The 72,089-nt window shown below is 32.3% G+C and overlaps 4 protein-coding genes and 3 long non-coding RNA genes across 11 annotated transcripts in view; 4 read left to right on the forward strand and 3 right to left on the reverse strand.

Moving 5' to 3' along the window:
* Window positions 1-1,774: 1,774 nt before the first annotated feature.
* LOC105628067 (alpha carbonic anhydrase 7) lies at window positions 1,775-4,129 on the reverse strand. The gene is made up of 7 exons (XM_012209387.4): window positions 3,678-4,129; window positions 3,363-3,577; window positions 2,967-3,073; window positions 2,629-2,731; window positions 2,321-2,488; window positions 2,193-2,246; window positions 1,775-2,089 (listed from the first exon to the last, which is right to left on the reverse strand). The coding sequence occupies exons 1-7, from the start codon at window positions 3,769-3,771 to the stop codon at window positions 2,003-2,005; spliced, it is 828 nt and encodes a 275-aa protein (XP_012064777.1). The 5' UTR covers window positions 3,772-4,129; the 3' UTR covers window positions 1,775-2,002.
* A 7,372-nt stretch (window positions 4,130-11,501) lies between these two features.
* On the forward strand, window positions 11,502-12,148 carry LOC110008823 (uncharacterized). Its single transcript, XR_002283616.3, has 2 exons — window positions 11,502-11,681; window positions 11,762-12,148. It is a non-coding gene; the product is annotated as an uncharacterized LOC110008823 (long non-coding RNA).
* A 2,841-nt stretch (window positions 12,149-14,989) lies between these two features.
* On the forward strand, window positions 14,990-15,545 carry LOC149498848 (uncharacterized). Its single transcript, XR_016322418.1, has 2 exons — window positions 14,990-15,220; window positions 15,324-15,545. It is a non-coding gene; the product is annotated as an uncharacterized LOC149498848 (long non-coding RNA).
* Window positions 15,546-17,623: 2,078 nt separating this feature from the next.
* On the forward strand, window positions 17,624-26,088 carry LOC149498849 (uncharacterized). The gene is made up of 5 exons (XM_089718575.1): window positions 17,624-17,695; window positions 18,498-18,556; window positions 19,176-20,647; window positions 24,896-24,961; window positions 25,764-26,088. The coding sequence occupies exons 3-4, from the start codon at window positions 19,177-19,179 to the stop codon at window positions 24,940-24,942; spliced, it is 1,518 nt and encodes a 505-aa protein (XP_089574701.1). The 5' UTR covers window positions 17,624-17,695; window positions 18,498-18,556; window position 19,176; the 3' UTR covers window positions 24,943-24,961; window positions 25,764-26,088.
* A 4,079-nt stretch (window positions 26,089-30,167) lies between these two features.
* On the forward strand, window positions 30,168-31,325 carry LOC149498850 (uncharacterized). Its single transcript, XR_016322864.1, has 3 exons — window positions 30,168-30,273; window positions 30,387-30,653; window positions 30,881-31,325. It is a non-coding gene; the product is annotated as an uncharacterized LOC149498850 (long non-coding RNA).
* A 13,103-nt stretch (window positions 31,326-44,428) lies between these two features.
* Window positions 44,429-51,958, reverse strand: LOC105628066 (uncharacterized). Of its 4 annotated transcripts, none has more exons than XM_089724070.1 (6): window positions 51,113-51,958; window positions 50,487-50,618; window positions 48,805-50,148; window positions 45,735-46,141; window positions 45,593-45,653; window positions 44,429-45,125 (listed from the first exon to the last, which is right to left on the reverse strand). In XM_089724070.1, exons 3-6 carry the CDS (start codon window positions 50,146-50,148, stop codon window positions 44,640-44,642), a joined length of 2,298 nt encoding a protein of 765 aa, XP_089580196.1. In that variant the 5' UTR covers window positions 50,487-50,618; window positions 51,113-51,958; the 3' UTR covers window positions 44,429-44,639. The 4 variants fall into 4 exon arrangements, with proteins under 4 accessions (XP_089580196.1, XP_089580191.1, XP_020532617.1 ...); XM_089724065.1 differs by having other exon boundaries at window positions 48,805-50,218; window positions 51,113-51,957; XM_020676958.3 differs by lacking the exon at window positions 50,487-50,618 and having other exon boundaries at window positions 51,113-51,957.
* A 15,925-nt stretch (window positions 51,959-67,883) lies between these two features.
* The window catches only part of LOC105628065 (uncharacterized), a 6,966-nt gene continuing 2,760 nt past the window's right edge, over window positions 67,884-72,089 (reverse strand). For both annotated transcript variants that reach the window (XM_012209384.4, XM_020677015.3), the window contains exons 3-5: window positions 69,111-69,517; window positions 68,969-69,029; window positions 67,884-68,585 (exon numbers count right to left, since the gene is read on the reverse strand). In XM_012209384.4, the coding sequence (XP_012064774.2) occupies window positions 68,094-68,585; window positions 68,969-69,029; window positions 69,111-69,517 (960 nt within the window). In that variant the 3' untranslated portion in view covers window positions 67,884-68,093. The remainder of the gene's footprint in view (window positions 68,586-68,968; window positions 69,030-69,110; window positions 69,518-72,089) is intronic.

Raw genomic sequence — 72,089 nt, forward strand, 5'->3', positions numbered from 1 at the left:
TTCAAAATACTTCATCTGCCCCTCCCCGAAAAAAAAAATTTACAAAATAGATTTTCTTATAGAAAGTAACATTTTTCCTTACAAAATATAAAACTACCTTTTGCTTCCAAAAATTTTAAAAATTTCATTTCACTCTTTTAACTGTATTTTCTAATTCCACACTTGAGGTCAGGGCTACAAGAAAATTTAATTTTGGGTTAAATGGGGAACTAAAGCTTTCATTTTTTAGTTCGACCTCAGTTTCGAGAAGTTCAAAAAGTTTGATTAAAATTAAACAGACTAAATTAAGTCATTTCAGTTTTGACCTATAATTTGATTTGAATTGATTCTTATTTTTAAAGTTTGGTGTTGAGTTTATTTCATTTATTTATTTTTGTTGTTTGCTTTCATCTTTTTTTTTTTTTTTTTTTTTTGTTTCGATTTTGTATTTCTCTTCCATTCTCTTCAAGTTCTAGAGATTTTACATAATCTATTTGGATATTTTGATACTTTGTCCTAATTGCTTCGATTATTTTTGGTTTCAAGCTTCTGAGGATTTGAATTTATTGCATATCGTCTTGATTGTATTGATCCATTCAAGTGATTCTTTTCTGGTTGATTTCATCGATTGATTTTGATTTCTAGAGTTTTATCCCTTTCTTTACTTTTGTGCTTGAATTCGTTTTGAATCAAGCGATCAATTTCTTCACATTGGGGATTATACAGGGATGATAATCCACCATTTTTTTTTTTTTTTGATCTATGACTTTGTTTGCTTAGATTGGTTCAAAGATTCTAGTTTGTTTTGCCAATTCAATGATTCGGTTTATTCATAGATTCCAATTGTAAATCTATTTTGTCAATTGAATTTGTCTTCTCTTCATATTTTCTTCGATTTATTTATTTTGCGATTCAATATGTTCATCTAATTTTTCCTCAATCACATTAGACGAAAATACCAAAATTATGATTTATCTGTTTCTTATTTTCTTGTCAATTGTTCTTTATCAATTTCAATTTCATTTTAACTATTTTCTTCTATTTTCTCTTTCACATTTTATCTTGGTGTGAAATTGAAATTGGCGTGGAAGTTATTCTAATTTCTTAGTTTATGCATCTTTTACGAGCTTTTGTGCATAGCGGCTTGGATTTGATGGCTGACTAGTGTTTGATGTTAGAGAATCTTAAATGATTTGTCAATTCGTGGAATGTTTTGCTTCTTGATTGGTTATGTGTCTGATGCTAAGTTTTTAATAGCAAACATTGGGTACATGATATGATGCATATGATGGGTTGATAACAATTTAAATCCCAAAAGTTGAAAATCTTGCCTAGTTATATCTCTTGATTGTAAATCATTTGATGAGTTGATGGTTTTTCATTGCATCTGAGACTATAATTGGTCTTACCTGCTTGTTTGATACAAGGAAGCAAGAACTGTGCTTCAAAAATCAACTTGAGGAGTGTGTAAATAATATTAATAAGATATGATTGTAATTTTATTTTTTTATTATATTTTTGTATAAATACTTTTACATTGATGAATAATAATTGAGAGAGTGTATTTCGTTTAATTATATTTTGTAATATATACATTGTACGTTAATGATTTTGGAAGTAATTTCAAATTCAATTACAAGTTAAATATGGCTACCAATTAAAATTAATTATTAATTGATTATTCATTTGATTAGTTTAGGCCATTGTAGCTTGGAGGTTCGAATTTCACGAATAAAAATCTAATTCCACTAACATTTAAAAAAAAAAATCTACAAAAAGAATTAAATTATATTTACGTACTCCTTATTAATTATAAGTTTCCAGCAGTACTGATAAGTTCTTTCCATTTATACAAAACAATTGACTATATATTTATATCAGCCGAAAAAAAAAAAAAGAAATATAATCTACACGTAGGACATTAACTTACAACTCAAAATTACATGGAAAAAACATTAAACTACTACTTTATTAATCATAATGACCATATACATAGCTGCAGATCACGAAATAATTAACGAAATTAATTATTATCAGTTGATTCTGGTTTATAAAGTTGCACTGATCTTCCATTCATTAGTTGAATTGGTCTTGCATTTGTGTCTGATTCCTGCAAATATAAAATTAATTTAAATAATAATTATTAAAAATTTATCAGCCAAATAATATATTTATGGAAAAAGTTATTAATAAAACCAAAAATTATTACTCACATCATGAACAGCTACACGAAGCAAACGCACTTGTTCTCTTGATACCGTCCTAACCTGAAATTTAATGAATTAAATTAGCAAAAGATTTAATCTAATTTTTAAGGTTATAATAATAAATTAGGGCAAACCTTTGTAACAATGGTCCAAAGGACATTTTCAGTGCAAGGAGGAACTGTAAGTGATCCCTTATATCTATAATACTTTCTGCTGCGTAATTTGATGCTCTTTGGATTTACCATTCCCACCACTGTCTGTAATTTCCTAGTTCCGGCCACTGATCTTAAATGTTTGTCGACCTAATGAACGAGAAATATATATCGATTACGAGTTTTAAGTCATTTCTTATCCATGCTAGTTTGGTAAACCGTAATACTATTACACTATAATAGTTCACCAAACGTAATATAAGACTGCGAGTTTAATTTATAACACTTACTGATGATAAAAAAGAGTCAGGCCTTCCAATTATGTACATAACTCCGATAACAGCAACCTTTCCATCAAGGCTTTCATGAACCATGTGTAGCTCTAGAGCAAACCTGCAATTACAATATATTAGAGACTTATTTTTCTTTATATTATAATTAAATATACGAATATATAAATTAAATATTTATATATTTATATTTGGCTTGATTATTCAAGTTGGAAATCTTATAGTTCTACAAACGTCTCCAATGCTATTAAGTCAAAATAATTAGTATTTTATATAAATTGTCTTTTCTTTTTTACAACTTTTTTGGAATTGGATTAGAAGATATTAATTATGCAAACCTCACTCCATTGACAGAATGCTCAGAAGGAGAGTGCCAATGACATTGTTTAAGAATATATTCTGTTCCATTTATTTCAGTGATTCCTGCACCATTTTCCCATTCCATCTGCATCCAAAATTTTTCTTTTTTAAAAAAAGATGAATCAAGAAAAATTAGGAATAATATATATATATATATATAAAATTAAGAAATTAATAATTGATAACCTCTTCTGAATCAGTCCTTCTAGTAATTGTCTTTGGGTCAAATTAATACATCTCACCTAACTTAATAAAAAAAATTTTCTAGTTTTTGGGGTAGATATGAATTTCAATTTTGTTTTTGTATTATAGTAAATATGTAGATAAATTTTTTGATGTTTACAATTTTTAATTTCTAATATTTATTTGCTTACCATCATATCATGGCCTCTATTCTTAAGTGTGGCATTAGAAGACTTGTATTCTCTTTTAAGTTTCCCTAAATGAGAAACTACTTCAACTCTTTCATTCAGGAGATCGATCGGAGATTGCATTGATCCATTGTTACAAGCACTCCATTCTGGATGAAGCTCTCCCCATCGACTTGGCCCTTTTTCGCCTTCATAGTAATCAAAATCTTTTTCATCCTCTACAAATTACGAAAAACATATATGAATTCATTAAAATATCAAATAAAAGAAGTTTCTGTGAATGAAATTACAAAAGAACTCAAGAAAACAAAGTCTTACCAATTTCTTGAGATGATATTGGAAGGGTATGCAAGAGAAGAGAAATGAAAATAAAGCGAGTGAAAAACAAGATTTTGAATGCTAGCTTTCTCATATCTCCTTGATGGAGGCTTGTTTCCTGATATGATATATATAATATGAATTCAAAGCAGAAGAATACATGAATCTAGCTCAAATGAGAAATCAGAAAAAAAAAAATAAAGATTAGTTGAAAATGGAATAATTTAATTTATTTGTGCATATATGCTTACCAATTCAGCAAATTACCAGTTTGAACATAGGAAGGCAACTGAGAAAGTCATATAGTCAACTGTTTGCTTATTATTTGTGACAGTGATTTTCGCAAGTGTACGAAATCGCAACAAGTAACATAGAATGCGAAGAGTATCGTTTCCACAGAGATTGTATACCAAGTACCAAAATTATGTTAACCTACTATTATTTAGACGGCAATAAGGGGAATTATTTTTAAAAAATTAATTAACAAATAAAAGAGGATAAAAAGAAATCAAGCAACAGTAATTGAATAAAAGAAATCAAGGATTTAAAGCTACTAAGGATTTTGATTTCACTTAATTCTATCCAATTTATTTTATTAGTTCGTTAATCAATTTTAATTGTTCAAATAGGAGAAACAACCCTAAAATCACTAACAAGCTCTTCCGATATATTGTTAGCTATTTTAGCCCGGTCTAATTACCTATCTTCCAATAGTGCAATCAAACACGAATTAAATCATTAAGTTTCCTGGTTTGTTTTGTGAATTCATAACCTAAAGTCATTAACTTATGAAAACCCTCCATGAGTCAAACCATATAGCTTCCGCATCAAGTTATTATTCTCATGTAATTTATTACCTTTTTCATATCAAAAACTCTTCTCCCAATAGTGATTAATGAAATAAATCAATCCAGGGGAGAAACTCTGCCTGGAAGCATTAAGTTTAATAACAAATTATGCTTTGAACAAAGCAAAACAAATCTAATATTATAAATTGGAGAAGAAATTAAGCTACATCAAATCCCTAGTATGAAAGTTTAGTTCGACATAGTAATTAAATAAAATTCAATAATACTTAATAAAAATTTCATAATCAATGTGAATAATGAAACGTAAACAAGATTAAGAGTTTAGAGATAAAAACTAGTCAATAATTAATTCTGGACGGCTTCCTTGAATCTTTGCACAAATCTTGAGCGCTTGAAGTCTTGGAAAGAGAGAAGAACAATAGAACAAAAAACTATCAAAACTGGATATATCTACAATGAATGGCTCCTCTCTTTATATAGACTTCCTGAGAGAAAATCCGACTTCGTTTAGGAAATAGAATCCTTAAGAAATCTTTTTGGAAATAAGAAACTGTTTAGGCTTTGGATTTCTTCTTAATTAAGACTTTTCCATCTGCCTAAATAGGATTAGATCTTGATTTGTACATCAAGAAAGTATCTGAGGTGGGCCCATGTAAGTTATAGAGACTGGCTAGCGTTCTTGATTTAAGACGGCACTTAATTCGCAGCACGGGCGTGCTGTTATACACGGTCTGGGCGTGCTAGAGCCTGAGTTCTAAGAATGGTTCAGCACGGGCCGTGCCCAGCGGCACGTCTAGAGAAGAATCTATGGCACGGGCGTGCCCCATAGCACGGCTAGAGCGTGTTAGGCTCTGAGTCTCCAGGATGAAATGCATCACTTGCGTGCTTAGGCAAGCACAACTTTGTGTTGATGTCCTCTTACTGTTCACATTTTACATAGGGCCGGTGTAAATAGTTATTGCAATATCTTTGTTTCAACAGTGGATAGGAGTTGGTTTATTTGTCGGTGATAATTAGAAGTGATTGATGCACGTAATAAAGCTGTTCACAGTTGGAATTGCAAATGTCAACTTGTGCAGACAATTATTAATTTACTAGTCAAATTTTTGGTAAGTTTGAAATTTAATTAATAAATATGTCTAGTTTCGTAATATCAGAAATTAAAGATTTGAATGCTATAGTATATTTCTAATATTAATTTGCTTCTATGCCTTTTTAGGTACAATTAGAATTAATTTTATTTTGTAAACAATGTGTTGATTGGGATGATAAATGATTATAATTTTCCGTAAAGGTGTGAATATAAGTTCGATCACTTGAAAACATACTTTACAGGGAGGACAGAACCTTTATGTTCTAAATTCAAAATATGAATTCAAGTTTGATCTCCTGGAAAAATATGCATTTCAAGTATGAATTCAAAATATTGTTAGACGAAAAATTTTTACTTAGTAAGATAAATTAAAATAGATATTAACAATTAAAACATGGATTTCTCCTCCTCAAATGTCAACTATATATATTTCCAAAGTTGGGTGAACCACATCAAAATAAGTTTTCATAGCCTCTGCTAAAATAAGTAGATGGGTTTGCTTATATTTTATTGACACTAGTACCATTTTTTTAAACAAGTAATAAATAAAAAATTTTTCTTAACAATATATTTTTTTTCATAATTATTTTTCACATTTCTATTTGAATATAATGAAAGAAAGAAAATCAATTCATTTTTCTTTATTTAGAAGGGAAAAATTTTTGAAAGAAAATGGTATTGTTAAAAATTGACGTGTGTTCATTTATTTGTAAACAATAACATCTTATTCTAATTATTTTTTGGTGTATTTGGATAATTTTATAAAATAAATGTTTTTCTTTTATTTTTTCTCCATTATTTTCCCTTAGAGAAATTCAAAACATACGAGTACAAATAGAAATTAATGAAATATTACTTTCTTTAATATATTCTTTCCCTTTTCCAAATAAAGAAAAATGCCTTTTTAAAAATATTTCCCATAGTTATTTTTCTCAATTAAAAAAAATACCCCTATCCAAAGGCTTAAAGTTCCATATGTAATGTATTAATCGATTAAAGGATTAGTCATGTGTTCTTTCATCTTTGAATGATTTGAATAATTCCCACATGATCAAATTTCATTTCCTAGCTAACTCTTTTGAGTATTGGCTTGTATATAATGATATAGTCAAATGGATATTTTAATTGAGAAATCTAGATGTTTAAGTACAAATTTTTTTTTCCTTCCCTTATTTTTCTAAAATAGAAAATTATTAAAAAATGTTAAATTTTAAATCTTTAATTTTCTGAATTGAGACTACACAACAGATTTCTATTTCTTGATTCTTGAAGGATTTATTATCGACAGAAATTAATATCTAGGATAGCCTAGAAATTAATTAAGCAGAAGATTATCAAATTTGAATTTCTAATTATAATCCATAGAATATAACATTTTCAATGAGCTTATGTGGAATTTATAGAAAAATTGCATGCCTGACTCATTTATAAACTTATAATAGGAAAATGAAATTCTCAACAAATAGATCTTTTGACTTTCACTAAATTCATGAATGTGGAAATTAGTGTGAAAGGAAAAATTAAGCCTAATAGTCTTGCCTAAGAAAGAAGTAATTCAAATTATTTGATTTTGAAAATGATGTGTTAGATGAAATCACAAGCAATAAATGAACTTAAAAGTTAGAATTATGCAAAAAATTGATGTTCTAAATTCTGATGTAATGTTTTGACTATTAGAGAGAAGGAAAATATGGTTCTCTCTAATTATAATTTTGGGATAAATTAATAAACTGAACACGTTACCCTTTTTAGCACCAAAATATAAATTGTTTTATGGTGATTATTTTATTTTAGAATAGAAAGCGTTTTAAATATTTTAAAAAGTAATAAATATTTATTTTAATTTTACCACTATGATAATAATTATATTCACAATTATTTTTATTTTATTTTATTACAATTTAAAAAAATTAATTATTTTCTTAATTTTCTATATATAAATTTATGTAGAAAATATTATTTTATTTCGTCTTTATTATGGTCCAAAGCATATGCCCTTACTTTTTGAATAATTACAATGGGCCATTGACAATACTCATGCCACGTGATGATGAAAATTTTTTCAAATTTGATGTTGAAGTTAGAGTTGTTTTGATAACAGCTTTTTAAATTATTCTTAATGTTTTGACTGAACTATTTTTTATAGTGTTAGATGATATAGCATTTGAACTAGCTTTTAAAGGTTAAGGTAGCGTTTTGTGAAAAATTAATTCATATAACATTTAACTTTCACGTTTTATGAAAAACTATTTAAATAGTTAAGAATGCTACTTAAACGGTTAACAATTGCCAAAATAGATAATTTTATCGAATAGATTTTAAGTATTTTATTTTATAAGCTTCATTGAGTTTTATAAGATTTGGATCACAAATTAATCAACACGTTACAAAAATTGTATTTAACAATGATTTTATGTACTGTCAAAACTAGGATTGTGCACGATTTGCAGTGAAGTAATCCGATATAAATCTTCAAAATGAAATTTGAATTAATTTGAACACCAAAAATTTTAAGGACTATACAAGAATGCATGGAGTAAACTAAAATTATAAAATAAAAATATATAAAAAAATCATTACATATCATTGGGCTAGTTAGATGAAAAAGCCCACTAAAAAGTCCTAAGCACAACCGAAAGACAATTCAAAAGGAGGAATATCAAACTCGATATGTAACGTAAGCCCGCGATTTGTCGTTTGTGTTGTTTGAATAATATGATTATGAAGCTCATATAATGGCCCAACTGCAAAATACTTGTGCGTCAAACGATCACGCGTGAAAGTTAAAAATAAATAGTGAAATGTCGTCGTTTCAGCCTTGTCTTCTTTTTAAGCCCTAATACATAAATTTGCTACTGAATTTTAAGATCTTTTGATGGTATAGCCTCTAAATTATAAATTTTAATAACATTACACACCTCTACATAATAGTAATAATAGTTTTTTTGATGTTTTATATATATTTCCTTTTTTTTTCTTTTTCCTTCTTCTAGCTAAAGAGGACATGATTTTATTAAATAATAGCTATAAATCTCTAGATCTCAGTTAAATGGAAGTCGATTCTTGAGAAGAGCATTTTGTTGAAAGAGTAAAAAACATTTACGCTCGACGACCCGATGAAATTAAACCTTTTTATTATACTAAAAAAAATTTTGAAAATTGGCTTAATTAGAAAACTTACAAAAATTAAGGACTTAAATATGATAGAGTTAAAAAAAATGTAATTAATTGAATCAACAGTTGATTTAACTTTTTTTGTGTTTAGATTACCACAAGTATTCTTAATCCACTGTGGTAGAACTAAATTCTACTCACACGGGATCGGTTCATTAAAGGGTAAAGTGCTCTCAATAAGTATTTTATCAATCCATGAGAATAATTTATTTGACTTTTATCAGCTGTTTACTGCTAATTAAAATTTTTTAGAGAATACACCTTTCTAATCTAGTTAGTTCCACTTGCAAACAAATGCAAAAATTGCAGGAATTGTATGGCAACAAAATTGAATTATAGACTCTTCGCCATTATTGTAAAGATAAAAAGCATTTCCATTGTCTGGCATTAGCCAACAAGAAGCACTCCACTCTCCACAGTACAAACTTTAGCTCTTAAAAAATATTTTCCGTTTGACACTCCATCTGTCTCTGAGCTGTTAATTTCTGATGCTTTCACATGGAATGACAATAACAAATTCTGGAAGCTCCACCAAGATTTTTTTTCATCTCCTTAATCCAACATCTTTTGAAGTGCCCTATAATTAAGAAGTTCATCATCATACGCTAGACTCTACTTTAAGCAAAAGATCAGAATCCTAGCTACGTATACAGGGACAAGTGGCATCCTAGCAATGGGTTGACTTTAGATAACTGATTGCATCTTCTAAAAGTAATGATTCAGCAACAAAATATTACTTGTCTAATCAACAAGGCACTCTTTGTTTACTTTCGGAAAATGACTTCCCTTGAATTTTTTTATTTTATTTTTCTAAGAAAAAACATATTCAACAATTTAATTTTTAATTATTTGATTGTAATATTGAAACTTATTTAAATTAATTAAAAATATTAAATAAGCTATCTTTTTTTAAAATGAAAATAACAAAGCATTCCCATCTTAGTTTAAGATGTTACCTTAAAAGGTTGAAATCTGTTTCCATACTAAGATATCTTTATTTTTTCACTTAATTTTATTGTATCGTAACCATAAAATTTTTAAAATTAACTACTTAATTTGATTTAATGAGATTAAAATATGATTATAATTCAAAATCCTAAGGTACTTAACTTTTATATTTTAGCTGGCTCTATATTATATTTTATTATTGAATAAATTTAAAAATTTAATAATAAAAATAAAAATTTAAATATCCTTTCAACGTCGAATTATATTCACATCCGGTGAGTGATACATTTATAGATTTAAAAAAATATAATAATTGAGACATTACAATTAAAATAATTAAGAAGTTATTAAATTTATTTATTTTTATTAAATGAATAAAAATTTGATTATATTATTAATGTAAAAAATCACGGCACATATTATTATTTCATACTTGAAATATAGATAATATGAAAACAAAATATGTGGTTGAAAAAATTTTATTATTTTAATTTATATACCATGCTTTGGGATTTTTGATAATTGATAGAAATTTAAATATTTATTAAATTATTAATTAGTATATCTATTTTAAAAAATTAAAATTTAATCTGCTCAACATTAATTGGGCAGACTAATGGATTTTTTTTTTTTTGTAATTTTTGTTTTAAATTTTTATCAGTTTCACATGAAGGTTTAAAAAATAATGAAAATACTTTATTATTTGCAAGTACATCCTTAATTATAATCGAGGGTGAAATTTCTACAAAAAGTCAAAATTGAGTTAAAATTTGGTAGAAATATCAAGATATGATTAAATTACAAAATTCTGTAAAGTTCAGAATACTGTAATATATTAGTTCGTCAAAGTAGGTATTTTCCAAGTTTAGAAAAAATAAAATTAATCTCAATATAAGAATAAATTAATCTGAAAATACTCCTCATACTTAAAATTCAATCTTATAATAATAAGTCTAGTTTGACTTAAGTATAATTAATATAATTATACCATAATTTTTAATTATATTAAATAGTGTGAATATCATGATATATGTATTTCAAAGTTATGAAATTGGATAATATATGTGACAATAATAATTATGTTGTTTCTTTCTAGACTTGATTAATTATTCTAGTGCAATATTAGTTGATAAAGATATATGTTAAATAAGGGTAGAATAGGAAATCAAAAAAATTACTCTCTTTTGAAAAGCAAAGTGAAAAAAAAGATGAAAAGAAAGTGAGCAAATTATTTTGGGATATGAGCAAGAAGAAGAAGATTTTTTTAGACCCACTCTATAACTGTCTATAAAGACCAAACTGTTTTTAAAAATTATTCATACTTATTTTTTTTTTAAATAATTGTCAAAAGTATCTTCATTTAAAAAAAAAAAACAAATCATTTTTCATAATCTATAAATAGACTTATAGACCGAATCTGAAAAAGCCTATCTTGAAAAAAAAAATCCTCCAATTTAAAAGAAATAGTCTCTAAATATCTTGCCGAAACTGTAACCACTTGATATATAAATATTATTAAATTGTGAAGAAACATAAGAGACAAATTACTGAAACTAATTAGTTAATCAGTGACATCACAATCAGGCTCTCCCCATTGTGCTAAATTGACTTCAATTCTCTTGCACCTAAATTCACCACTAAGTTATGGAGTTTCCTATTTATAATGCTTCAATGTATGACCTTTCAAAAAGGGCAAAAAAAAAAAAAAAAAAATCTCAATCCCACCATTTTAATTGGTTTAAAAACAAATTAAAAATATATTACAGTATGGCCATCCCACTTCATTTTGTCTCAATTTGGTGGAGATCCCATGACTATATTATTATATTAAAATTTAAAACAATCAAAGTCACAAAAACCCTAGCTTGGTTCCCTATATAGAAATAGCTAGATTAAACCTGTCCCTTCCTCCTCAGAAAAATCCTATTTAGCTCTCTAGCTATAAGCTAAATTGATACAGCAAGCTAGGCTAGCTAGCAGGTATATATATTTAATTAATTCAATATGTTTTGATTTTACAATTTTATGTATTATTAAATTGTTCTATTTTTATTTTTCAGGGTAAACAGGGAGATATATAGATACGATTCGATCCGAAGAATGAGGTTCATAGGGGTGGTTCTTGTTCTTAGTTTGCTGATGAGCATGAGCTGCTGCTGGGCTACAGATATGAAATCTTTAACAGTAAATGATGTAGAAATGGAAGAAGAAGAGCATAGAAAGGTTGTTGAGGGGAATCATATGATCAATAATGGCGATTTTCCTGCAACTAGTGTCAATAACCACCATTACATTCCTAGGCAGGACTTTGGAAGCTTTGGTGGAGATTCTGGAAACTGTGACACCAGCTAAAAGCTACAGTGTGTCTCTCTCTCTATATATATGTTTTCTTGTAAGCATGCCAACATTTTCAGCAAAAATATTTATGAACAATGCAAATTTATATATATAGATGAGAGAGAGTGAGAGAGAGAGAGGTTAAAAACGAAGATAGAAATTGAAAATTCTAGTTTGAAACAGCTAAACGGAAAGAAAGGATACAAAGTTCAAGAATCAATATCTAGAACAAATCGACTATAAATCTTACAAAAATAACATAATTAATGATCAAGGCATATTTAATTCACTAGGAAAATAATAAACAATACTCTCTCCGTTCTATTTTATTTACTTATTATTCCTTAAATTTATTAAGATATTAATAAAAATGTTTTATTTTAATGAACAACTACAAAAGTTATTATGAGAAAAATAATTGTTACATATATAAATTTAGAACCTTATCAATAAATTCTTAATATACGTATTTTATCAAATTATGTAAATAAAATAGGATAGAGAAAATATAATTTAGTACTAATAATTTTTAGATTTAAATATTTACATTCTAATTTTATTTTTGAAAAATTAAATAAAATTTAATTTATCAATTAATGAAATATTTATTTTTGGGCCTGATTTGATTAGTTCTTGTGCAGTGACCTTGGACTAAAGCCAGCAAGTTAGGGCCTTCACGGGCTCTTGAGATGAACCTTACTACTATTACTTCAGTAATTACCAATTTACCAAGCCGAACCGAGGTTATTTAGTAAATCAATAAACAGTAAATGATTCAGTAAAGTATTAAAAAAAAAATCAAAATTTCCAATTTACCGATTTATTTAAAACGGCCGTTGTTTTAATTGTTTTTTTTTAAATCAAGTCTCATATGGTAAATTAATTAATTCAGTAAATCAGTCCGTAAACAGTAAAATTTTATTGGTGAATTTAATAAATATTTAAATCGATCAGTAAATAGTAAATACTTAATTAGTAAATCGGTAAATGTAGATTCAGTAAATTATATTACATTATATCATACAACTGTAAGTACAGGAGGAAATAAAATCCATTATTACCAAAGTATGCAAGAGAGAAACCGAAAGAAACAATGCAAAGCTTGCAGCTGGAAGTTGTAAACAATACAAAGGATTTCTAACGAATGAAAATCAAAATTAACTATAACAAATCATCCTTTCAGAAAAACTATAATAAGTCATATTCTTACAAAAGAACCCTCCCTAAAACTTCAATTTAGATCATGAATGTTGTATGGAATTATGAAATTCAATAGCATGAGAAGGAATGCAAAAACCAACTATTAATTGAAAAAAAAAAAAAAAAAAAAAAGGAACGTAACTAGCATGAGAATAAAAGGGGAAGACCCCCAGCAAATAGCACCCCGAGAAACGCAAATCAGAAATTAAGTATTTTTGCTATAAGTTGTAATGCTAATTTAGAAAATTGATTTTTAATTTTTCATTTATAATTTTTTTTTTCTCCACAAATATCTCATGCTCTATTTAAATATGAGACTAATTTCATTCATTCATAAGTTTCATAAGTTGAATTCTTAACCTTACGAGGATAATACGCTGAACGGATAATATACTGAACTCAAATGTATTTTATCAATTAAGTTTCATTTTATGATTTGTATAGAAAGATTTTGAATATGAAATTATTCAATTATTCTTTTCCAGAAAAATTATATATTTTCAGATTCAAGAAATTTTTCATAATATTATCTTGGATAATATTTAGAAATATATGTCCTATTTCTTTAAATTATTGTAGAATTTTAAAAGGTTTACACATTATGATATATTCCATTATTTCAATTCTGGTACCTATTTTTTAGATTTTCCAAAAATTTAATAAAATCAAAACCAAAACTCCAAAATAATTTAATTAAGGACGTAGGAGATGACACCATTATTCACTCAATCAGCAATGAAACAATATATGCATTATGAATTGCAAAGTGGCCAAATGGCTATTCGGAAGTTGGACAGAATAATAAATATATCAGCAAGACAAGAATCGCTTTCTTCAGCAAAAATTGTGAATTAGGGTGGCGTTTCTCCGTTTATAGTGCCAAACATAACATCTCTATATGGACAAAACATTTTCTATCAGCAGATTTTTTTTTTCTTTTGCTTATTACTATAATTAAGTAATATCAAGTTCGTTTTTGTTCTTTCCAATCCAAAAAAAAAAAAAAAAAAAAAAAAAAAAATCTTAGTACAGTAATTTTATGACAAAAAATAAATAAAATTTTTTGGTTTCATTTACAAATTTCCTAATTGAGGCATGTATGAATAATATGCTTTTGATGAAAACTACAGACTTGAGGTGCATGAAAGCTAATCCGTAATACCAACTTATTGCCGAAAAGAAATTAGTATTCAATGCTATTATTTTTAATTATTAAAGTAAATTAATACTTTCGGAATGCATTTTACTTTATTTCACTTTTAAGTGTTCATTTAAAGATATTTGATTTGAGAGTTTATTAATAATTTTTTTTCAATTTTATCTATATTTATTAGGTGCAATTTATTTTAATCTTTACATTTATTTTTATCTTTTTTATCATTACTTTAATTGTAGTTAAATAACTAAAATTTTTTCATTATATCAATTTATGAAAAAATGAAATGGAATTTTTACTCTAATAGTGGTCCTTTAATACGAGATGAAATTAGCATTGATTTTATAATAAAATTAAATGGAAAATTTTTAATTTTAAGAAGGGCAATTTATATATTCTACTGTATATGTTTAAAAAATCAATCTGTTTTAATAATTTTCTTAATTTTTGTGAAAAAGATGAAATGTTACTGTTAAAATGGAAATCAACGAAAATAATATCAGGTGTGAATCATATTGGGTTAAATATCACAATTCCACATTGATTAAAGTAATGATTAACTTTTTTTTTTTTTTTTTTGTATGCCTTTCATTCTATTGATTTGTCCCCAATATGGACAATTTTTTCTCTAAAATCTATCATTTAATCATTTTAATCAGTGATAATTTTATATGGTCAACCCATTTAATTATTATAGCTCCACACATATATATGGTGGACATCCCATCACCAAATTAAAATTATTAATATCCCATCAGATAACCCCTAGCTTTAGCCCCTCTATATAAACGGGTTCAACTAGATCTTCACTTCATACTTCTATTTGGTAAGATTTAGACATGCATAAATTTTTATATCACCAAATCAATAATTCTTTAGTTATATAGCAACCACGATTTGATTTTTTTTGTTTTTTCTTTTTGTGACAGATAGAAAAAACGAGAAAGATCGATCACTCGAATATTCAAGAATATGAGGGTTGCAGTGGTTGCTCTAACCTTGATGATCATGGTGGGATCTTGTTTGGCCGGAAGGAGAGCTTTATTACAGGATGAACCAGAGACATCCATCGACAGCCATCACGAGAGAAAATTACTAGATGAAGTTGACAAGCATTCCGATAACGAGAGAGAAAACGGTCATCATTATATTCCAAGGAATCAATTTGGCAGTGGCAGTGGTGACAATGGAAGTGGCTAAGCTTCAAACTGTAATGTATTTGTGAAATAAGGGTTGGTTTTTGTTTATTAATTATGGATACTAATATGTAGTTTGGGTAGTACCTTTAATAAGAAGTATTCTCTATAAAGCAAGATATGTTTCTACTTATGTTTATGTCTTGTTAAATGAAAAATAATATGTCATAAATAAAATTTTAGTTTCGTTATGTAAATTTTTTTTTTTTTACTTGAACTAGTTAATAAAAATTATATTATTATGTTATAGTTAATAAATAAATCTCGGTTTGTTATGTAATTTTTTTTTAACTTCAAATAGTTACTACCTTCGTTTCATAATACTTGTCACGTTTGAAAAAATAGTTTGTTTCAAAATACTTGTCATATTTATGGTTTCAAAGAGTAATAAATATTTTTCTTCATGTTTACTCTTTATATTTATATATGACCAATAATTATTACTTCAATTTAATAATTTTCTTAGAGAATTAGTAATAAATTAAGGGTAATATAATCAATTTACTCAATAATTTATTATAATTTAAACAAATTTAATCATTTTCTTGAGGACGTGAAATTTCAAATATGACAAATATTATGAACAGAGGTAATATAATTTATTTGTTGTTTGTAGATGATGGATTAATTATATGCACTTATTTTCAAAGAGCATTAAATTCAAAATGAATGGTTGAGATTAAATGTTTAATTAATTAACTATATATAGTCATGCACTATCTTGAAAAATAAAATAATAGTTTTAATAATATGATGTACTAATCATGGTCAAAGTGAGGTGGATATTTGTAAAATTTACATTAATTATATTCAAATTTATTTAAAATTTTAATACGCATATGTCCATTTTAAAATTTATTTTGAAATACTTATTCCCGAATCTGTTACACCTTTCTCAGACCCATTTTAATAGTACTCAAACTTATTTCAAATGATTTGAGACGGATTGAGTATTCTTAAAAGTTCACTTTATTTACGTGTCTTATATTTCCTCATGTCCATTTATACATGAATGAAAAGACATTTCCAAATCCCTGTAGTTAAAAATTTTTAAAACTCTCTTTTTTATTTTCTTAATTGATTGGAGGCTCAAAAAATAATGAAGGGATTTAAGATCCTTACCTGAGGAAGCAGTTTTAATATGTTGAAGAAACCACTGTAATATAGAATCATTACATAAGAACTCATATTAAGAATTAAAAGGCTCTGATACCATGTAAGATCATAAATGAAAAACATTTGAATTGTATTTATCTTTTATAGGCATAGGTACAATTTCTAGAACTGTACTATCAACTAAGTATATGCTAATCTTTACAAATATTTTTGAAACGACCCGAAATTATATTTTCAAAAACTTTTCCAATTAAATTTAATGTACCGACAGCCTGAAAATCAATATTAATATTTTAGTGCGAATACTGTGAGAAACCAAACCGAAAACCGAATGAGAAAGTCGAAAACCATTGAAAACCAAAGATTTGGGCCGAATCGGACCGAATCGAACCGGTTCGACCCAAACCATCTAGAAAGCTCTTCTCCTCTCTATATTCAACGCTCACCCCTCACCTCTCACACACTTCCAGTCAGTCACCGGTGACCCACAGCCTCCCCAGCCACCACCCTCCTCCCTCTCTTCTCTTTTCTTTTTCTTCTTCTTCTTCTTTCTTTTCTTTCTTTCTTTCCTTTTCCTTCCTTCTTCCCTGCGTCTGTCTTCGTGTGACTAGCGAGAGACAGCAGGTTCGCTGCGCGCCACCCAGCCTCGCCGCCACTCCACGCCGGCAGTCGCATCACCTCCGTCGCCTCGCTGCTCCTCCGCGCGCCACTGCCAGCAGCTCCACTCGCTGCCAGATTGTGCAGCGCCAGCTCCTTCTGCCCTCGATCGTGCAGCGCCTCACCCAGCTCCTCACGCCATTGCCACTGCCACTACTGCCGCTGCTCCAGGGCACCTCCGGCCATCAGCCTCCACCTGCTCTTCACTCCGGCACGTGTAGCCTCCATCTCCGGACAAGTAATTCCAGCATCCATTTTTTTTTTAGATCGCCCGGGTCCATCTAGTGCTCCTCCAGGACAGAATCAAGGCTAGAGCTTCGCTCTCCATCACAGTGAGTAATAATAAATAATGCATATCAACATTGCATTTGCATAGTAATTATTTACTAAATATATATATTATGTCACTATTACTACATAATTATATTTGTGATTGTACATTTGGATGTATTGGTGCATTACTTGAAAGCATTGTTTGATTACTTGTGTTGTGCTATACGTTGCCTTGTTTGTGTGGAATTGGGATGAAGTGGACCACTAGGGGTTTGTGAGGACGGTCTGTGATATGGATCCGGTTATGATATGATACTTGACCGTCGGCCGGGAAAATGGGAGATCGGCGCCCCCTTGTGCACCTGATGATTTAGATTATATGGAAATTCACAGGATGGCTTCTTGTTGATGCGCACCTGACAATCTAGGTTTGATTGTAGTTCGCAGGGTGGCCTCCTGTTGAGCACTTGACGATCTAGATTGGATGGAGACCACCGAGTTGCCTCCTGTTGAGATGGAAAAGGAAAGAGAGAATGGAAAAACAATGAGAGGACTGGTCAGTGAGGTTTAGACCAGTTGGCCGTATGGGGGATCGGCTCCCTGGTGCACATGTACGAGAGGGCGAGCCATGTGTGAGGACGGCTCGTTGGGGTTTCAGGTGGTGCCACTGACTAATTTCCACTTACTTGATTACTTGAAGGTGACATTACTTGTGGGTGCTAGTGTTGTGCCATATGAATGACTGCAGCATGCTCATTTTAGAATATTAGGATGCATTTTGCGTGAATGTGTGTGGTGTGTATTATTTATTATTATTCACTGAGTTGCAAAACTCACCCCCCTTCTCTCCAAACCTCTCAGGTAGTAGGAAGTCGCTGATCCAACTGAAGCTCTGTCATTTTCCTCGCGGAGCTACAAAAGTAAACTTATAACTTTTGTTATTATAATTTGAGATTTGTATTATTAATTACATACACTACTTTAGTTTCAATTATTGTTGAACTCCGCAGTTGTAGGGTCGTGTATTTTCAGTTGGGCCTGCCGTATGTGTTACCTTATATGTATGGTTTGTTATGTTATTAGGTGCAGGTGGACCAGTATGCCATATTATGAATGTGATTGATTATGATTAGGCCCAAACTAAACTTGTTTGAGAAAATTAAAATTGGACCGCATTATGTAAAAATTATATCCTATCTTGCATGGGCTACTGTTCCTATTGAATGATGTGCTATGCTTGAGTTGAGTGGTTTAGGCTTACTACGGGCCTCGGGGGCCTTAAGCTTACCTAGGCCCTAGTGCCGGTCCGGCCCACGGAAATGGGTCGTGACAAAGGTGGTATCAGAGCATAAGTTTAGGAGTCTAGAGATAACTGCGGAGTTATTTCCGTCACGTCTTGATATAGTTTTCTCTTGCCTCTTAAGTTTCAGCGTGATCACCGTATGAGTCCTATTTTCAGTTAGGTTATAATGTAATTGATATGAATAGGATAGGAATGGTTATATTCTAATAAATTCTACCTTGTACTTTGAATTTCAGCATGGTGAAGAACAGGGGTAGAGCACTCGACAACGTGGGGCAAGATGCTCCTGATGATAACCCGGAGCGAGATGTTCCTGATGAAGTCTCTTCTGGGCATTCCGCTATTCCTAGACGACGAAGACGACGAAAGAATAAATCTGCTAGGAATGTAAATAATCAGAATGAAGGTGCCCAAGAAGGTGGGAATGAGGAAAATATGGAGGGAACTCCCATTGAAATGAACACATTGTTGACCGGGCTACAACAGGCTATAACAGCAGCAATGAATAATGTGTTAATGCAGCAACAACAATTCTTCCAAGCTCAGCAACAGCAACAGATGCATCCATCTATGCCCGATCCAGCAGCACAACCAGTTCAACTGGCTCCACCTCCTACTGTTCCGAGGGCTGCTACTGATAACCTGTATGACAGATTCATTCGTTATAAACCGCCTAAGTTCACAGGCACTGAAGATGCTCATTCCTTTTTGGCTAGAATAAGGGAGTTTTGTGCTGAGCTAGGCTGTGATGATGAAAGGACCATTGTGTTTGCCGGCCGTAGAATGGAGGGAATAGCAGAAGCGTGGTTTCGAGATTATATTCAGCCTTCTGTCACTAGGATGTCCTGGGAACAATTTACTACACTCTTTATGAACTATTTTGTGCCGGAAGGAACCAGAAGAGCCAAAATGAGAGAATTCGAATCCTTAGTTCAAGGGGATATGTCGGTGGATGAGTACGCCACCAAGTTCGTTGAATTGAGTAGATATGCTCCGGGGTCCATACCTGATGAAGGCACTAAAGTATACAGATTCATTAGCGGTCTAAATGCAATATATGCCACTTTATTTCAGCAAAGGGAGCAAGACTTTAGTGCCATTGTTGACTCAGCCCAGCAGATGGAAAATAAATACATTTCTGATGGGTTTATTTCAGGCAGAAGAGGTAACAGAACAGCAGCTCAGTCAGGGAATCCGATTGTGCCAGGTATGAGCGGGTCTTTTCTTATGGGTACACAATCTTCGAGCTCTCTCTTCCAAGGCAAGGGTAGTATCAGTAGAAGGAAGGACAAGAAGAAATTTTGGCCGAGAAGGAGTAGTTATCCAAGTGGTTCTAGTAGTGGACATAGTTCAGGCAGCAGCAGACCTAGTATACCTGCTTGTCATAGGTGTGGCAAGGCTCATAGAGGAATGTGTAATTTTGATGCTATTGTCTGTTTCAGATGCCATCAGACGGGACATTATGCTAGAGATTGCCCACTTCAGTCACGTACAGTGCCACCCCAGTCTTCCATGGGTAGTGTGTCTAGACCTCCTTTCTCTACACCGTCGGTATCTGGTACTAGATTTATTGGCCAGCAGGGCCGTGGTTCTGTTGGTAGGGGCAGAGGCCAGAGTTCAGGACAGAGTTTGCATGCTTCTGGAGCACAACCCCGACTCTTCCACTTGACACAGGGAGATGCTCAGGCATCTAATGCCGTGGTGGCAGGTACTTTTACTATTTGTTCTTTGGAAGCACGAGTACTATTTGACCCTGGTGCCACCCATTCATTTGCATCTCCTAGGTTTGCTGTGAAAATAGACAGAATGCTCAATCAGTTAGACATTCCCTTGCTGATATCGACGCCTTTAAGTGAACCTATTTATACTGATTCAGTTATTTTAAACTGTCCTATTGTTCTTGAAGGCGTAGACTTACCCGCAGATTTAATTATCTTAGATGTGATAGATTTTGATGTAATCTTGGGGATGGATTGGTTAGCAAAGTATGATGCAGAGGTTCATTGTAAAAGGAAAGAAATTGTTTTCAATCTACCTGATGGCAAGAAACTTGTTTATAGGGTAGATAAGAATATAGCTCCTTATAATCTAATTTCTGCAATCAGCGCTAGAAAACTGTTGAGGAAAGGCTGTCAAGGGTACTTAGCGTTGGTAAAGGATACCGCAACAGAAATTCGTAAAGTTGAAAGTATGCCGATCGTGAATGAGTTTATCGACGTGTTTCCAGAAGAATTACCCGGTCTTCCTCCAGGTAGGGGAATTGAATTCTGTATTGATTTGATTCCTGGCACAGAACCTATTTCCATGCCGCCGTATCGTATGGCACCAGCGGAATTGAAAGAGTTGAAAGAACAGTTGCAGGAACTGTTGGATAAGGGCTTCATCAGACCGAGCACTTCACCTTGGGGTGCTCCAGTCCTATTTGTGAAGAAAAAGGATGGTTCGCTTCGCCTATGCATTGATTATAGGCAATTGAATAAGGTGACTGTGAAGAACAAATACCCGCTTCCTAGAATTGATGACCTGTTCGATCAATTGCAAGGGGCTACATGTTTCTCAAAGATTGATCTTAGATCTGGTTACCATCAGCTAAAGATCAGGGAACAAGACATTCCTAAAACGGCTTTTAGAACCAGATATGGTCATTATGAATTCCTTGTCATGTCCTTCGGACTCACAAATGCCCCAGCAGCTTTCATGGATTTGATGAACCGTGTGTTCAAGCCATACTTGGACCGGTTTGTGATTGTGTTCATAGATGACATTCTAGTTTATTCTAGAACTGAAGCAGATCATGTTCATCATCTGAGAATTGTGCTACAAACTTTGAGGGAGCATCAGTTATATGCCAAGTTTTCTAAATGTGAATTCTGGCTGGAGAGTGTAAATTTCTTGGGTCATATGGTATCTAAGGATGGAATCAGGGTTGATCCCAAGAAGATTGAGGCAATCATCGATTGGCCGAGACCGACTACTGTCACTGAAATTCGCAGCTTTCTGGGTTTAGCTGGCTATTATCGCCGTTTTGTGCAAGACTTTTCTCGAATAGCAGCACCATTAACCAGATTGACCCAGAAGAATGCTAAGTTTGTATGGTCCGATTCTTGTGAAGCAAGTTTCCAGAAGTTGAAAGAGTGCTTAACCACAGCTCCGGTATTAGCCTTGCCATCAGGTGATGAAGGATACGTGGTGTTTTGTGATGCATCCAGAGTGGGGTTGGGATGTGTTTTAATGCAGCATGGTCGAGTCATTGCGTATGCTTCCAGACAGTTGAAGAAACATGAACAGAATTATCCCACTCACGATTTGGAAATGGCAGCTATCATTTTCGCACTAAAAATATGGAGGCATTACTTGTACGGTGTGACTTGTGAAATCTTCACCGATCATAAGAGTTTGAAGTACATTTTCGATCAGAGGGATCTGAATTTGAGACAGCGACGCTGGATGGAATTTCTTAAAGATTATGATTGTACTATTCAGTATCACGCGGGGAAGGCTAATGTAGTAGCAGATGCTTTAAGTCGGAAATCCTTGGGAAGCTTAGCTCATATTTCGGTTGAAAGAAGGCCGTTAATTCGGGAATTGGATGGCATGCTTGATGAAGGCCTTAACTTGGAAATTCCTGCTTCAAACTGTCTATTGGCTCATTTCAGAATGAGACCGATGCTGTTTGACAGAATTAAAGCTGCACAGGACCGGGATCCACAAGTACAAAGAATTATGCAAGAGGTAGTCACTGGTGGTTCAGGAGACTTTGTAATCGACAATGATGGTGTACTCAGGAAGGGTACTCGTGTTTGCGTACCCGATGTCGATAATCTTAGGAAGGAGATCTTAGATGAAGCCCACTATGCTGCTTATAATGTGCATCCGGGTACTACAAAAATGTATCGGGATTTGAAGGAGAATTATTGGTGGACTGGAATGAAGAAAGATGTAGCAGAATTCGTATCCAAATGTCTCGCATGTCAGCAGGTAAAAGCAGAGCATCAAAGACCTTCTGGATTAATGCAACAATCACCGATACCAGAATGGAAATGGGAAAGGATCACTATGGACTTTGTGGTTGGACTACCGAAAACGCCAGGAGGCTATGATTCAATTTGGGTAATAGTGGATCGACTTACCAAGACAGCTCATTTCTTACCAGTGAGATCCTCTTATAATGCTGACAGGTTGGCAAGGTTGTACGTTAAAGAGATAGTGCGCCTTCATGGGGTTCCGGTATCTATCATCTCGGATAGGGGGACGCAGTTCACCTCGAGATTTTGGCAGTCGTTGCAGAAAGCTTTGGGAACCCGGCTTGACTTTAGTACAGCTTTCCATCCGCAGACTGATGGGCAATCTGAGAGGACTATTCAAACACTGGAAGATATGCTTCGGATGTGCGTATTAGACTTTGGAGGATTTTGGGACACGCACTTACCATTAATCGAGTTTGCCTATAATAACAGTTACCAAGCAAGTATCGGCATGGCGCCTTATGAAGCTCTGTATGGCAGAAAATGCAGGTCTCCTATCTGTTGGGGGGAAATAGGAGATAGACAACTGGTAGGGCCTGAGTTGATTCAAATCACATCTGAAAAGGTTCCTATCATTCGGGACAGGATTAAGACAGCATTTGATCGACAGAAGAGCTACGCTGACCCTAAGCACAGAGAGGTGACATTTCAAGTGGGAGATTTGGTCTTTCTGAAGGTATCTCCTATGAAAGGTGTTCTCCGCTTCGGTAAGAAAGGAAAACTAGCTCCGAGATATATTGGACCGTATCCTGTAGTTGCAAGGATTGGAGAAGTGGCTTATCAGTTGGACATGCCTAACGAATTTTCTCATGTACACCCAGTATTTCATGTGTCCATGCTACGGAAGTACGTTCCTGATCCATCTCATGTGTTAGAGCCGCAGGAGATTCAGGTGGGTGAAGATTTGACGTATGAAGAAGTACCGATTAGTATTCTCGATTTCCAGATTCGTAAACTTCGGTCTAAGGAGATTCCTATGGTTAAAGTTTTATGGAGAAATCACTCGATGGAGGAATGCACATGGGAAGTGGCAGCTGAAATGCAAAGAAATTATCCCCATCTTTTTCCTTCCATGTAAAATGTTTTGTACTTCTAGTGATCGACTGTAAATGGTTTCTCTTTTGTTGAGTACGATACTTCTTTATGCTTCATATATACTATGATCTTATCTTGCTTATTTCAAAATTCGAGGACGAATTTTTTTGTAAGGGGGGAAGACTGAAACGACCCGAAATTATATTTTCAAAAACTTTTCCAATTAAATTTAATGTACCGACAGCCTGAAAATCAATATTAATATTTTAGTGCGAATACTGTGAGAAACCAAACCGAAAACCGAATGAGAAAGTCGAAAACCATTGAAAACCAAAGATTTGGGCCGAATCGGACCGAATCGAACCGGTTCGACCCAAACCATCTAGAAAGCTCTTCTCCTCTCTATATTCAACGCTCACCCCTCACCTCTCACACACTTCCAGTCAGTCACCGGTGACCCACAGCCTCCCCAGCCACCACCCTCCTCCCTCTCTTCTCTTTTCTTTTTCTTCTTCTTCTTCTTTCTTTTCTTTCTTTCTTTCCTTTTCCTTCCTTCTTCCCTGCGTCTGTCTTCGTGTGACTAGCGAGAGACAGCAGGTTCGCTGCGCGCCACCCAGCCTCGCCGCCACTCCACGCCGGCAGTCGCATCACCTCCGTCGCCTCGCTGCTCCTCCGCGCGCCACTGCCAGCAGCTCCACTCGCTGCCAGATTGTGCAGCGCCAGCTCCTTCTGCCCTCGATCGTGCAGCGCCTCACCCAGCTCCTCACGCCATTGCCACTGCCACTACTGCCGCTGCTCCAGGGCACCTCCGGCCATCAGCCTCCACCTGCTCTTCACTCCGGCACGTGTAGCCTCCATCTCCGGACAAGTAATTCCAGCATCCATTTTTTTTTTAGATCGCCCGGGTCCATCTAGTGCTCCTCCAGGACAGAATCAAGGCTAGAGCTTCGCTCTCCATCACAGTGAGTAATAATAAATAATGCATATCAACATTGCATTTGCATAGTAATTATTTACTAAATATATATATTATGTCACTATTACTACATAATTATATTTGTGATTGTACATTTGGATGTATTGGTGCATTACTTGAAAGCATTGTTTGATTACTTGTGTTGTGCTATACGTTGCCTTGTTTGTGTGGAATTGGGATGAAGTGGACCACTAGGGGTTTGTGAGGACGGTCTGTGATATGGATCCGGTTATGATATGATACTTGACCGTCGGCCGGGAAAATGGGAGATCGGCGCCCCCTTGTGCACCTGATGATTTAGATTATATGGAAATTCACAGGATGGCTTCTTGTTGATGCGCACCTGACAATCTAGGTTTGATTGTAGTTCGCAGGGTGGCCTCCTGTTGAGCACTTGACGATCTAGATTGGATGGAGACCACCGAGTTGCCTCCTGTTGAGATGGAAAAGGAAAGAGAGAATGGAAAAACAATGAGAGGACTGGTCAGTGAGGTTTAGACCAGTTGGCCGTATGGGGGATCGGCTCCCTGGTGCACATGTACGAGAGGGCGAGCCATGTGTGAGGACGGCTCGTTGGGGTTTCAGGTGGTGCCACTGACTAATTTCCACTTACTTGATTACTTGAAGGTGACATTACTTGTGGGTGCTAGTGTTGTGCCATATGAATGACTGCAGCATGCTCATTTTAGAATATTAGGATGCATTTTGCGTGAATGTGTGTGGTGTGTATTATTTATTATTATTCACTGAGTTGCAAAACTCACCCCCCTTCTCTCCAAACCTCTCAGGTAGTAGGAAGTCGCTGATCCAACTGAAGCTCTGTCATTTTCCTCGCGGAGCTACAAAAGTAAACTTATAACTTTTGTTATTATAATTTGAGATTTGTATTATTAATTACATACACTACTTTAGTTTCAATTATTGTTGAACTCCGCAGTTGTAGGGTCGTGTATTTTCAGTTGGGCCTGCCGTATGTGTTACCTTATATGTATGGTTTGTTATGTTATTAGGTGCAGGTGGACCAGTATGCCATATTATGAATGTGATTGATTATGATTAGGCCCAAACTAAACTTGTTTGAGAAAATTAAAATTGGACCGCATTATGTAAAAATTATATCCTATCTTGCATGGGCTACTGTTCCTATTGAATGATGTGCTATGCTTGAGTTGAGTGGTTTAGGCTTACTACGGGCCTCGGGGGCCTTAAGCTTACCTAGGCCCTAGTGCCGGTCCGGCCCACGGAAATGGGTCGTGACAATTTTTAAAACAATCAGGAAGAAAAGATTGGATATAAAAAATTAAAAAAAAAAAAAAAAAGATTGGACTTAAAGATGTTAGGGAGAATTTCTGAAAAAAAGTACGATAAAAATGATAATTAAATTGCACCCAAAGATGGGGAAGCCTCACAAAGTTTTTGATAATAAAGATGGAGCAAGCAATAAAAGCGAATGTAAGAAAGTCCATGCCTCCAATCCTCTGAAGAACAAATCTTTTATACAAAGCCCACATTTATAAAGTGTTATAATTGCAATAAGTTAGTAGCGATGATCATGGTTCGATTTCAAATTAAAACCGAATCAAAATCAAATGATTTGAAATCGAACCGATCAAAATGGGCATTACACCATGCTCAATAGTCCCTTATTTCAAACCATAATCAAAATTGTGTACTTAAGATTCGGTTCTGATTTTTCATTTATTAAGACTAAAATCGGCGGTTTTTTGGTTTAAAACTGCTGGTTTCCATTTGAAATCGCGAAAAATTTATTTTTAAGAAACTCTAAACTTGTTTTTTTGTTTTATTATAATTTTTTAAAATAAATTTTAAGAATTTTTATTAAATTAGTTTAATGTTTTTCATAGCAATATTTATTATTATTATTTATTCAAGCTACAAATCAACAAAAGAATTTTAAAACGCTTGAAATAAATTACCTAATTTCAGTCTCAAATTAGAACCAAAGGTTCTAAAACCGTCTTAGGAACCTCTTAAAAGTTAGATTTCGGTTACACCTTTCTTATAATTGGAATTGGCAATTTTAAAACTAAAATTGATGGTTTTGGATCCGTGGTCATATCTAGATCATAGGTCCAATTAGGTCATATTTGCTACGATGTAATCAACCATGTAATGGAATAAGATCACATTACATGATGATTCTATTGTTTGGTTGGACTTTTTTGAACAATGTAATGTAATTTAGATTAAATGTGCAATCTTTATTACTTAATTTGATTAATTCATTACATTAAAAAATATATGTATTGTCCGTTACATCAAGCACATGTAATTCCAATTACATCAAGTTATTTCAATAAAAACTTTATCATTGAAGGTTATTTACCATCATCACAACCACCACCAGCACCACCGCTCCACTACTACCACTGTGCCACAACTACCACCACCTCAACCACCACTACCACTACCACTACCGCTTCACCACATCAACCACCACCGCTCCACCGCTCCCACCATGACCACCACTTCAACCATTATCACCACATCAACTATCACCACCACCACCACATCACCATTACCATCACCCTCATCGCCACCTCAACCACCATTGCTCCTCTGCCTCAACCACCACCACTACTGCTCCACCGCATCACCACCATCGCTCCACTGCTCTATTGCCTCTACCATCACCACCACCTTAAAGTAGACATCTTTTCCTTAGAAAATGTTAAGTGGAATATACAAATAAGAATTTCTCCACTAAATAAAATAGTTATTTTCAAAATCATAAATTTTTATTTGAATATACAAATAATTCCTAACATTATTAAAATCTAAAAACTAAAAAAAAAAAATCATAAATGTATATAGCAGACAGGTTTTCCTCTGATGTTGCCATGTAGAATTTTAAAGGACTGACCTATGTAATGCTTATTATTAGCTTTATAGTTATGTGAATACAACATAGGATACCAAATTAATGACATGTGTAATGCCTTGATTTTTTACCTTTATATTTATTTGAAAATAAATTGACTTAATGATTATTTATTGATTGAATTAAACTGTGTTAAATATAACTGATTAATATAATATTAGAGAATTAATAGCATATTAAAAAACCATTTATATAATTTTTAATGATATGAATAAATTACATAATTTACAGATTTTAATGATATGAGCAATTATTGTTTTATATTAATTTTAAAATAAATTTTTTAAAACAAAATTGAATAATTATTCATTTATTAAATTAAATTATATTAAATATAATTGATTAATTATGGACTAAAAGATTTAGTAACATGATAAGATGATTTATACAACTTTTAATTATTTAAATAAATTACTTATAAATTTTAATGATATAAGAAATTTTTTATATTAATTCTAATGTAAATCAAATTAATGAATTCTAGCACCTTTTATTTTACTTTTTTTTTATTTCTCTCTATAAATTTCAACATTTTCAATCCATATTTATGAACATACATGTATCTACTAATTTTTACTTTCATAATAAAAAAAATAACAATTATATTTTTTTAAGTATCGATCTATCTGTATTTATATTTTTAATAGCATAATAAAAGAAATTTCACTCAAGAATCTATTTATTTTTTTCTTTCAATTTTATTTTTTTTTAACGTGCATAGCACGAGCATGTTGATAGCCAATTTATAAATTTAAATAATCTTTAATAGCTTAATGTAATGAATAGTTTTTAGTTCAGATATTTCTTTTGTATTAATAATGATGTGGTGGTAGTGGCGGTGGCAGCGGTGTGGTTGATAGTGGTAGTGTTTTAATTACTTTACATATTTACAAACAAATATAAAAATAAAATAGTGATTATATTCCATAAATTTTATGAATTATATTACCAAACATAGTAATGGAATCTTAATTATGTTCCATTCATTACATTTTTCATTGCATTACATCTTTGATTATATTACATTGCATTATATCCAACCAAACATAGCCTTAGTGTCTTAAGAGGAATACAATCAATCTAATTGACAAACATGGTAAAGATGAGGAGATGTATTATCGACCTAATGGAGAAGAAGAAGAGATAGATGAAGGTGAGCATACTTATATGGTAAGAAAATTAATGTTCATATATAAAATTGACGACGAGGTACAAAAGGACTTTGTACAAAAGGACTTTGAAGACTTGAGGCGACAGTAAAAAGAAAAAATCTTAAATGAAGGATTTACTTTATAGTAGTTAAAATTGATGATTTTCCTAATCTGTTAATTCCTATGGTTTAATTGAGTTTATTGATGAATACGAACGAAAATGTGAAAGTATTTAAACTTATCTTTCTAAATCCACCATTATATACACTGACTAAGAAGACTTTGAGGTGTGATGTTTCAAGAGAGTTTTTTTCTTTTTTATCTTTCAATGCTTGAAAATTCGTGGTCGATTATATATATATATATATATATATATATAGTTAAGTGAATGACACGATAGCTGTATTAATTTTTTATTTATTTTGATATACTCATATTTTTATAGTAGTTTTCTTATTAGTTTAGTTTTGAAATTCTTTTTTTTTTTTTTTTTTTTTTTTTTTTACTTTGAAAACCACCAGTATCAAGACCTATTATTAGGGACTGCCTAATTCGATTCAGGACTTAGTCATAATTAAGGCGCTTCGATTTTTTCTGCAGGAATGTTTAGTGGAGTTCGAATCCCTTGGATTTCTTATTTTTTAAATATTCCTTAAATTTTAAAAATTCCTATTTGGTCTAATTTCCTTATAGTATCTAGATTCCTATGTCTTTTTAGGGCTTATAATCCCAATTATATTTAGGTTAGTAATTTAATTCCTATTTGGTTTAGTTTTTGTAATACTATAAATATCTTTTATACTCAGTAATTAAATTTCTTGATATTGATATTATGAATTTTCTTGAACAAGGCCGAGTGTGTTTTATTTATTTAAACTTCCGAATTGAATCTTATTTATTTAAAATTTTATTTATTTTTAAGAATTTGATTTTGCGTTGATTATTTTCTGTGCTATTCACTGCATCATTAATTTTATTGCCAATTTGCATACGAATTGTCTTCTATAATTACAAAATTTTCTCCAAAATTTCTAAAATCTAATCATTTAATTATTTAAATGATAATTTTATATGGTCAATCCATTTAATTATTATTGCTCCATATATCTATATATGGTGGACATCCCATCACCAGATTTACATTATTTTTATTTTTATTATTACGAATATCCCATGAGATAACCCTAACTACAGCTCCTCTATATAAACAGGTTTAAGTAGGTCTTCACTCCATATTTCTATTTGGTAAGAATTAAACATACATACAATTTTATATTATCAAATCGTTAATTCTTTATTTATATAGCGAGTTATTGATAATTTTTTCAATGATTTCTTCTTTTTTTTATATATCCCAGAAACCAAAAGGATTGATCAACCAGAATATTTGAAGAACATGAGGGTTGTAATGGTTGCTTTAGCCATGATGATCATGGTGGGAGTTTGCTTCGCTGGAAATAATAATTGGAAAGTTTTATTAGGTTATGAACGGGAGAAATGGATTCACGACGGCCAACACCCAGTTAATGATGAATCTGAAGAAGAACAAGTTGACAAGCGAACCGATGTCGAAAATGATAAAGACAATGACGACCATTATATTCCAAGGAATAAATATGGTAATGGTAAGAACGGAAATAACTAGGTTATATATATATATATATATATATATATATATGTGTGTGTGTGTGTGTGTGTGAGATAAGGGCTGATACTCGAACAAGACCACATTTGATTGTTACTTTCGATACTTAAGCAATAGTCTGTTTAATTTATACATGCAATAATCTGTTTAATTTATATGTATGTTTGTATATATGTTGTTAAATAGTTAATTGGGAAGTTTTATTAGATGATGAACCGAAAAAATGGAGCAGCGCAAGGCAGCACTCAGTCAATCATGAAGTTGTCAAGCATACCGATGACGAAAGAGACAGTGATCACCATTATATTCCCAGGAATCAATATGGTACTGGTAATAGAAGTGGCTAATTAAGTGTATATATATATATTAATTATTATTATTATTATTATTATTATTATTATTATTATGTAGTTTGGGATGTACTTTAATTAAGTAGTAGTTGCATGCTAAGGTATTAGTCTAGTGGTAAGTGCATTACAACCTAATAATAAATTTGAATACTCACTTCCCCAATACTAAAATATATATATATATATATATATATATATAAAAAAGGAGGAAGCAGTAGTTTGTATAATTAGCAAGATATATGTTTGTACCTATGTATATATCTCATAAATAAAATCTTGGTGTTGCAATGTAAATTTTTATTTTAAACCGTTAATAATATATATTAAGTTTGTTTTTGATTTGTGAATGCTGGATTAATTTTTGCACTTTATTTAGAGCTGATTAAATTTGGAAAAAAGGTTAAGATTTTCTTTTCAAAATGTTTAATTAATTATGTATAGCCTTGCGCTATATATCTTGAAATTTATATATTAGTTTATTAGGAAAAAAATTTTCAACTGTTGAATTTAAAATGAATGATGAAAAATTTTAATGTAGTCGTGGTCCTTCAAAACTAAATAAAAAAACCATTCTGAACAAGAGATATATAAAAAATTTCCAAACTAGTAAAATTCTCAGAATTATGCATAATTGACTATATATATATATATATATATATATATATATATATATATATATATAAAAGAAAAAACTAGGCTAAACACATATTTTCCCCTTAAACTTTAACAGATTTTTCAATTTACCCCTTTTTTGAAACATTTACTTATTGCACACCCAAACTTCGTACGCGATATCCGCTCGCCGTGAAACTTAGACAGAGCGTGCAGTAGCATTACAAAAAGAATGTGTCAGTGTCAGGCATTAAGTCTCCATTACCCATCAAAACGACGCAATATTATTTACTGTTTGTTTAATCTAAAATGATAAAACGTTCACGTTTCACGTACAAAACTCAGCCACCCCCACTATGAAAACAACGGCGTTTTTATAAGAAACCAACCCTGAATAGCTCAAGCTATAGCAAACAAAAATAGCTCCAACCTTTTCAGCTATGGCAGACCCAACTAATCGTACCAGAGCAAAAATAGCTTCGAGCAATGACAAGAACCGTCTAAAGTGCGCCTGTGATATTGGAATTTTATCCAACCATGGCACTTTGAGAGCTGCGAGTCGACGCGGCTTGATGATCTAACTGCCTCCTATTTTCGTGTCTTCTCTGCTTCTCTGTTGAGAATGGAGCTGGCGAAGATGGAGATGATCAGGGCAAGGGAGACTTCATAGTAGGAGGTGGAGAAGAGGAGGATGGAATTGGACGCCGAGTAGACTCGCATAATGCTAGGAACTCAGTTGCTTATTGCATCCATTGTCGCCGAAAAGGGGCTGAGCAAGAAGAGAAAGCGAATTCAAGTAGATGAAGATGAGTCAGGCCATCTCAACAATGCAAGTGGTTTTTTATTGTCTTTTGTTTTTTTCTTTTTTCCATCATTGTCCAAGTCAATTGTAACTGTATCGCTATGATTGCAGGGAAGGAGCTTTGCTGCTAAGTTTGTTACAGTGCAACTTTAGCTTTTGAATTGTATAATGGCATGTGATTTTTCATCTTCTTTTTCAATAAGTAAAAAATTTTGCTCAAAACAAAAATATGAGCTTGATTCTATTGCTATATGCGGCAAGATGATTGTATTATTGATAGTTAATAATACTCTGTCTTCTTGGGAAGCATAAACTGATTTCAAAGGTATAATTATAACGCAGGGGTTGAGTTTTGCAAGTGAAACTGTACCGTTTTATCATTCTAGGGCAAACAAACAGTAAATAACACGGCGTCGTTTTGATGGCTAACGGAGACTTAACGCCTGACACGCTCCTTTTGTAATGCTACTAAACGCTCTGTCAAAGTTTCACCAAAAGAGGTGAGTGGACATTACGCACGAAGTTTGGGTGCACAATAGGTAAATTTTTCAAAAAAAAGGGTAAATTGAAAATTTTGTTAAAGTTTGAGGGAAAAATACGTGTTTAGCTGAAAAAACGACCATTTCTTTAAAAAAAAAAAAAATAACGCTTTATAATTATTTATAACACATAACTAATCGTGTATAATTTTACGAAGTGTTTTAAAAAAAAAAACTCTTGTATGCAATTGTTAGTGACATTAACATATGTATAGGGCAATAAGACATTGACCACGTTATAATATTAAATTTTGTGTAACCTAATTAAACAGTAAAATAAATATTTAAGAATAAAGACAACGCAATTTTACGTCTTTACTTAAATACTAAATATCAATAATTTCTCCCAAATAATTTGCCATTAAAATTAAAATAGAGAAAAAGAGATTTGATAAGATGGGTTTCAGGAAATTGTGACAACAACTACTGTATTTAAAGAGATCAAACCGCCTTCCTTGCGTCCTTTAGTGGCATTGGTTATTTTAACGAAATTATCATTTCTATCATCTTCGATTTTCATTCCTTAACCTCTAATTTGTACTTTTTTTAATCTTTATTTTCTTGTCTGTGGAACTCTTTGTAGAAGACTTTTATTCACATGGTATTGTGGTTTTGTTCAGAAAAATTAGCTATTTCAGTGGTGATTAGCTGTCTTATTAGTTGGTAGCTGTTTACTAGCATGTCATCAAACAGTAAAAGGAGTAACGTTTTCTAAGTTCGCTTGAACTCTAAACACTAGTATAAATTGATGCGTTCCACATCGCTCACGGAGTACATCCTGGACTAGTGTATAAAGCTGGGTTCAATCATTTCTCTATGAGTTAGCTTTTGTGGCGAATTTAGGGGTCCAGTCCCTTATCATTTGATATCAAAGCTCTGGCTTCGTAGGGTTGATGTCTTACGGGGGTGGGGATAATGCATCCCACATCGCCTGCAATACATTCTAGGCTAGTGTATAAGGCTGGCTTGGCTTCACTGAAAGAGTGTTTTAATTTAATTAAAATGTTAAACGCTATATGAAAAGTTAGTTATTGATTAGGAGACAAATAAGTTTCGATTTATAATTTGGCATTCATTCTATTGTTTACTTAATTTATACCTAAATTGGTATAAAAGTACAGCATTAATTAGTCAATAGCCAAAAATTAAACCAAAATTCTAGAAAAAATGTGCAGTTTCCCTATTTGTAGTGTGTCAACATGGACGAGAGATTTTCTGTCAAGGCATCATTTTTATCATTCCAATATGGGATAAAATTTATCTATATTTCATCATTTAATTATCATTTCCATAAGAATTTGATTATGGTGGATCCACTTCTTATTAGCCTCGTTTGGTGGATATCCCATAATCTCCAAATAATATATTAAATTAATATATATATATATATATATATATATATATATATATATATATACATATGTTTTTATTGTCAATCACGTAAAAACTTTTGTGTTTGCCATCAGGTGATTGTTTGGTCTTCTTACTTATGTGAGTAGTGAAAGGTCTTGAATTTGAGTCCTCTCAACTACAGTTATTTTCACCAATTTAGTGAGTTAAAAGGAGGTCTACCTCCTGTTGTGTAGCCGCTTTCCTTAATTGGATAAATATATAATATATTAATTTATTTTCACATAAGATAATATTTGGATATTTTTATCATAAAGACAGTTTGTACATAATTATAATAATTTTTTATTAAAAAAAAAGAGAGAGAAGTGCAAGAATGAAGATTCTACTGCTTGTAATAGCTACGATGATGGTGAAGAGATCTTGCTTGGCCGGAAACAAGAAAGAGTTGGCCATTGAAAGGGGATGAACATGGTGGTGGTCGAGTAGTCGATGGTGAACATGAATTTGATAAGATTATGAATCCGATTTAAGCAAGCATGATCCAATAAAAAATTAAATTTGTAATATAAAAAAATCTCATTCGCATTAATAAGTTCCTAATAATTACTATTAAATGATATAAATCTTAGGCATTATTCCGAGGTAGCTTGTTTATGGGAATTATGTCGTAAAATTACATTTTATTAAATAAAATCTTGTATTATATATGTAATAACGATTTTAATTTTATATATATAGTTTCATAATAATTGACAAACAAAATAATTACGTGAAAGGTCTAGAGTTTGAGTTGTTTTCACTATAAAAGTTACCATCAATTTGATAAATATTATTTAAAGATGAAGACCACCATATTGTATAACCCACAATATTATTCGAATGCATTGAACTTTCTACGTATCAAAAAAAAAATTACCAACTTTCAAATTTACTTTAACTTATCTGATATGTAAGGTTAATGAACTAAACTCAAATTCATAAAGCGGGTTAATAAACAATTCAATTTTGGATGATGGAAAGGTGGGTGTGTAATTAAGTCCATTAACTTCTTTTTACACTTAACTACAAGAAAATCAGAATTTTGCCACAGATTTTATTGACAGACAGCTTTTGTCCATAATTCCCTAACAGATTAACAACTGGTAATCGATGACATTTAATTTTAGTGACGGATTACTGATAAATTATTGATAAATTTAAATTTTTATTGATAAAAAGCACTTTATAAACTTACACATAGTTTGACCTTTTACCAATGAATTATTGACAGTTATCAACTGATTTTAATAAAAATTTTAAATTTCAAGCAGCATAAATGAGACAAATGTCCAAATAATTTAATTTAAAAAAAACTAAAATAAATATAACGAGCGTTTTTCAATAGAAATTACCGACAAAATATCACTAGATTGTCCATAAAACTAACGAGAAATTTCTAAAAAAGTTGAAATTCAATTTTACCAACGGAGCTAATTGATTTACCGACAAACTTTTTTTTGCTAAATTATAAAAAAATAATTATTGTTTAGAAAAAAATTAGTGACATAATTTCTGAATTTATTTATGGCATTTTATGCACGTCATCTTGATTTCTTTTATAGTATTTGAAGTTAGTTGGTATATAAATTTATTAATTAATTAATTTGCTTTCATAAAATTAAATTTTATATCTTTTTATTTATAATGTGCATAAACACGTCTAAAAGTTTTTGTAGACGCACATCAAAGCATAGCCTAATGGTAAATGCATGTACGATATAACAATAGATCCAAGTTTGATTCCCCTTCCCCAATACTCAAAAAAAAAAAAAAAAATTATAGACAAGTTGAAATCATACATAAACAGTAACAACTTTTCACATAGAAATTTATGTAATCTCTATTAGAAAAATTAAAGTTTATTCTTTCTAATTAAACTAAATAGAAACTAAAGTGCTTTGATTTTATTTATTTTATATGAATTTATTTATCATCACATAGATAATTGCATGCTTATTTCTTTATGCTTAATTACCTTTACTTATCAATGGGTATTAGAACAAGTTGTTCAACACTCTTCTTCTTATCAGTTTATTTTTTTATTGAATCTCCTTTTTCGGTACTTTTTTAGTTTTTTCACAATACCAATCTTCTTTATTTGATTTCAATTTTATCGGATAATATTTCCAGAGGGGCAAATTTGATTCCCAAGAATATTTAGCATCTTTGATTTACGTCTAATTTATTCATCAAAAAAACTCTTTTTTTTTTTTTTTTAAATGGTTATGTATGGTAAATCAAAGATGCATGATATCCTTTCACATATCTTTTTTATTTAGCAGTAAGATGAGTTGTTGAGTTATATAAATATACATTCATGTAGATAAATTTTTCTGCATACAAAAGTGTGCCTCATCATTACATGGTAGTGAAAAATTTTTAAAATGGTCATCCCACTTATAATCTTGTCTCTTTTGGTGGAGAATCCATCATCTAAAACACATTTATCTTATAATTGTCGACCCTATAAACCCTAGCTTAGCTACCTATTACCATTCCTCCTCCTATACAAACAGCTTATTTTTGTCTTTTAAGTGATTTCCAAGCCAAGTTGTTATTTAAATTGACAATATATGTGTTGTTATTTTTATTTTCATTAAGAAAAATCTTCTTATGTTTTTCCCTTTTTTAAAGCATTTGAGATTATTATTTTTTTGTTTACTTAACTTTCTATTTCATTAAATAATATCCGACTGCAAGTACTCTATATAAATTTTAACTCATAACTTTATAAATAATCTATTAACTCTTTTATCATGATTTTGAGTATAACATTCATAAGCAGCTGTTTGAGTAATAAGACACGTCTGAATTTAATATATAATCTCTATAAATTTAAGGATTTAATTCATAAAAAGTGATTGGTGAAAAGTGTGTGGATATTCATGGAAAATCGAAAAATTTTAAAAATATTTTGCATTCTACGGTCCAAATCAGGATTATATTTCATAGTTCTATCAAAAAAAAAAAACATGAATATAATAGGCGACAAAATACAATTTACATTAAAGCATTCTATATTGATCCCAACGAATAGCCGTCCCTAAAACACCAAAAAAAAGGAAAAGAAAGAGCAACAACCAACAGGAAACAAAAGGATCAATTACTTGGTACTCTAGAGTTAAGAGTTACATAAACAATCCTTAATTCCATCTTACAAGGCAAAAATGGCAAAAAAAGAAAAAAAAAAAGAACTTATAATAAATATATAAACATACACAATAATCTCATTTCCGAGCTGAAATTCTCTTAGAAAGTTGTTTACTTATTTTCAAAAAAAAAAAAAATTGTCTTTATTTAAAAGATTAATCAATCGAGTTGGTACTTTGCGAATATCGTTTTATTTGAATACTACCTCTAGTCGAACATAAAAATAGAGAGACTAATCAACCGGAACCAAAAAGACCATCGAGGAGCTCGCCTGCGCTTGACAATGGTGTGCATGCATTTCCACAGCTGACGTCACAAATTTCTTGTGTAGCACCATCTATGCTAAGGCAGGAAGCCATGCATTGTTCAGAACAAGGAACTTCTGCTTGTGCTTCCCCTTCCCCACTCAACATTCCCACCAACAATGCGATTAATAAGCTCATTCCAATAACTTTCTTAGAATCCATGTCCTAGAAAATATACGTTTCTTGGCATTAACCAAACCAATATGAAAGAAACTAATCTGAAAAATAAATTCTACATAGATCCTACACATTTGCATCATTTCTATATATATATATCACTCTTAATGAGGCTAGCTTAATTATCCAAATTGGCAAGAGAAAAACACTCTCCACCTGAAATAAAATAAAATATTTATAATTGCGTGCAGGATTGCTATAACCCTTAATTAATTAGCATATGTCAACAACTGTTTGGGATTTATTGGCTTGAGAGAATTCTAGGCAACTCGTTCAAATTATACTTGTGCTCTCCTTGTATTAGAATTGACTTGCTAAGACAAAGTCTATCGCATCATCCATTCAAAATGATTTTTTTTTTTTTGAAATGATATTTTTTTTTTAAATTGCATTTTATTATTATAAAAAAAATGATAAAGTAGAAATAATTTTTTAAAAAAAATTATTTTCGTTGATTTAATCTATAGATGGAGCTATAAATCTAATTTACGTATAATCCCTTTGTATTTGGGTTCTCAACACTATTATCTTTGCATTTTACTTATCTAATGGCAGAACATAGTCCGGAAAAACAGAACTATCGAACTAATATGATTCCATTCGATTTGATTGTTACAGATAATATTGGTTATATTATTTATTATTAAATAGTTGTATGTAGTTGTATTCTAATGATAGTCTTGCACTCTTATAGTTATCCTTTGTAACTACTCTATATACAGAGTTGTATAAATAGAGTTGTATTATTCAATACGACATATATAGAAAACCCAATTCTTTCCAGGTTTACATGGTATCAGAGCTACCATAATTCCTCATCATGGCTCTTGTTCCTCTATCTTCTTCTTCTTCTTCTTCTTCAACTATCACTTCTGCATCTTCTTTTTCAATCAAATTAAAAGACAATAATTACCTAGCTTGGAAAACCCAGTTTGGTCCAATACTAAATTTCCAAAGCCTCAATGGTTTTATTGATGGTTCGCAAGCAGCTCCTCCTAAAACTATACCCGCATCTGCCACAGATACTACACCTATACCAAATTCAACATATAAGGATTGGTTTAATAAAGACCAGATGCTTCATTCATGGCTGTTAGCCTCCCTTACAGAAGAGGTTTACTCTCTTGTTTATGGACTCGATTCTTCATATGCAGTCTGGCAAGCTCTAGCCAACGCATTTGGTGCTGTATCTCAGGATCGTCAGCTTCAATTACATATTGAGCTTCAAGAACTCAAGAAAAACGATCTCTCCGTCTCTGCTTATCTTAAGAAGGCAAAATCTCTGGCCGATGAACTTGGTGCAGCTGGACGTCCTCTTTCTCCTGCTGAGTTTAATGCGATAATCTATCGAAATCTGGGTTTCGAATTTCATTCAATTATCACAAATCTTAATCTTCATCCACAACCAGTTTCATTTTTCGAGTTACATAGCCATTTGGTTGCACATGAACTGCTTCTTAATAATCTCCATCAACCAATGGCTAATCTCAGTCTTCATTCAAGTTCATCTACACCAAGATCAACAACTTCTGCTCCTGTTACTCCCTTAGATTTCTCGAAGACTCGTGTGACTTGCCAAATCTGTAATAAACCCAATCATACTGCTTTGAATTGTCGTCGCCGGTTTTATCGTGGAAATATTGGGCAAAATAACAGTGGTACTCAATCTGGTTACACTAGCGGCAACAATTCAAGTTATCGTCCTTTCCGACCATATCGACCACCTGCTGCCAATATGGTGCATACAGGCACTTACCCGACTGCTCCTTCTATGACAGATTCTGCTTCTATTTCTTGGTTTCCAGATACTGCCGCTAATTACCATGTTACACCAGATTCGCAACAACTGAGTGCTATTAATGAATACTCAGGTAATGATCAATTATTGGTTGGGAATGGGCAAGGTCTGCAGATTTCACATACTGGTAATGGTCTTATTTCCAACTCAAATTGCCAGCTTAAGCTAAATAATGTCTTATGTGTGCCTGCAATTACAAAAAATTTGCTTTCTATTCAAAAATTTACCACTGATAATTCTGTTTTCTTTGAATTTTGGCCTCATTATTTTGCAATAAAGGACCAATACACCAAGAACACACTGATGCAAGGCCCAAGTGAAGATGGCATGTACAAGTTAACTCAACTCCGACCGCATCCCATGGCAAATCAAGTGTCAGCAGCTTCTTCCATGAATGATTGGCATCGGCGGTTGGGGCATCCGAACTTTCAAATATTGTTTGATTTAGTTAAGCAGAATAAAATTTCAGTTTTTGATACTGAGATGAGTCCTTGTTCTAGTTGTCGCTTAGGCAAATTGTCTCGTATGTCTTTGGTTTCTAAAGAACATACAAGTCGAAAACCATTTGATATTGTATTTTCAGATGTATGGGGTCCTGCACCTGTACAATCTAGTTTGGGACATCGATATTTTGTTCTTTTTATTGATGACTTTACTCGTTTTACATGGGTTTATTTCATGAGAAATAAAAGTGAGGTATATGACATTTTTCTTCAGTTTGAGCAGCTAATCAAACGTCAATTTGGGATGCCTATTTTGGCTTTTCATTCAGACTGGGGGGGGTGAATATCAACCTTTAAATCGGTATTTAAAGGCTATTGGTATTGTTCATAGGATTGCCTGCCCATACACTCATGAGCAAAATGGTACAGCTGAGAGGAAAATTCGACATCTTGTAGATACTAGTCTCACCCTTTTAGCTCATGCTTCGTTACCTTTGAAATACTAGAATTTTGCTATTGAACAAAGTGCTATGTTAATTAACACCTTGCCTTCTGATGTTTTGCACAAAATTTCACCCTTCTTTAAATTATTCTCCAAGGATCCCAACTATTTGTCCTTTCAACCTTTTGGATGTAGTGTCTTCCCATTATTGCGACCCTACAATAATCATAAATTTAGTTACAGATCTGATGAATGTGTATATCTTGGGCAAAGTCCTTTTCATTCTGCCTATAAATGTCTGGATTTTAGAACAAGACGAGTGTATTTGGCGAAACATGTTCGGTTTGTGACTAATGAATTTCCTTATGCCAAGATGACTGTGTCAAGAAGTATACAAGAACCGCAGGTTGATCCCACATGGCTTCAAGTTACTTGTACAGCGCCATCTTCACCAACGCCTTCATCAGGTATATCCTTCTCTTCTACTCCATCTTCCCCACACACTCCAATTCAATCTCCATTATTTTCTCATAATTCTGCAAAAATTACACCACAATCTGCAATCTCCACGGGTTTACAGATTGTCTCTGATATTGCTTCACTCAGTCCACCTCCAATTCGGGTCCATCCTATGGTTTTAAGGACAAATCCTAAACCAAATCCAAAATATGCTTCTGTTGCTCAATTTGCTTCATTTCAGGAACCAAAAACTTACTTGCAAGCTAAAAATAAACAGGAATGGTGTGATGCAATGCAGGAGGAAATTTCAGCATTATTAAAGAATAAAACCTGGATATTGGTGCCACGGCTAGCAAATGTGAATGTTATTCAAAATAAATGGTTGTATCGGGTCAAACAGTACTCCAATGGGCATATTGAGCGTTACAAAGCTCGTCTAGTCGCGAAAGGATTTACACAGCAGATGGGTCTTGATTACACAGGAACGTTCTCTCCGGTTGTGAAATTCACTACTATTCGCATTCTTTTGGCTCTCGCTGTAACAAAAGGATGGGATATGCGGCAATTAGACATTTCAAATGCTTTCCTCCATGGTTCTTTAACAGAAGATTTGTATATGGAGCAGCCAAAAGGCTTTGTTGATAGTACTAAACCGGATTATGTTTGCAAACTTCAGAAATCTCTTTATGGATTAAAACAGGGACCGCGGGTCTGGTTTGAAAGACTCAAGCAATTTTTATGTTCTCTTCAATTTTGCAGCACACAGGCTGATCATTCTTTATTTATATACACCAATGGAGTTGATAAATTATTTGTGCTTGTCTATGCAGATGACATTCTTGTCACGGGAACCAAATCTTCAATCATTGATTGGTTTGTTCATAAGCTGGCTGCTACCTTTCCTGTTCGAGATCTTGGTGAGATAAATTACTTCCTTGGAGTTGAGGCCACGAAGACGCCGGATGGTTTATTGCTTTCTCAAAGCAAATATCTCTCTAAAATATTACAAGCAACACAAATGGAAGACTCCAAGTCCTGTGCTACACTTATGGCAACTACACCAAATCTCAGTAAACAAACAGGAACTTTATTGGATTCTATGACAGAGTATAGACAAGTGGTCGGGGCTCTACAGTACTTAACTCTTACTAGACTGGACATTGCCTTTGCGGTTAACAAATTAGCTCAATTTTTACATTGCGCTACAGATGTTCATTGGCAAGCATGCAAAAGACTGCTACGTTATCTTAATGGTACAGCCACTCAAGGTCTTTTGCTTCGTCCTTCATCAACATTCTCACTTCAATGTTATTCAGATAGTGACTGGGCTAGTTGTCCTAATGATCGCCGGTCAACAGGAGGCTATCTAGTTTATTTTGGTGACAATTTAATCTCCTGGTCTAGTAAGAAGCAGCCAACGGTAGCACGCTCAAGTACAGAAAGTGAATATAAAGCTATTGCAAATGCCACTGTTGAGATAATGTGGATTACTACTCTTTTACGTGAGATTGGATATGCTCCTGCAGCATCTGCAACTTTATGGTGCGATAATGTTAGTGCTATCTATCTTACTTCAAATCCTATTTTTCATGCTCGAACAAAGCATGTTGAAATTGATTACCATTTTATTCGAGATCAGATACGGCTTAGCATTGTTTCTATTCGGTTTCTTAAAAGTGCAGAGCAAATCGCAGATATCATGACCAAACCTTTGGAGTAGCAACTATTTGTATCTCACTCATGCAAGCTTTGACTGCAGTCTCCTGCCGTTCAGCTTGAAGGGGGCTGTTACAGATAATATTAGTTATATTATTTATTACTAAATAGCTGTATGTAGTTGTATTCTAATGATAGTCTTACACTCTTATAGTTATCCTTTGTAACTACTCTATATACAGAGTTGTATAAATAGAGTTGTATTATTCAATACGAGATATATAGAAAACCCAATTCTTTCCGGGTTTACATTGATTACATAATTTTATTTAGTTTGGTTTGATATTAAATATATTATTTTTATTTAGATTTTAATAGAGAAATTAAAAAACTTTTTATTCGGTTCGTTGATAGATCATACTTTTTTTATGAGGACGTTTTTTTAACTTTGTATTTGTAATTAAATGATTAGAATTATTATTAGAATAACTTTAATAAGTCTAAAATATAAATAGTTAATTTTTAAAAAAATTTTAAAATTCAATAATAATTTTTTTTAATAAATGATGGTCAATGGACCGAAATAATATTGCTGGTTGCATAATATAGGTAGCTCCCCTTTGAATAACATTCACCAATATTAGAAATAACAAATTCAATAACACTTTTTTGAAACCATAAAAAACGGATTAGTATATGAAATCAAATTTCAGCGAGCAAATAATAATTTATTCATTTGATTTTCATAGACAAAGCAGATACGGAAAAATTTTAATATCCTCCATAACTAGAAAGTCACATATTTCTATTTCAGTGCCTTAATTTCATATTTTACAAATTAATTGTCTTAATTGACAATTTGTTTTTACAATTTGATATATCTTACTAGAATTTTTTTGCCAAATATCAAAATAAATTATTACACCCCTCTTTCACTTCATTTATTTCTAACATATTTCTTTTTTATTTTATCAGTTTTCTTAATTCATTTATTTCACTTCATTTTGGCTTATTTTATATTTAAAAGGAAAGAAAATCATTAAAAAAATTAAATTTTGTTTTCTATTCAAAAAGAAAATAGAAATTTTAAAAAAATGAAAAATAGAAATAAAATGAACGAATATTAGTGTAATATTATTTATTAATTAATTAAAAATTATGTACTTTAATTTTCGGCAAATAATTCAAGAGCAATGCACTTAAGTGGAGAAAAAAGATTGTCCATTAAATACTACCTGAAAATAAAATTGAGCATAATCTTAAAAAAAAAATGAAAATTTAAACACGTATAATTATTGAACATAATCTAAAAAAAAATGAAAATTTAAACTCGTATAATTATTGAACAATATCTTAAATTTTGAAGCATCAACATTTTTCAAAGTGATTGCTGATGTTAAAATCATACATTTAATTGCCAGCCGAACAACAATCATACATTAAGAAGCATAAAAAACTGCTGATTTAGGATTTTTGCATACTAGTAATGGATATATATGTGTGTGTATAGTGATGCAGTTTAAGTCCTTGTTTAATGAAAGTTTTCAAAACAGTCTTTGTTTGATGAAAAAAATGTCTGGCATATATATATATATATATATATATATATATATATCTGCTACCATATGCATTAGTAAGGGAAACATATGTATAATATACAAAACAAATTAAAGCCTCAAACAATGTAAGTTATCATTGAAAGAGACCAATTTTTCCTAGCCAATGCAAAGATAACATTGGTGATATATATATATATATATATATAATGAGCTTTTTTTTTTCTAATTTCTCATTCACTTTCTGCTTCCATTCAAAGATAAAAAGAACATGTACTATAAAAATCAACCCACAAAATCATGAATCATCTGACCTCCAAATCGCAGCCTAAGTTGATTCTCATGTTGCTGCAGCTGCGTGTGCTGTTGCTGGGCATTTTCTACGCCGTGCCTTAGACCCAATGTGAGTGAAACAGCTCCAATTCCTCCAATTTCAATTCCACTTCTTTGATATGGCAAAAAATTCATTACTGCTCCGTCCATGCTAGTTGGGACTTGCAACTCTACTCTCGCTCTTTTCTTTTGATTCCATTGCTCAGCATTTACTCCTCCTGAGCATTTCAACTGCTTATTAACAGTACAACTAGCAGCAACATTATTCGAGGGTTGCTCACGGTCTGGCTGACTGGTACTGCCATCAGTAGATTTTCCATCAACATCATTCATAAAAGTCTGATTGGTTTCCGCCAATCCTTTTGTTTCAAGCATGTGTATTTCTTCAACCATTGGTTTCCAAACGCGGACACGAGCATTTATAAACCAATTTGAGACCTACACTAACCAGTCAATTTATTAAGAAAACCATAATAGAAAAATACGCAGGTTTATTAATTTCTCTATCAATATCTTGTTACTGCTAAATTATGTCAACATACAATTATGCTTGAAACCGAGACATTGAATTTTAAAACTTGGTGAACATCATATTCAACTTAAAGATTTCTTAAAAGCAAACATGTTGGTTTCTCTGGTAATGAGTTGGTTTCTCGATCAATTCCATGTTGGACAAAAAAATTTTATAAACCATAGAGCCAAAATCTAACAAGATTATGTACAATAATCAACAACAGTTATTATGTGCATCGTATTCAACTTCAGGAACTCTTAAAAGGCAAGAAAATTGACAATTCAAGTATATATAAGGAATATGTTAATTAATGCAACTTTGACCGGACTCGCGTGCTTAAAGCATCTCAAAATGAGAAAGACAACATCTACTGATTCAAGGGATCACTTGCCTGGTTACGGGACAGACCAGTTTGAGTGGCTAACATGTGCTTATCCGTGTCCGTGGGGTATCTATAACATAAAAGGGTCAAATTCAATTATATGCATACACCAACTACAAAATGAGATAGAAAGGACGTGTGTGGCACTCACGGATGAAGGAAGTGATCAAACAGCCAAGCTCTAAGAATCGTCACTGAACGTTCTGGTAGGCCTCGTTGGGGCCGCCAGACATGTTGTTGGGGTTCAAAGTATGCCACATTAGCCCCACCAGATTTGTGCCTCTGAAAGCTTTGATCTATATATCTCATCCTTGATGTGCTTGTATCACCTCTAGTACTACTAGCACCTGTATTGGGGGACAAGAAATCCTCCCCTAACGCCTTGGCTACATGCCTAAGCTGATCTGATATAGCACGTTTTAGACACTTAAAGTTTCTTGACACTGAATTGAAAGCCAAAGAAAGGTACGGTGTAGCAGCACTTAGACCTGCTACTGATTCAAAAGATGAAGCTACCATTTGCATCTGCTGATCATATTGCTTGTATCTTCCGCACACCTTTCAACCACATAGCATACAATAGAGTCAAGTAACCAAACTATTATTACTATAACCATACTTCATCAAAAGCTACAATTAAAATTATCCCCAAAAGAGATCTTGAAAAGAATAGATTTATCATGATAATCCGACAATTAAATGTTAGAAGTCAGGTTGACAAAAAGCAATCCCACTGCGGAAGCACTAAAACTAGCTACATTGGGAAATCAACAATACGACATTTTCAGGCAAGTTGAGATGGTATTCATCTCTCGAGGTATATCAATATATACATATATCACCTATTCTTTTCATACCAATAATGGTGTCATTATAGGGACACATTTTTTGGGTCTTGAACTTGCATAAAGTAGTAGTTAGTTTAGAACAACTAGCAAGTGGTGAGTACTATTAATAGGGATATGTGATTCGCAGGACTTTGTACAAGAGTAGGGGGTCCCCATTACCTCGTTAGAGGTTTATATAAATGATAGTTTTCACATGAACAATTCCATCTTTAGTAATCTTAAATGACAGAGTGGGCCATCAAAGTCCTGTTCTTGTTCCCTTAATTATAATATTGACCAATTCACTATTATTGCAGAGTATTGACAGGCAGCAATCATGGAACCTTTTCCACTACCGTATGTGAAATATAGATGGTTTAACCTAAAAGAAATTTATCAGACTTGAATTCGAGCAACAATTAAAAGGTCTATTAAGATTCATATTCTTGAATTTTTGTTTTCAAAGCAGCAAAATGAAAATTAATCATGAATATAAAAGAGCAGTATATAAAGAACAATATGTAGGTCAAACAAGCAAAGTTTCACAAGATATTTGAATTCATCCTTGGATTTTATGTAATTCAAGTAATTTGAATACTGAAAGCACTAGGCGCAATCTACCCACCTTATTTATTTATGTATACATGTAGCACATTAGGAAATCAAAATCTCCAAAATAATTGAGTTGAAAAGACTAATTATAAGAGTGCTTTGAGCGAATTTAACTTGGACAAGTGCTGAATGATCCTTCGACCCACTAATGCAAAGATTTCATATGGAGACTGAAATTCCTATGAATAAGCAATGAAGGGTGTGCTCAAGCTTTAATTATGACAACTCAAACAATCTAAAACTACTAAATAAACTACAAAAGAACTATAAGATTTAATTATGCAAAAACTACTCAAACAATCCAGGTATGCATGGCTGTTCCTGAAGGGATAAGAATATTCAAACGATATTTTTCCAATTGATTATTCTCTAGCAATTGATAAGTTTATTAAATGAGGATAAAATGCACAAAAAATCAATTACATGCACACACATGTATATATGCTTACTTTGTCTCTTTTACATTGATAAGTTCTATGCAAGAATGAAAAGGGGGGAAAGTAACAGTCACAGAAAGATTCAATTTTCTATTTGATAACACTACTAATTAATTGACATTAGGCATTTCCTAACTTTCTTAATCACACAAAAAGCAGTCATAAACCTATATATATTCCCTCTCAATTATACATGCCTTGGTCCACTCTTAGCAGCTAATTGTGGTTATGGTTTCAGTATCATTAAATACATAGTTAAGGCATAGGGACTAATTTTGAGGGCAGACAAACTTTAAAGAGCTTATTAAGAGTGGACAAGGTGATAAGTTTAGAACCTAAAAAGGAATTTAGACCTTGTTCTAATATACTTGATATTTCTAAATATCAATCCTTATGGTAGGTAGACTTCAACAATCTTTTATATCCATAAGTTGCACTAAGACAAACACAAGTTGACAAGATGAGAATCCTTACAAATTGCAAGTAAATCTACAGTAAGGCATAAACTTGTGATCAACTTTATTTGAGTGAATTCTTTGGCTCAAATAGACTAATATTTGATTTTGAAGTATTAAAAAGGAAGGATGTCTGAGAAGTTGAAAGTGTCAGTTTTGAAAACCGGAGTATTAAAAGGAACCCCGGGGGTTTGAATCCGTCTCCATCCAGCAAATTTTGAGATTATTAATGTATAAAAAAAATAATTGAGACAAGTCAATGGACAACGAAATAACATTTGAATCATTCTCTTAAATTTGAGCTTCATCATAATGTTGACTATAAAGACTTTCCTCCCTTAACAACTGGACATATTTGAGCAACTACATTTTTTTTTATTTGGATCAGCTACACTTGGTAACTTGCTCCTCTTGCAACTACATGTCCACCTTCCATCTCAATTTATTTAAAAAAGTTGGTACTTGGTTTATTTTTAATATTGAAATTCACAAATTTGGATCTTAAGCATGCAAATGAATCACACGATGATCATATGATTTATTAAACATCAACTAGTAGCAATCTCCAATTCATACTAATTCACTGTCACAGTTACACACCTTAATTCCACATTTGTTTTGAAGTGAGGCCTTTCAAAGGAAATACTTCATTTAGCTCCTTTATTAGAAATTAACAGTAAATGATTTTAAAACCATGCAACTGATAATCTAAAACAAAGTTATGCCAGAGAGATTCCAATAACAAAGCATCATTATTGTTTTTCTGTCAATATTCTTTCACCATAAAAGCAAAAGGGTAAGAAAAAAGATTTCTAGAATAATCATTTAGTTTCTAGTAACTAAAGATAATTAAGCAAATATAATTAAGATCAAAGTAAAGCATAACCAACCTCCTCTTGCAAAAATAGAAGCTTTGCCTTCTTTTGCTGATACTCCGGCTTATCAGATTCACAAGAACTGCTCGCAACACCAACATCACCATTCACTTCATTCGAGCTATAAAATGTCGATGATGAGACAACAGAATTCTGGTTGTTATTATTGTTATTATTATCGACTTTAGGAGGACTAGTCTCTGCCTTAGTTGCATTAACAACATCCACAGAAGCTAAATTACAAACTTCTCCAGATGTTGTAATGAGTTTTGAACCTGTTATAGTACAGAACTCATCCAATAGAAGATCTTGAGCAGGCTTCAAGAATCTAGAACTCTTTAAAATAGTTGCATATCCTGTAAAAGGACCAAGAGGACCAGCATTCCGAAGTACGTAATTCGAAGAATAATTAACTGATTTTCCACATTCTCTATTGCTAATTTCTGGTTTTGAAATTGGACACAAATAATATCTTGAATCTTGATTATTAGACTCGTATCCCTCACCAAAGTGATTAACATTCGCTCTAGCCGGTGGATTTGATGCAAGAGTCAAAGATAGACCTTCTTGATCACTCTTTCTTGCAATAAGCTCCAGTTGCTCACTACTGCTCCAAGAATTCGCATTTTCAAAAAACAAAGCAGAAGGTTGAGCAGCAACAACATCTTGAAGAGTATTTGGGTACATTGATGAATAATGCACATGAGAAGTAAATTGTTGCTGCTTCTGACAATCTTGAGAAGGAATATTAGAGGATAAATGAAAATCTTGATCGTATCCAACATTTCTTGAAATATTGTTTTCTTTTGCATTATTTGACAAGACATCCCCAACAAAAATAGGTTTTTGATTATTGCTTTCCCTACCTACTGATAATCCACTTGCATAATTCACCATCCAATCATAACTTTGTTGAGAATCAATGCTTCTCCAATGACTGCTGCTACTACAGGCATGTGGGTCATTACTACTACTAGCTTTAGTTGAATTAATAGGATTAGACATATTTGTGAATAATAATGCAGTATTTGATTGTACCAAACCAAGTTCTTGATCAAAAATTGCATTCTTTTCAACTGGTAAAACACCGTTACAACAACTAGTTGAAAATTTTAGCATTTCAGATGAGAAAACACTAGTACTAGGACTGTAACGATGCAAATTATCATTCCCAACGTTTCGAACCTGGATAAGATCTGGGTTTAGCCTCAAATGGACCGACAACTGTTCCAAATTGTTAGGAAACACATGGTGATTATCAACTAACCAAGTTCTTGAGCTTTGTTCAACTAGTCTTAGCTTATCTCTTCTGCTTTGCTGTGCTACATGTGATTCTTGCCTGAAACTTCTACCCTCCATCTACACCAGAGAACACAAGAAAATAAAATCTTCCGAGTACCAATCAAACCAAGTCATGTCATTTCTCTACCTGTTAAAAGAAAAGTTCATATTTAAATAAAATATAAAATGATCAAACACGGATCTAAATATAGATTTAAATACAATAATAACATCAATCAGTTCCATAGGTAAGAGTAAAAGCCAAGAGAACCCAGTAGTAATGCATGTTACAATGTAAGAAGAAGAAGAAGAAGAAGAAGGTGACACGAATCTTGAAAGACGAGATGAAAACAACAAAAACAAAAAAATAACTAACAATATATATTTATATAGAAAGAGAGAAAGAGAAAGCTTGCCTTCTCTGGAATTTAGTACAAAAATTTGTTTGCTTTCGTCAAATGATAATGAACACTCTCTAGAAGTTTTACCCACCAGAGCAAACAGGGAAAAAAATCTTCCAGTTTATGGCAGAGATAAATATGAAACAACTGGAGCACAACAATAAAACCAGAACTGATAACTCCTTTCTTGCATATAAATAATGTACATATATAAAATTAATTATAATTCACGTCAGCAACTGTTAACCCTAGCTCGCTTCATTAAATTCCACCATGAAAAACTTTTCTTACGGCCATAAAATATTAAAAACACAGACTGAAAGTTACGGATCTAATTGGTGAAGCACATGGAAGTCTTAAATATAGCTGCTCTCTCTAGTCTAACTCTTGAATATAACACTTGAAGTAGGTTTAGTTTTGTCCTTAATAAAAGAAACTCTGAACCAAAAATAAATAAAATATACAATAATTTTCCATTAAAATATTCCAAGAAAAACTCAGTAAAAGGAAAGTTAAAAAAAAAACGTAGTTGATGGTATAAAAGTTCAATCTTTAGAGCTAAACTTAGTATATATGTAGTATCTGTATAATTATATAATCTTAGAAAGAAAAGAACCCAAACCCAAAAACCAAATAATTACCTATAAACAAATCTGTGGTTACTTAGGTCCCAAATCTTTAAACCGACCGTACGAACCCAGGCGGGTAAAAATTGCCAGCGAGATTCCGTTGAAGTTTCGGAGAAAGAGTTCTGTTGGTGCTATTGTTTTTAAGTTGGAGTGAACACGACGACAATAATTGCAAAGCTTTCGATAATTCCGTTAGCTTTAACGGGCAAAGCACGCTTAAACTTTTTCAACCAGACTTTTTAACGTAAGGGGTAAGTTTGGTCCGTTAAATTTAACGACAAGAAAAATTGTCACGCTCGTGAGTTGAATCTTGTCTCCCTCTTGGGGCCCTTGGTCGTGAATTCTCCGCTTGAAAGAAAATATAATTTATAAAAAGGAAGACGTTGCCGTTCAAAGAAACACCCACAACAACTTCTCTTAATCACAAAACTCAAACTCGCCGGAATACGAAGAGGGGAAAAACAGCCGAATCTTATAAGCTTCAATCCATTCTTATGGTGCACCGATCGGCCAAAGGATGGCCAGATTATGACTCAGCATCAAGAGAGGAGCAGTTTGATGCCAGCCCCGCCTGCTCGAACTTGCCGGAGGCCGAAAACAAGACGGAGAAGACGGTGGCGCTGCAGAGGAAACAAAGACTCGATCGGGGGAGGGAAGGATTTTGGGGCCTTTTCTCTTTCTCTCTCCTATAATGATTGGATAATATCGTGGTCTGGTTCGATTTATTGGTTTGGTTTGATTGAGTAGAAATTTCTAGGGTTGTTAGTTGGTGTGAAAGTGTTAGAAAATGGTTTCTTGCACTTTGATTTCCCTTAATTTTACGCTATGTTTGGAAAATAGATGAAAAAAAATAAAGGGGAAAATAAGAATGGATCGTAGTGTTATTTTTTCATCTATAGAAAACTCAAATTTTAGAGAAAAGAAAATGATATTCTCTCCGTTCCACTTTAATAGCAACGTTTACTCTTTTCATAAAAATTAAAAAAATTTAAATAAATAAATTAATATGGGTAAACTTGAAAAAATAATTAATATAATCTGAAAATTATAAATGAGCACTTAAAGTAGAATAAGGTAAACTTCCTGTTTATTGTTATTAAAGTGGAAAAAAATGGAGTATTATTATAAATTTACATTTTTGCGCTATATGCATGTATAGATTAAGCATTATTGCACATCTTGTAATTAAGTTATATTTTATTAATTACTTGATTAATTATAATGAGAATGATAAATAAAACCATTAGAATTTCAAGATTGCACCCATCAGTTCGTCACATATAAAAAAATGGGAAAAAATGATTCAACTTTCAAGTTTGGTTTAATTAATACACTTTATATTTAAACAAAAACTACTGGTCTCTGTGTGCTTTGCATGCGGACGTTATATAATGTTTAAAAATAAAAATTCTATTTTTATTATAATTAATAATTATTTTCAAAAATTTAAATAACCAATTTTATTATATTAACTAATGTCTAAAAAATGAAATAAAATAATTTTTTTCCATATTCTTGCAAAAGAATCAATATACACATATACATACATAAATCAAGTTTATAATTAAGTTTAAAATTTGAAATTTTTATAAATATTTGAATAGATTTTACAATAATCTTTTTAAATATCAATTATTGAATTCATTTTGAATAAATAATCTAAAATCCAAGCATAAATATAATAAATATTAAAATTTTTTAATAAAATTTCATCGAAGTTTGCCTTAATTTGAAATAAATTAAGAAGTACTATTATCTCTCTCTACAAATCATAAAATCATACTTTAATCAATAATTGAAAACTGAATACACTCTGTAATTTCATCACGATCACCACATTGATCAAGCGTACATCAATAAAATGCCATGAAAATAGTCTTATATTGTTTACAAAAAATTTATTTGTTTTTATTGAAAGTATGATTTGATTTTCTTTAAAGTTTCATTTATATTGAAATAGATATCTAAAAAAAAAAATTCTATAACAGTGGAAAAAGGAAAATGAAGAGATTAAATATTAATTATTTTAAAAAAGAAAGTAAAAAATTTCAAAATATTAATAATATTATTAATTTAATTAATTATTTAAAAAATAAAAAATATTATTAATGATATTAATTAAGTTCCCTATTAATTATATTAAAAATAATTTTGAAAATTATAAAAATTATTTCCAATTTAATGGATTAACTTTTTGCTACATAAGCATCTCAATACTTTAGAATTGTACAGCATAAGCTTTTGTACCTTAGTTTTTATATATTTATATTTATATAGATAGATAGATTAATATAGATTTCAAGTTTGCTTTTTAATTAATACACTTTATAATTAAACATAAATTTTTTTATTGGAAGAGACCAGGCCACCTATTAATGTGTTGTGCTATATGATTTCTGAGTCAAAACGAGATAAAAGACCAAGTGGGCTGATTTTTGGAGCAAGATCATTTAAGTATTCCTATAATTTCACTTTGCACAGTGAAATTTTCCTTTTTCATTTGCTTATTTTCTCTCCGATTTGGAAACGCTCCAATTGTGAGTCGGGAACGAAAATAAAGACCAAATTCCTTCAAAATTTTCGTCGTTTCAGAAATAGGTGAAAGTTAATTTCATTTGATATTTTCCATCCACATTTTCTTTCCTCCCTTCGATTTCACTCTTCCCAAACAGATATTAGAAAAAGATTTTAATGGAAATTTCCACATGGAAATATATGAAGAGGATTTATCTTACTGGGACTTTGTGGGTTTAAGGTTTGCTCTAGCTAATTGATGAGCTACCACATTGGCAGAGTGTTTAACAAAGTTAAAACGAACATCAATATTAATCTCTTGCAGTAGAGATTTTTAAGCAGCAATAATAAAATAAAATAAAAGAAAAGAAATATCTGAATAGTTGGGATTGGAAAGAGCTTGAATCACTTCGTGAGCATCTGATTCAGTGATAACCCGACTCCACCCAGGTAGCTTCAACCAACTAAGGACCTCCTTGATGCCAATCGCTTCTGCTTCTTTTGCAGAAAACAAACCATTGATCTGCAGATTTTTAGCTGCTAAAAAATTGTCGTGCGAGTCTCTAGCCACAAAGCCAACTCCAAATCTGTGATTAGGCAAACTCAATGCTGCATCCACATTAAGTTTAGCGCAACCAATGTTTGGTTTAGTCCACTTTACTTCCACTACAGGCAGCGTCTCAGGCCCTTTACACTGCAGAATTGAACGCCAGTCATTGTAAAAGTGATTGGTAAGGTGGGCATTCGTCGGTTCGGTTCAAATCGGACCGAATCAACTCAAACCGACTGAACCAAAGTTAAAAGCATAACAAACCAACCTGACCGAAATAGAAACTGAAACTGAATTGAACCTATTCGGTTCGGACTATTCAGTTATGCACAGTAATATGATTCATTATTTTTTGTCTAATAAAGAAACAAAAAAGAAAAAAAAAAAATATATATATATATATATATATTACTTGTTGATTTTATTTTTATCAAAGAAACCATAACAAATATTGGGCAATTGAAAAATCACAAAGAAAACTCAAATAAATAACAAAACAAAAGAAAAAAAATAAAAATACCAAAAAAATAATACTTACAGCTGTAATGTTATTAGAGATTTGAAATTTGGAAGAAGACAAGTGAGATAAGAGGGAGATAGGCGTGAGATATTAGTTAAGTTAAAGAAGTTCAGAGCCCTAGACTATGTCTTTAAATGGGACTATGGAAGAGAATTTGAATAGACATGAACAATTCATTTTGCACCTTTATTTTACTTCTTCCTTCTTCCCAAAGGAAATAACTTGCACACTAAGACAATAACTTAAGGTTAAGTGCACGTGTGACCTGATAATAAATTCAATTTCAAATTTTCTCCTCAATACTTAAGAAAGAAAAAAAAATAAAAGAAAATCATTTAAGTACAAATTACACCGACTGGTAAAAGAGAAGATACAAGTATTATTTCTGCATTTACACCTCTTCTTGGAATGCACTTGCTATTATAGAAAGGTCTTTCTCATTAAGTTTTAATAAACTTGCTATAAGCTGTGCCAAATTAGAATTTGTAAGAAGGCTAAGGTTTTTGTCCCTGAGGCAATAAGCTTTTGATTGTAATGACAAAAAAGGATTAGCTAGCTAGGGATGAAATGAGTGTAACTGTGCAAGTATTCTCCTTAAAGTTTAATCATTTAGTATGGAGAATCTCGATACTCATGGTACTGCCTTTCAAAATTTATCATTATAGCGTTAAGCATTGCACGGGCTTACATGTAAGGCAATTTGCAAACGACTCAAGTCAACTTAATAAGACAAAACATTAGATTCATCATAGGGAATTACTAAGCATTATAATTGTGTAAGGAGAAAAAAAAAAAGAATATACTCGGAACAAGTTTAGTAAGAATATACTACGGATACTCCCTACTGAGTTTCAAAATTCTCTTTATCAAACTCCTCCATATCTTGCACACCACCTGACATCAAAACTGGGATATCCTTTCGAGAAAATTTATGATTTCGCCAGTATTTTCCTCCTCGAGGTCTATACTTACAACACACTTGGGATAGGGATTGAGTCCCATCAATCCTGGGTGGAAGGATAAAAGGTTTAGGAAATAAAGTGTTACTCCTTGAAACTGATCCTCCATCAAGCTGATTCAAGTTATTCATCATAATCAAATGATCCCCACACCCATCAATGTACTCAATTTCCTCATTTTCCATCATAAGTAACCAATTAACTCTAGTACTCTATGTCCCTATATTGCGGGAATTTCACCTTAACAATGATATTTCTCTTTATAAGGTTGGTATTGTAGAAAAGATAATTAAGAGCAATTTTGTTTCACCTCTATCATTACTTTTCCAGCAATTACAAATATTTATACTAGTTTTGTACAATTTAGATCCTAATTTACAGCCTAAATTAAAGGCAAAGATTTAAAATTTGTCAAAGTTTGACAGCAGATTTTCTTCATAATCTGTCAAACTTTGACAACAACTATTTTTTGCTCATGTCAAAGTTTGACAGTAGATTTTCTTCACAATCTGTCAAACTTTGACATTTCTTTCTCCTTGATTTGCTGACGCCAACAATTTCCACTAATTTCATCACCTTTGACATTTCTTTCTCCTTGATTTGCTCACGCCAACACTCCCCCTCAAGTTGGTGAATATATGTCCATCATTCCCAACTTGTTAAGTGAGCTTTGAAAATCTTTTACGGATACAGCCTTTGTTAGGATATCTGCTAGTTGATCTTTTGAAGTGACAAACGGAAGACTAATTGTATTTTTGTCAAGATGGTCTTTGATGAAGTGCCGATCAACTTCCACGTGTTTGGTTCTGTCATGTTGAACTGGATTATTTGCAATTGCTATGGCTGCCTTATTGTCAGATAATAACTTCATAGGTGTTGACAGATGTATACCTAGATCATGTAAAATACGCTTTATCCATAGCAATTCACAGATGCCTTGTGCCATTCCGCGAAATTCTGCTTCTGCGCTTGATCTTGCTACCACTTTTTGCTTCTTACTTCGCCATGTAACTAAGTTACCTTCAACAAAAGTGAAATACCCTGATGTGGATTTTCGATCTGTCAGACTTCCAGCCCAATCTGCATCTGTATATCCCTTGACCTCTTGATCTCCCTGTTTAGCGAAAAATAATCCTTTTCCTGGGCAAGACTTTAAGTATCGCAAGATCCGATGAACAGCCTTCATATGTTCTTCACTTGGTGTATGCATGAATTGGCTTACAATACTAACCGCATTTGCGATGTCAGGACGCGTATGCGACAAGTATATTAGCCTCCCAACTAATCTTTGATACCTCTCCTTGTTAGCTGGAATCTAGTTTTGTTGAATGGCTAACTTGTGATTCACTTCAATGGGAGTTTCAACGGGCTTACAGTTAAGCATCCCAGTTTCTGCTAGCAAATCTAATACATATTTTCGCTGACATAGATAAATTCCATTACTTGATCTTGCAACTTCAATGCCTAAGAAATATTTCAAGTGTCCAAGATCTTTAAGTTCAAATTCAGTTGCAAGGTTTTCTTGGAGGACATTTATTTCATTTGAGTCATTTCCAGTAACAACCATGTCATCCACATATACAATAAGAGCAATTACCTTCTCAAATTCTTGTTTGACGAAGAGAGTATGATCAGCATCACTTTGTTTGTATCCAATCTTCTTCATGAAATTTGATAGCCTTCCAAACCATGCTCGGGGGGATTGCTTTAATCCGTATAAGGCCCTTTTTAGTTTGCATACCTTGCCACCACAATTTATGCCTGGAGGAGGATCCATGTATACTTCTTCTTCCAAAGTTCCATTCAGAAATGCATTTTTAATGTCGAACTGTCGCAACGACCAATCTTGATTCGCTGCTATGGAAATAAGAATTCGTATGGTATTTATTTTTGCTACAGGAGCAAATGTATCTCCATAATCAATTCCGTACTTTTGTGTATGCCCTTTAGCAACAAGCCTTGCCTTGTAACGATCTATGATTCCATTTTGATTAAGCTTAACTGTGAAGATCCATCTGCACCCTACAGTTTTCTTCTTTGGGGGCAGCGATACAAGTTCCCATGTATGATTCTTTTGTAAGGCTTCCATTTCATCATTCATAGCTTTCTTCCATTTTGAATCCATCAATGCTTCCTGCACATTACTTGGAATAGATACAGGAGATAATTGATTTACAACAAGTGCATGTGATTTTGACAAATGATGAGAGGAGGTATAATTGTTAATGGGGTACTTAGTCTTAGCATTAAAATCAGGGTCATATTGTGCTTTTGGAATTCCTCTATTCTTCCTAATTGGATATCTTGGTTCAGCTAGAGGAATTAGATCCTGAATTAAAGGAGATGAAGGTAGTTATGTTACCTGAGGAGACACCGACACATCCGGAATTTCTATGGCTGTTGGTGTGACTTGGGAAATTGTACTATCTTGATTTTCTTGGGCACCATCATCATTCTCAGGTTGTGTGACAACAGGATCTGAAAGTTGTTTATCAGCCGTTTCTTGTTCTTCAAAGTATTCATGAGTGTTGTCTTCACCCAAATTAAGTGTAGTCTCCCCCTGAAGAGAGCACTCATGACCACCAAAATAAGGAGTATTTTCATGGAATGTGACATCGCGAGTTATATACATTTTATTTTCTGTAGGATCATAACATCGATATCCCTTTTTGAGGTTTGCATACCCAATAAACATGCAATGGACAACTCGTGGATCAAGTTTACCTGCAACCCGGTGTACATATTCAGTACAGCCAAAGACACGAGGTTCAAGGTTCGGACTGATTGGAGCAGAAACTAATTCATGGAGTTTTTGATGTAGTGTTTTAAACTCAATGACTCGTGATGGCGTCCGATTAATAAGATATGCAGCAAAGCAAACAGCTTCGCCCCAGTATTCTCGAGGTACTTTCATGCCAAATAAAGAAGCTCGGACAACCTCTAGTATTTGGCGATTTTTTCGTTCTGCCAAACCGTTTTGTTGCGGTGTACCAGCACATGAAGTTTGGTGTCGAATACCATTTTTTTGACAGAAAATTTTCAATTCAGAATTTATATACTCCCCACCATTATCAAATTGAAGAACTTTAATTCGGCATTGATACTGTGAATTTACCATTTGATACAGATTCTGAAAAACAGAACATACCTCTCCCTTGTTTCGTAGGAGATAGACCCAAATCATGCGAGTACACTCATCAATAAATGTCACAAAATAACGAGCACCAGATAATGTAGGGATTTGAGCAGGTCCCCAAACATCAGAGTGGATAATCATAAAAGGTGAAGTACTCTTATTATAAATAGGAAGATATGAAATTTTATGACTTTTAGCCATTTCACAAATGTCACAATCAAACTTAGCATTTGTATGTAAAAACAAACTTGGTTTTAATTTTCGAAGATAATTAAATGACAGATGACCAAGGCGACGATGCCATAACCAAACCATATCCTCATTTCCTTGACTGGCCTCAGTGTTGTTTGCTTGATCAATTCTTTGTTTTCTTGAAGTGGCCAAATCAAGATAGTACAAGTTTCCACGCCTAATATCATAGCCAAGAATCCGTTGTGTTATAATGTCCTGAAAAATACATTTATTAGGCCAAAAAGTTGCAGTACAATTTAGAGTTTCTGTGATTTTACCAACAGATAAAAGGTTGGAAGAAAGAGAAGGAACTACAAGCACAGTATCAAGATTAATGGAATGCGACACATGTGTTGATCCTTCGCCAATAACGGGAGCAACTCCTCCATTAGCAGTGAGTACATGAGGTTGAGGTGAAGGATGAATATGTGAAAGAAGGGTAGAATCATTTGTCATATGGTCAGTAGCAGCTGTATCAATTATCCATGTATTATTCCTAACAAGATAAGTATTGGACAGACCTGGATTTTCAGCTTTTGTAACGTGTGCTGCAACTGGATTTGAAGTAGATGCAATTACTTCTTCATCTGTTGTGGTTATGGCAGCAGCCTGTACAATTTTCTTCCTAGGTTTCTTTGTAAAATCCCACCATTCTGGATACCCAATAATCTCATAGCAACGTTGTTTTGAATGTCCTTCTTCACCACAGTGAGTGCACACATAATTATTTCCCTTGGAGCCAAATTTTTTTCCTTTAGTCTGTTGGGAATTTGTAGGGCGTGTTCGGACTGTCAAATGAACCATTCCATCTGGCTGAACTTTTTGGTCCTCCATAGTTTGTCTCTGGTTTTGATCTTTGCGAACATATGCATAACATGACTCAAGATCAAGAGGTGGATCTTTCCTCAATATTTCACTTCGAGCTTGGTTGAATTCTGGGTCAAGCCCAGCCAAGAAGATATGTCACTTCAAAAGATCAACTAGCAGATATCCTAACAAAGGCTATATCCGTAAAAGATTTTCAAAGCTCACTTAACAAGTTGGGAATGATGGACATATATTCACCAACTTGAGGGGGAGTGTTGGCGTGAGCAAATCAAGGAGAAAGAAATGTCAAAGGTTATGAAATTAGTGGAAATTGTTGGCGTGAGCAAATCAAGGAGAAAGAAATGTCAAAGTTTGATAGATTGTGAAGAAAATCTACTGTCAAACTTTGACATGAGCAAAAAATAGTTGTTGTCAAAGTTTGACAGATTATGAAGAAAATCTGCTGTCAAACTTTGACAAATTTTAAATCTTTGCCTTTAATTTAGGCTGTAAATTAGGATCTAAATTGTACAAAACTAGTATAAATATTTATAATTGCTGGAAAAGTAATGATAGAGGTGAAACAAAATTGTTCTTAATTATCTTTTCTACAAGATATGAACTCGAAGTCGAGTTATATATTTATGCAGTGATACGATTACTGTAGCATTATCTTCTTGTGTTTGAATGCGAGCATCAATTTCTTGAAATATGCTAATCAGTTCATTGTAATATAAAGATAAGGATCTACCATTTTGATGAGTGGTAAATGATTTTCAATTTAGATCAAAAAGTTGTGTTTCATCCGAGCCATCATAAAACGTCTTTGCAACAGCTTCCCATATTTCTTTGGCTGTTTGAAGACGGATGAATCGTTGCATCAAGAGTGGACTCATAGAATCAATGAGCCAACTCTTAACCCGGTTATTATCAAGAAGCCAGGTTTCCAATTGCTTGTCATTTGCAGCTGGTTTTGGTGTTGCACCGGTAAGAAATCCGGATTTATTTCGAGCTCCAATACGCATCTCCATAAGTTGCGACCATAATGGATAATTTGTATTATCTAAGATGATTCCAGAGGGGAGAGGGGCATTGTCTTGAACAGTGATTCGAGATTCATGAGGGATGACAGTAAGAGGATTTTCTTCTGTCATGATTGCAAAAAAAAAAAAATTCAATTTCTACCTAATTTGCTCTGATACCATGTAGAAAAGATAATTAAGAACAATTTTGTTTCACCTCTATCATTACTTTTCCAGCAATTACAAATATTTATACTAGTTTTGTACAATTTAAATCCTAATTTACAGCCTAAATTAAAGGCAAAGATTTAAAATTTATCAAAGTTTGACAGCAGATTTTCTTCATAATCTATCAAACTTTGACAACAACTATTTTTTGCTCATGTCAAAGTTTGACAGTAGATTTTCTTCACAATCTGTCAAACTTTGACATTTCTTTCTCCTTGATTTGCTCACGCCAACAATTTCCACTAATTTCATCACCTTTGACATTTCTTTCTCCTTGATTTGCTCACGCCAACAGGTATACGTATAAAGCGTCAACTTCTATTCCTTATTGCATTTATCTTTACTATACAACATCTTAAGTTTATTTGTACTTGGCCTTCTTTAAAATGAAGCCCATCAAACGATCGGATTTCTGGTCATAATAACAAAACTAAAAGAGAAGAGCCAATGGCTAGTTTATGACTTTTGAGAATAACATGTGATATCAAGTATTTTAAGCTAGCAGACTACATGCTAATCTTCACTGTTAAATCAGGAAAGACAGAGAAACACGTGACCTCTGAATTCATTATTAGTGGCTTTTATGGGTTAACGGAAAATGTTCCTACCGCCATTACATCTGGTTCTCGAGTATCTTGATGTGCCAAAGTAAACATCGTCGCTTGCCCATGACTTGCCTGACTTGGACCTTGATCTTTGCTACCATTCCCAAATCCTCGGCCCTGTAGCTGCGAAACTAGGTACGTTGCTGAGAATAGGTTGAAGTATGACATAGTCTGGCTGTACTAGCTACTGAAGGTTAAGAATACAAGCTACGTTCCACAAATTTTGCACAATCTCTCTAGTAACGGGCCAATTGACCATAATTGAAGCAAATATTAGAAACCATGAAACATGACCCACTCTGGGGCCTACCACATTCAGTATATATTGTAGCATCAGAACCAGATCCCGAACAACTATTGCTACATCCTTTACGACTATTTGTTTTATGCTTCTGACCGCCTCTAACCTTATGCTTACTCTTATTATCAGACTTTTGTACACTATGATTTCCCGGTGTGCAATTGCCAAAAGAATCACTATTTGTTAATCTACTAAATTGAGACAATCCCTGAGTAAGCGATTGATCATTAGTTGTATTCCTTTTTCTCAGACCTCCAGGATACAATTCATTTTCCATCAGTCTAGCGGAATCGACCACTGAGGTAAAAGATTTAGAAAAAATTTAGAAAAAATAAATAAAATTGAAAAAAATTTGTATAAAAGTCAATTACCAACTTCTACTGGTCCATTTAAAAAAAAAATCTTAGAAATTATTAAAAAAGAAAAAGAAAAAGAAAAAAGATGTTTCATATTAATAAGAAAATTAAAGAATTCTAAAAATTCTTCGAAATATAAAAAATATAAAAAAAATGATAAGACTGTGACTCCCGCTCTGCAGTAACAACTATCAAGAGACCGGGTGGACAAGACTCTTTAATAAGACTGAATGGACATATACAGGCAACTGGAGATTACGTCACCTGCGGGTAGTCCACCTGGGGTGACCCCCCTCTCTCCTTGAATGTCGTCACTCGTCCGCCAGATCTTTTGCTTGGAGACAGATGTTTGTTACCGATTACCGATGAAAAAAAGCCGGTCACCCCAGTGCTAGACACTATACGGACACTCATCAGTTAAAACAAAATGGACAACTCTCACTGTCAGTTACGCTATTTCTTAGCACTATTCATAACTAATTTACACATTGGAATTTGATTCAATTAAACTATTAAAAAATTTTACTTTTACTAATTTTCATTTACATAATATTAAGAATTTAAATAAAATTTTATTTAATAAAAACATAATTGCTGTTATGTTTTAAGTTTCTCTGACCGGAGTATTTTTCAATAATTTACTATACACGGTGAATATAATCGAGTTTTTGCTGTTAAGTGTTAATAGTATTAATAGAGTAACAAGTCGTACTATTGGACTTGTTGTATAAAAATAATACCCTTATAAATAAGAGACTATACTCACAAAGAATGAATAAAAAACTCTAAAATACGGAGACAATTAATAATAATAAAACAAGAAAGATAGATTTATTAAAAAATAGATCTGAATTTATTAAATTAAAAAAAAATGGAACGAAAGAGATAATAGAAAATAAGAAACAACTCCTAACTATTTTATAATTTAACTTTTTTTAAACTAAATTTAACATGATATAAATTTTTTTTTGAAGAAGGTAACGTGATATTTTTCAATTTTATAGCTTTTTCACGTTCAAAATTGGCACAATATTCATGTAAAATTGTTTTAATAGTGAAAATTTCATATTTAAAATTTTTGATTATATAATTTTTTTTGCATTATTTATTAATTAATAATTTTTATTAAATATTTTTAATTTAAACCGTTATATAAATAATTAATTATTAATAGTTAATAGCTAACCTCTGACATCTATTAAAATAACTATTATTACTAAATCGATCCTAAAATTGGATCAATTTGATTAAATTACCATAGGTTAATATTTTACACAATTGATTTTTTTGCAATTTCAATGTTAAAAACAATTCGAATCAATTTTTATTAAAAAACCCTGTAATATGCAAATAATAAAATAAATTTTCCACCTAGTCCATTTTTGGGTTAGCAAAATAGCAACTATTTAATTTATCTTTTATTTTTCTTATTTATTTATTTATTTATTTAATATTATTATTAAAGAAGGCACATGTTCAAAAAAATTTTGCAAACATAATAATTAGTGAAGGCAGGCAAAAAGATGAACTAGCAGTTGTGTGGTACTTTATTGTAGGTCATTTCTTTTGCCTGCTCAAAAGTAAAATATAATAATAATCGTAATAGTAATAATATGCACTAAAGAAATACATCATTACAACTGCAAAAGGAAAATTGCAGCCTGACGTTAGCGCTTGCAATGTGATGTCATCCCTCCTATCCTAAGCCTAACTACAGAAACCTAAGTAGCCTTTCTTTTCTTCTCTTTCTTCTAATATATATATTGTCTAATGACATATATTTTTTCTCTCTATTTATGTCCGTTACAGTTAATTTTATATAGTAGTACACCTACTTCTTTCAGAAATAACATTTTTGCCACTACCCAATAGTTATAGGTTTATCACTCGCCTCTTTTGGATTACTATTATTTCAGCATGAGATATATATCGATTTTGCGGCATACATAAATTCAAATTTTTATGATATTTTTTATATTTACTTTAAATTATTCAATATTTATATTTATAAAATTACATTTTATGCATATTTTAATTTATAAAATTATTTTTAATTTTTAATAATTATATTGATAAATGAAAATAAAATTTTAATTTGATTAATTTTTTTTTCATTTTTTATATCATTAAAAAATCTATCTATTTTTCTATTTTCTTTTTTTTCTTCTAATCGTAGGTATCTCTAACTTACTTAATTCGCTTAATTTTTACTGAAACACCGTGAGTGTGCAAGTAATTCCCTTCACCAGATCATTCTCTCTTTCTCTTCGATTTAGCGTTCCGGGATGACTCCGATGTGGATATGATGAATCATTTACTTTAACTCCATTAATTCCCTTCTTTCTTTCTCTTTTAATTTGTATTCACTCTTTCCTCCAACTCCGGTGCTAATCATCCATGCCAACTCTGGTCAACGTACACTCTTTATAAAAATTTCAGATCCAACAATCACGTCCAAGAAGATGAAAATTACGAACCTAGTGATGAGAAGTACGAATCCGGTGATGACCAACAAACATTGCGTCTCAGAGAGATTGATCGTCGATATGGATGAAGATGATGCTTCTTGCGCTGCAAATTTCAGACCATGAATTGAAGGAAATTGCGAAAATGAGTTATGAGAGTGATCTTCTTGCTTATTCTCTTTTTCTTTTAATTAAATACAGTAAATGAATGAATTTGTTAACAAATGAACTCGCAAGGCTAGTATGGAGTTATGTTTTATATTTGCTTTCTCTGTTTCTACTTTTTCAAAACAATTTTTGGGATTTGTTTTTTGGCTTCTAAATTCTATCAGTTAAAAAAAAAAAAAAAAATTATGGTTCTTATTTTTAAATTATTGATTTTTCTTGAGAGGCAGATTTTGTAGGTTCTCTGCTTTTGAAACCATCTTCATCTCTTATTTCCTTTTCTTTTGAAATGCTTTATGGGTTCATTTGTTTCTTGAATTTTATAGTTCTTTCAAATCTTGGTCCTTGATATTTTATTTTTCTCTGTTGTATTATTCCTTTTTATTTCTTAAATTCTTTTTATTTGTACATTTTTAGCAGGCAAATATCAATTATGAAAGTTGTTTCTATGTTTCTATCTTGGGAAAGATATCAATTACGGAGACACATAACGAGCGAATGGTATTTTTCGTATTAAAAATTTATTCTATCACTTAAGACCATGATTTTTGGCTCTAATTCAAAGTTTTTTTTTTCTTTTGCCAAAATCTAGACGGAAAGAGACTAAATAGTATAGGGGATGTTTTAATATATTTAAAAAAAAAAACGAGGATAGATTAATAAATAGTGGCATTATGCAGGATGTAATTGTAAGTTTTCCATTAATATGGCAATACAAATTGCTTATTTACACAGCTGAAATACCTTTTTTTAGATCTTGCAACCTCCAAATCCAAGAAATATTTCAACTTCTTTCAACTTGAAATGATAACATACCTAAAACCTATTGAAATGATTAGAAATGCTATTATTAGAATCTCTTTAATCATACCTAAAACCTAAATAGTTTTTACTTTTTTTTTCAAATTTTGAAAATTCAATAATACTTTTGAAACTGTAAAAAACGGATTAGTATATTAAATCAAATTTCAATGAGCAAATAATAATTCATTCATTTTATTTTTATAGACATAAAGCAGGTATGGAAAGATTCTAATATCATCCAATCTTGGAAAATCACATATATCTATGTTAATTAATTTGTTTTTACAATTTTATATTTTATATTTTATCATACAATTTGTTTTTATAAGTAGAACTATCAAAATAAATTAGTTTTTCCACCTCACTTATTTCTTTTGATTCACTTTTCTTTTTATTTTATCACTTTCCTTGATTCATTTATTTCACTTCACTTTGGTTTATTTTATATTGAAATACAAAGAAAATTATCAAAAATTTTAAAATATGCTTTTCATTCAATACAATAAAAAAAATTAAAAAATAGTAAACTGGAGATAAATTGAATAAAAGTTTATGACAATATTATTTATTAATTAAAATTATCTAATTTATTTTTTGTTAAGTCATTCAAGATAAATGCACTAAATTGGAAAAAAGAAAATTGTCCATTCAAATACTTGATGAAAAAAAAAAATTAAACCACTTCCGTAATTATTGAACAATATCTTCAATTTTGATGGATAAAAAATTTTTAAATATCTTCAATTTTGATGGATAAAAAATTTTTAAAGAGATTACTGATATCAAATATTAAACCTTTATTTTATTTTATTTTAACATTAGATATCTCAAATCCACTGGACTATAATAAAATTCTACTTTTAATATTACAGATAGACACATTTAATTGCCGGTCAAACAACAAACAATCGCACATTTAATATAGTGAAAAAAAAATTAATGCAAAAAAAGAAGAAAAAAAAAGGGTTTATCTCCCTTCGGGACTCGTGCAGTTAAAAATCTGCATTAGTTGAACCAAGGCCAAGAGGCTTTGGATATACCGGATGGTTTTAAAAAAAAAAAAAAAAAAAAAAAAAAACAAAAAAGGCATTTGTTGCGGTTAGCCCTTGTAGGAAGAGGCATCAGAAATGGTTTCCATGCAGACTTTTGAATTGTTCCATATCAGTAATGTACTTCCTACAAATGCAAGACTTGGTGCTAGAGCTGAGGCTATCTTTTCTTCATGGAAGAGGAGGCCCCTTCCCATGCAATTTTTTATTGTTCTAGGCTGTGTTGGCAGTATGATTGGAAGATAGCCAAGGAACGGAATTTGCACTCCTTTTATGATGTTTTTTTCATCATTTTTCTGAGCTTGAATAATGGGGTTCTTAAAGAAGTATGTGTGCTTGCTTGGAATATATGGAATGCTCGTAATGCATATGCTTGGAATAATTTGCATAGATCTGTTTACCCTATTGTGTCTTTTGCTAGACGTTATTTGCGAGATTCGCAAGTAGCAGCCAACTTCATTTCCAGGCTGCCTCCTGCTCTTTTGCCTGTTGCTGCGACTTCTAATGCAAGATGGCTGCCTCCAGCAGATGGTGTTTTGAAAGGTATTATTGATGCTATGGGTTGTGGTGATCGTTTCTCATTTGCTACTGTGTTTAGGGACAGCTGTGGTCAGTTTTTCAGAGGTATTTCTAGTTGTCTTCTTGATGCTGCTATTTCACAAGCTATGGCAAATGCTCTTGTAGTGTATCACGTGCTTCAATGGCTGTCTTCTAATAGCTTAGGCACTGTTCTCCTCAAGACTGATTCTTTGATGGTGGCTAATACAATCAACAGTGATACGACTAATGTTTTGGACTGGGTAGAGTTATTTCAGCAATTCAAGGTCAAATGGGAATTGGTAACATTTCTTAGATTCCAAAGCAAGTAAGCATGTCTACTCATAACTTGGCTAGAGAAGATGTAATTAAGGTAGTCATATTTGAGATACTATTCCTTCATATATTGAGAGCACTATTCTCCCATATGCTATTCTTATTAATACATTATCCCTTTTCATGTCAAAACAAGTAGTGTGTGTGTGTGAAGAAAAGTCTGGCATACATATATATATATATGCGCTACCATATGCATTAGTAGGGTAAGCATACTTATAATATACAAAACAAATCAAAGCCTTATCAAGACAATGTAAGTTATCGTTGGAAAAGATCAATTTTTCCCGGCCAATGCAAAGAAGACATTGGTGATATATATATATATATATATAAGGAGCTTTTTTTTCTAATTTCTTATTCACTTTCCAATTCCATTTAAAGATAAAAGAACATGTACTATAAAAGTCAACCCACAAAATCATGAATCATCTGACCTCCAAATTGCCGCCTAAGTTGATTCTCATGTTGCTGCAGCTGCGTTTGCTGTTGCTGAGCATTTTCTACGCCATGCCTTAGGCCCAATGTAAGTGAAACAGCTCCAATTCCTCCAATTTCAATTCCACTTCTTTGATATGGCAAAAAATTCATTACTGCTCCATCCATGCTAGTTGGAGCTTGAAACTCGACTCTCGATCTCTTTTCTTGATTCCATTGCTCAGCATTTAGTCCTTCTCCGGAGCACTTCAACTGCTTATTAACAGTACAACTAGCAGCAGAAACATTGTTCGAGGGTTGCTCGTGGTCTGGCTGACTGGTACTGCCATCAGTAGATTTTCCATCAACATCATTCACATAGGTCCGATTGGTTTCCGCCAATCCCTTTGTTTCGAGCATGTGTATTTCTTCAACCATTGGTTTCCAAACGCGCACACGAGCATTTATAAACCAATTTGAGACCTACACTAATCAGTCAATTTATTAAGAAAACCATAACAGAACAATATGCAGGTTTATTAATTTCTCTATCAATATCTTGTTGCAGCTAAATTATGTCCACATCACAGTTATGCTTGTAATCGAGATACTGAAGTTTAAAACTTCTGAACGAGATTACAACATCACAATTATGCTTGCAATTCCATGTCAAAATTTTTTATAAACCATAGAGCCAAAATCTAACAAGATTACGCATAAGACTCCACAAGATGAGCATCGTATTCGACTTCAGGAACTTTTAAAAGGCAAGAAAATTGACAATTTGAGTATATAATGAATGTGTTAATTGATGCAAGCTTGACCAGACTGGCGTGCTTAAAGTACATATTCAAGGGATCACTTGCCTGGCTACGGGTCAGTCCAGTTTGAGTGGCCAGCATGTGCTTATCCGTGTCCGTGGGGTATCTATAACAGGAAAGGGTTAAACTCAATTATATGCATACACCAACTACAAAACGAGATAGAAAGGACGTGTGTGGGACTCACGGATGAAGGAAGTGATCAAACAGCCAAGCTCTAAGAATCGCCACTGAACGTTCTGGTAGGCCTCGTTGGGGCCTCCAGACATGCTGCTGGGGTTCAAAGTATCCCACATTAGCCCCACCAGATTTATGCCTTTGAAAGCTTTGATCTATATATCTCATTCTTGATGTGCTTGTATCACCTCTACTACTACTAGCACCTGTATTGGGGGACAAGAAATCCTCCCCTAACGCCTTGGTTACATGCCTAAGCTGATCTGATATAGCACGTTTTAGACACTTGAAATTTCTTGACACTGAATTGAAAGCCAAAGAAAGGTACGGCGTAGCAGCACTTAGACCTGCTACTGATTCAAAGGATGAAGCTACCATTTGCATTTGCTGATCATACTGCTTGTACCTTCTGCAAACCTTTCAATAACATAGTATACAATAGAGTCAAGTTACCGAACTATTATTACTATACTTTATCAAAAGCTACAACTAAAATTAACCCCACAAAAGATTAATCTTGAAAAGAATAGATTAATCATGATAATCCGACAATTAAATGTTAGTTCTTTTGCAATAATAACAAAGCAGAATATAAACATCTTTTGTTAGAAGTCAGTTGGACGAACAGCAATTCTACTGTGGAAGCACTAAAATTAGCTACATTGGGAAAATCAACAATATGACATTTTCAGACATATTTATCTCTCAAGGTATATAAATATATATATAACCTACTCTTTCACACCAATAATGGTGTCATTATAGGGACACATTTTTTGGGTCTTGAACTTGCATAAAGTAGTAGTTAGTTTAGAACAAATAACAAGTGGTGTGTACTATTAATAGGTATGTGTGATTTGCAGGACTTTCTACAAGAGGAGTAGGGGGTCCCCATTACCTCACTAGAAGTTTATATAAATGATAGTTTTCACATGAACAATTCCATCTTTAGCTAATCTTGAATGAGAAAGTGGACCACCAAAGTCCTTTCTTGTTCCCATAATTATAATATTGACCAATTCATTATTATTACAGAGTATTCACAGGCAGCAATCATGGAACCTTTTCTACTACAGTATGTGAAATATAGATGGTTTAACCTAAAAGAAATTTATCAGACTTGGATTCGAGCAAGACTTAAAAGGTCTATTAAGTTTCAGTTTCCTGAAACTTTTTTTTCAAACCAGCAAAAAGAAAATTAAATAATGAATATAAATGAGCAGTACATAAAGAACAATATGCAGCTCAAACAAGTAAAGTTTCACAAGAAATTCAAATTCATCCTTGGATTTTATGTAATTCAAGAAATTTGAATATCGAAAGCACAAGGCGTAAGAAAATCAAAATCCAAAAAAAATTGACTAATTATAAGAGTGCTTCGAGCTAATTTAACTTTGACAAGTGCTGAATGATCCTTCGACCAACCAATGCAAAGATTTGCATAAGTTCCTAAAGAAAATATGAGAAGTTCCTATGAATAAGCAATGAAGACATCCTCAAGCTTTAATTATGCCAACAACTCAAACAATCTAACCTACTAACAAGCTACAAAAGAACTACAAGATTTAATCATGCAAAAACCCTACAAAAGAACTGTAATTGAAGGGTTGAGAATATTCAAATGATATTTTTCCAATTTATTATTCTCTAGTGATTGACAAGTTTATTAAATGCACAAAAATCAATTACATGCACTCATTCTTTGTTTCTTTTACATTGATAAGTTCTATACAAGAAAGATTCAATTTTCTAATTGATAACACTCCTAATTAATTGACATTAGGCATTTCCCAATTTTCTAATCACACAGAAAGCAGTCATTAACCTACATGTAATACCTCTCAATTATACATGCCTTGGTCCACTCTTAGCAGCTAGCTGTGGATATGGTTTCAGTATCTAGGAAAAGGACTACGTGCAACAGCCAACAACTCATTAAATAAATAGTTAAGGCATTTGAGACTAATTTTGAGGGCAGTAACACTCTAAAAAGCTTGTTAAGAATGGACAAGGTGATTAGTTTAGAATCTAAAACAGGATTTTAGACCTTGTTCCACTATGCTTGATATATTTAAATGTCAAGGCTTATGATAGGTACACTTCGACAATCTTTTACATCCATAAATTGCACCACGACAAACAAATTGACAAGATGAGAATCCTAAAAATTGCATAAACTAGTGATAACTTTATTTGAGTGGATTGTTTTGCTTAATTACACTAGTATTTGATGTTGATGTACTAAAAAGGAAGGATGTCTCAGCAGTTGAAAGGGTCGGTCTCAAAAACCGGAGTATTGAAAGGAATACTGGGGGCTGAAATCCCTCTCCATCCAGAAAATTTTATGCTTATTTATTAATAAAATACTTGAGACAATTCAATGAACAACTAAATAACACTCTAATCATTCTCTTAAGTTTGAGCTCCATCGTCAATGTTAACTATAACGACTTCCCTCCCATAATAACTAAAAGTAATTCAGATAAGAATGTACACATTTTAAGAGCAGCTACGTTTTTTTTTATCAGCTACACTTGGTAAATTGCTCCTCTTTTTTTCAAGAGCAAAGATATATCTACCTTCCATCTCAATTTATTTACATAAATTTTTGAAAGGAATTTATTTACATAATTTGGAACTTGGTTTATTTTTAATATTGAAATTCCTAAATTTGGATCTTGAGCATGCAAATGTATCGCACAATGATCATATGTTTTATTATACATTGACTAAATATATCTCTAATTCACTGTCACAGTTACAAGCATTAATTCCTCATTTGTTATGGAGAAGTGAAGCCTTTCAAAATATTGAAATACTTCACTTAGTTCCTTTAGTAGAAATTAAAAGTAGTTCTTGAGCATGCAACTCATAATCTTGCAACTGATAATCTAAAACAGAAGCTCTTAACAAAGTTATGCGAGAGAGATTCCAATAACAAAGCATCATTTTTTTTTCTGTCAATATTCTTTCACCATAAATGCAAAAG

Source organism: Jatropha curcas, chromosome 1, assembly GCF_041381405.1.
Source record: "Jatropha curcas cultivar XTBG-Jc1 chromosome 1, XTBG_Jcur_1.0, whole genome shotgun sequence".
NCBI lineage: Eukaryota > Viridiplantae > Streptophyta > Magnoliopsida > Malpighiales > Euphorbiaceae > Jatropha > Jatropha curcas.

Excerpts from the sequence above, each read along its gene's own strand:
- LOC105628067 (XM_012209387.4), bottom strand. The coding sequence starts at position 3,771 with ATGAGAAAGCTAGCATTCAAAATCTTGTTTTTCACTCGCTTTATTTTC. Across the intron at positions 3,578-3,677 it reads AATATCATCTCAAGAAATTG|AGGATGAAAAAGATTTTGAT; the intron begins GTAAGACTTTGT and ends CGTAATTTGTAG. Across the intron at positions 2,090-2,192 it reads TTCGTGTAGCTGTTCATGAT|GAATCAGACACAAATGCAAG; the intron begins GTGAGTAATAAT and ends TTATATTTGCAG.
- LOC149498849 (XM_089718575.1), top strand. The coding sequence starts at position 19,177 with ATGGTGAAGAACAGGGGTAGAGCACTCGACAACGTGGGGCAAGATGCT. Across the intron at positions 20,648-24,895 it reads ATCTAATGCCGTGGTGGCAG|ATCGCCCGGGTCCATCTAGT; the intron begins GTACTTTTACTA and ends TTTTTTTTTTAG.
- LOC105628066 (XM_089724070.1), bottom strand. The coding sequence starts at position 50,148 with ATGGAGGGTAGAAGTTTCAGGCAAGAATCACATGTAGCACAGCAAAGC. Across the intron at positions 45,654-45,734 it reads TTTGATCACTTCCTTCATCC|ATACCCCACGGACACGGATA; the intron begins GTGAGTGCCACA and ends TTTATGTTATAG. Across the intron at positions 45,126-45,592 it reads CTGGTCTGTCCCGTAACCAG|GTCTCAAATTGGTTTATAAA; the intron begins GCAAGTGATCCC and ends TGGTTAGTGTAG.